This window comes from Pteronotus mesoamericanus, unplaced genomic scaffold (genome assembly GCF_021234165.1).
Source record: "Pteronotus mesoamericanus isolate MK-2021 breed Mesoamerican mustached bat unplaced genomic scaffold, CSHL_Meso_final scaffold_507, whole genome shotgun sequence".
NCBI classification, from domain to species: Eukaryota; Metazoa; Chordata; class Mammalia; order Chiroptera; family Mormoopidae; genus Pteronotus; species Pteronotus mesoamericanus.
In genome coordinates, this window is record NW_026555319.1 from 12,588,677 (window position 1) to 12,651,754 (window position 63,078).

Sequence of the window (63,078 nt, forward strand, 5' to 3'; positions counted from 1 at the left end):
GGGCGTCAGGGGACTGTTAAGTTTAATACCTCCTAGATGTTCATCCTTGTGGTGGGGATATGGGGCCTCGGTTTCCTCTGGTTGAGTGAGGAGTGGATACGCTATATGATGGAGTAGGAAATAAATTTTTATATTAGCTCGCAAAGCCTGAGGAAAAGACACAAAGGACCCCATGGACGCATGATGTCCCATCCAGTCCCTCCACTGACACACATGGACCCACATCATGGCAGTTACCAGGGTGATGCACAGGCGTCTTTGTCTCCCTGATACTAAGAGATGTGGAGCAGCTGCTGCACGCCAGGCACTGTGCTAGTGCCCTCCACGCACCGACTCGTTTAGCCCCCACAGCCAGCTCCTGAGGGAAGCTGCTATTGTCCCTATTCTACAAATGAGGAAACTGGGACTCGGAAAGAATCCCACAGGCTCTAAGTGGCTAAGGCAGGATGTGAACCCAGGCAGGGTGGTCCCAAAGCCCGAGCTCTTAACTGCAGTCCTGCCCCAGCACACGCGCACACACACGCACACGCCTCTGCGCACACAGACAGCCACGCAGACTTGCAGCTGCACACAGCCGCCACGCTCCCAGGCCACCCCACAGCCCCCCCCCACGCCCTGTCCCTCACAGTTCCATGGTCGGCTCCCTCCCTCCCTCCATTCACAGCCACCAGCCTCCCTGATGATCACAGACTTCCCGGTGGGGAGTCTGCAAAGACTTCCTAGAGGAAGAGGCGTCTGATCAGGGCACTGTTGCTGCATTAACACACGTGGGTCTTGGCATCACTCAGGAAAGAGAAAAGGTGATTGGCAGCTCCCAGCAAGCCTCCTTCCCATCCAAGGGTGGGATTCGCGCAGATCCTGGCTTTCCCCCGGGAGAGCAAACCGAGGTCTCCAGGGTGAGTGGGACCCGCAGCCTCCCCGTGAGCCACTCCCCGCCTTTGCAGGCAGAGCTGGCCTGTGAACGTTTATACCGTTTGCCGTTCCTGAGCTTGTCCCCAGGCGCCCCACACCCCGAGCCAGCACCCCCAAATATACAGGCACATCTTGTACCCGCCCAACCACCTGGAAGCCTGTTCCCTGGACCGAAGCGTGTGTGTGCAAACCCACCCACCCGCATGCACACACATGCCGGCAGCAGCCCCGCATTGCGGTATTGGGCTTGGGCTGTCAATATTCCGCCTCCAACCCAGCCCCCGCGTGAACAGGCCACCTCTAGGTGTCAACAGGCACGACACAGCAGGTGCCAGCCTGCACCCTGGCCTTGCCCTTCCTCCAGAGGCAGAGTCACGCGGCCCTACGGTCCCGGCCTTGTGGGTGGGCAGCTTCACACATGCCGGCCTTGGCTCAGTGGGAAGGGCCTGCTGTGGATGGGTGTGCCAGGCACTGTGCGAGGCCCAGCTGGGGACACCGAGGCCCAGGACACATGGCTGAAGTCACCAGCCGGGGCCACAGACCCCTGCTTGTTCACCCCACCGCACCACACCGCCCTTCAGCAGGACTGGCCAGGTAGCGCTGTCACGCAGGCCTGCCCCGGGGACCCGCCTGTGTGTAGTTCCAGGATGGTCCCCTCTCTTCGTTCCTGCCAGTCCAGCAGAGTGGTTCAGCCTTTTGGCCTCTGGCATTTGACAAGATGAATGAGCTTGGATGAGGCAGGTGATCTCTCTAAGCCTCAGTTTCCTCCTTTCTCAAGCAGGAAAAACAACAGCACCTGTCATGACGGGGTAATTGTGAAGAGTCGAGGTGACGACCTCGGTCTAGAGGTTATTTTAGAGCTGGCGACAGGAGTGAGAAGCTTTGTGTTTGGGGTTATTTCCACCGGCGTGGGAGGTCAGGACCGGGGCTTACCCGGACCGTGCGTCCCCTCCCGTCTCCGCCCGTCCCCAGAAGGCACAGCCACATCACATCAGCATTTTTGGATGTGGGTCTGGTGGACCCCTCCCCGTCGTCCTGGACAGCGGGCAGGACATGATTCATGCCTGGGCTGGCGGACACCGCCCTGGGCATTAGTGGCCACGCCCGCAGCTGATCTCCTGGGAGGCTGTCTCTCCGGCTCAGGCGTGTGACTGACGGGGGTGGGGGTGAGGGTAGGGGCGAGGGCTTGGACCCTGCCAGAGCTAAGTTGCCCCTGTAGAGCTGGATTCTTTTCTTTTTAAAAAAAAATCCTCACCTGAGGATAGGTTTATCGATTTGAGAGAGAGAGAGAGAGAAACATCGATCTGTTGTCTCCCATATGCACCCCGACCAGACATTGAACCCACAACCGAGTATGTGTCTTGATCGGGGGTCAAACTCGCAACTTTTTGGTGCGTGGGATGACACTCCAACCCACTGAGCCACCCGGCCAGGGCCAAGAGCTGGAGTCTTAAGGATGTCATACATGGGTCTCTGCCAGGAGACAAAAGTCCTCATCTGCAGGCTTCCTGCTGTAGCTGTAGGCTCTGGGCTTGAGTGCGAGACAGGGCCTCAGAGTGTGTGAGGGAACACACCTACTGTGCGCCCCTAAAATCTTGTGTTTGGGATCGCTGACATGTGGAAGCGTTGTGTGTCTCCCCGCCACACCCCGGGCTGGCCCTGTCTTATTCACAGCTGAAGCCTGGCTCCTGGTCCAGTGCCTGGTGCAGAGCAGGAGCCCATTAAAAATTGAGTCAATTAATAAACAGTGCCAAGCGCATTTACATGGACCATATGTTCTTTGCAAATCTCTCCATCACTTTCAGAAGTAGAAAGGATTATTAACCCACTTGACAGATGGGAAAACAGAGGCTAAGGACGGTAAGTAACATGCCTAAGCTCCTAAAGGCAGGAGGTGAATTTGAGTCGGAGTGTGGTGAACCGCTACCCACGGCTCCCTTCCGACTCAGACGCCCACTTGCCAGGTGCTGATCGCAAAGCACCGCCCTCTGTCTCTCCCTCTACCTGCCTTGAAGCCAGCAATTCTCACCTGGACATGCAGGATGGAGGATGCTGACATGTGAGATGCCTTCCCCTGGGACTTGGGGACTCAGCGAGGCCCCTGGCAGGCGGGTGGTAACTCCACCCTCTCCCACTCAGAAGAGTAGATCAGGATGCAAGGGAGACGGGGAGAGGAAGGTGATTCTGGGAGAGCTCCAGATGCACTCTCACAGGTGGCCTCGGATCCTTGTACAGTCTGTGCCGTGTCCGCTCTCCAGACTCAGCCCTTGACTCTTCCCTCCACTCCACTGCCCTCCAGCCAGACCAGCAGCAATTTCCACTCCATCAGCCCCCTGAGCTCTTTTTCTAACTAGGCCTCATGGTCTTTTCTTGGCTGCCTCCCTCTGATCCTTCAGGTCAGGCAGCCGAAACGTCACCTCCTCCAGGAAGCCTTCCTTGAGCAGGCAATCCATGGGGCCTAACTATGATTTATATCACAGGCCAGTTCTCTTCACCTGCCGTGTCACATGCTGCCATCTTTGCCCTGGCTTGTTGCCTTATCCATTCCCTGTCTTTTCCACTCCCTGACTCTATATATAAGCAGGGATCCCAAATTTTGAGGTTATCAGTATCTCCTTATCACGAAACACGGGGGCAACAATTAGTGAGCCAATAAATCTTTTTAATAAACTGATAAAAGAGCAACTTAAAAAATGTAGCCAGCACAGACACTGGGACCTCACGTCAACTTAGTAGTCAGCGCACCGCAGACCCATTTCACAGCGGGGCGTGTCTCTTCATTGTGCCAGCGCACCCCAGTGGGGAGCGGGCATTCTGAGCAAGTCCATCTCCTCTGAGTCAGTGATTGTAGGAAAGAGGGGTGTCTTAGGTTGGGCTCCCCCAGAAGTGGAGCCTGAGCCAAGGGTGCCAGGGCAAGTGGTTTGTTGGGTGGTGGTACACGGTGAGGTGTGCTGGTGAACAGGCTACCTCTGAGGGCCTGGGGGTGGGGTCTGTGGACCACGCCCCTCAACTGTCCCGCCAGCAGAAGGAAGTCGTCCACCTGAGCCGGGAGGTTTGGGGCGGGGCTCTGCCCGCAGGCTCTTCCCCTGGTGGCTCACAGCCGGTGAGCGCTGCTGCCTCCCGCAGGCAGAGGGCGACTGTGGCTCTGGTGGACCAGAGCTCGGAGGCTGTGGCCAGGGAGAGGTCACCTGTGCCTGCTTTTGCCTGAGATCTGGGCTGTTTGCATGCAGGTGTTGCATTGGACATGAAAGGATCTCTAAGTCCAGAGAGCTCGTTGTCTTGGGGTCACTTTCTGAGAAGGAATTTTATAATAAGCAGGGCTCCTTTATACTGAGTGCTTGCTGTATATACTTTCCAGGCCTCTTTAGTTGCTTGTGTTTTTTGGGATGCCAGACGTAGCCTGTTCCTCCTCCTCTTCCATTCCTTTTTCCTGCACACGGGCAGAAGCTGGCCCGCAGTCTAATTCCACGGGTTCCCACCCCACGCCTGTCTCTCTAAATGATTAATAATAATACTGTTAATGAGGACAGTAGTCGATGCATGTGGCGACCACAGGCATTGTGCTAAGCACTTCCCTTGTGTGATCTTTAGTCTTCACTAAAGCGTGTGACTGTCTACCCTCACAGATGAAGAAGCTAAAGCTCAGAGAGGTGGAGTAACCTGCCTAAGGTCACACAGCTGGTGGAGGTCTAGTTGGGATTGGACGCTGGAAGTCCATACTCTACAAGGTCATACAGAGGGACACAGACAGGGCAAGGGGCTGGGGCTCCCGGCCACCAGTCCTGCGTGTTGTCCCCCAAACACGGTGTCCTCTTAGCTCTTAATACCTGGTGATTATGCTGGTAAAATTAGGGTCTGGGAGAACTGAGGGCAGGTGGTGTTTATACAAAGTTAGGAGATTGAATAGTGTTTTCTGTAACCTGGCCGGGTAAGTTGTCTTCAGGGAAGGCGTAATGACTCACCGGGAACTGACCCATGTCTGCTCAGGTGACATTTCTGAGGGCGGGTGATTGGGCAGGATGTCTCTGTGGGGCCCTCTCTGGACTCATGGGTGGGCACTGACATACTCAAAAAACAAAAGAGAGAGAAGGTGACTGGCAACTTCCTGCAGGTCTTTCACATCCCAGGTGGAATTCCCGCAGCTCTGACCCGCTTCATGTTGAAGCGAACCGAGATCCCGGGGGTAGGTGGGGCCAGGGAGAGGGGGTGGGGCGGGTTTGGCAGGAGGCCCTGGGGGTGGGCGGGAGCAGACTGTGCTGGGCTCTAGTGGGGGGTGGGGCTTTGTTTCATAAGCACCTCAAGGCCATTGGCAATTTTAGGTTTTCTTAGGCAAAGTTCAGAAACCTTAAGTGTAAACATCATCCACGTTTGTTTGCATATGTACAGAGTATGTAACCTCCACCCATATCAAGATACAGAACATTTCTAGGCCCCCAGAAAACTTCCTCGTACCTCTCCTTGTCAGCAGTCCCCAGACTGACAGTCTACCTTCTGTCACCGTAGAGTGGCTTTGCCAATACCCTGAGCTCCGCGTCAGTGAAGTTTTACCATCACACCCTTTCGGGTCCGCCTTGTTTAGCTCGCCTGATGTCTGTGACACTCAGCCATGTCTGTGCGTGTTGCAGGAGTCTGCCTTTTTTCGCTGCTATCTTATATTCCATCCCGAGAACGTGCCACAGCTTGCCCGGGCGACTGCCGATGCGCGGGTCAGTGTTCCCGGGCTTCAGCTATATTCTAAGTGAAGCTGTGATCGGCGCCGGTGTACACATATTTTGCAGACCCAAGCGCCCGTATCTGTCGGCTAAATTGCCCAGGAATGGAATTGCTGGGTCACGGGTTAGGCGTGGATCCACTGTAGAAGTTCCTGCCAAGCAGTTTTCTAAAGCATTTGTGCCCATTGAAAACCAGTTCCGCATCCCCGTCGGCACCAGCTGATGTCCGTGTCTGTCATTTTGGCTACTATGGCAGATGTGGGGTAGTAAGTGGCTCGTTGTGTGTTTTCCTGATGGCCAGCGAAGCTCAGCATCCTTCCCTGTGCTTATTGATCATTTGGAGATTTGTTTCTGTGTGTGTGTGTGTGTGTGTGAAGTGCCCATTCCAATCTTTTGTTCTTAAAAAACAAGCAAGCAAACAAAAACAACCAGATTGTCCTTTTCTTAACGGTTTAGAGTTTTTATGTATTTTGGATAGAGTCCTCGGTGAACTGGTGTGTGTGCACACAGGGGCACACATGTGCACATATAAAACACTATTTTATAGAATGTTATAAATTGTATTTATAAATATAATATCCATATGTACTGTGTATTGTATAATTTGTATATAATGTTTTATGCCAGTCCATGTCTTGCCTTTTCATTCTCTTAATGGTATCTTCTGATACCAGGAGTTTTGCTTCATCTTATTTAAGATCAGCTTATCCCACGTTTTCTTCTAGAAGCGTCACTGTTTTACCTCCCGGAAAGGTTTTTGTGTAGGGAATGAAATGTTCCAGTTGGCCTTTCGGAAAGGTCACGCCCGCTCCAGCATCAGGGAGGCCAGGAAGGAGGCGAGCGCGGTCCTCTCGGCGACAGGGGTGGCCTGGGCGGTAGGGGGTGTAGGGGAGAGAGGTTGGCCCCGGAGCAGTTGGAGAGACGTGTGGGGAGGGGAGAGATAGGAGAGGCAGGCTGGATAGGATTGGATGCCGGTCACGATCTCTTAGCATCCTTTAGGGCACTTTCTGTTTAAAAAGTTGTTAACCCGTGAGTCTTTGGACTGGACTGACTTGCCAGGCTGGTCTGGCCTTTATCCCGGGCTGGGCAGGCGCGAGCAGCTGGTAGTTTCCAGAGGATGCCTGGTGTGTGGTCGCGTTGGCAGCTGCCTCAGGGTCCCTGGAGCTGGGAGAACCTGTGCTTGTGGAACCCTTGGGCGAGAACAGTCTTTATTTCATATAGATAAGTATATACTATATTTATGTCATAGAAATAAGTGTGTATTATAAATATATAATAGTAAGCATTATGGTACATGAATTATATAAAATATACACTATGTATAAATATATCAAATGTTTACTAACACCTATAAATACATATAATGCACAGAGCAATACGTACATATGTTTTATATAAAAAATTGCATTATGAATCGGGGACCCCAAGTTCCAGTCGTAATTCTGACTGGCTCGTGTCCCGCGTCTGCGCGAGGAAACCTCCTCCTCTCTGACACTGATACGCCTGGGCTCTCCCCTTTCACAGTGTCCTGTCCTGAAACCCAGGCAGGGTCCTCTGACTTCTGGGTTTCAGCATTTGTCACGGAGGTGCTGTAATTTAATGACCCAGGAAGAAAACCATGTGAAGTTTTTCCCCCTCGGGAATGCTTGGCCACCTGGCTGTCACTGTGACCCGAGGGGGTGCTGCCTCTGGTCACTATCGGCAACCATGGGGCAGGGGCGGAGAGCCTGAGCTCCCAGGGGACGTTCAGTTGGGCGCCCCCAGCGCTGGGCCCCCAGGCGCAGATGGGAGCATGGCTGGTCCTTGGGGGAGGCGACCCCGGGAAGCGCTGGCGGGTGAGTGTGGGGGTGAGACATGGAAGGTGAGGCGCTAACAGTGCGGTGTCAGGACAGGACCGGTCCCCCACCTCAGAGAGGGAAGGAGCCGGGCGATGCTGCTCCAGTTCCCTCGGTCTGTGTTTGGAGAAGGGCGGCCCCGCAGGCACTGCCCAGCCACGCCGGGCCGGGAGCCCCAGGCCCCCTCAGTAAGCAGCCCTGGGCACGCAGGGCTGAGGGCCGAGGGCGTAGGGCCGCAGAGGGGCCTGCGCACCCTCCCCGGAGAAAGGCCTGGACACACCGACGTTTGACGTCTGTGTTCTACTCAGAAATCCAGTCTGTCCCACTCTGTGCTTCCACTTCGCATTTTAAAAGCTTTTCTTTATTACAAACACATTCATCTGATCAGAAGGCAGCACAGCAGAGGAACTGAGAGGGTGGGCTCTGCGATTTTAGTGCCTCCGAGCTTCAGTTTCCTCACCTGGAGCAGGGAGTGAAATAGTCCCTGCCTCAGAGGTTCGGGGAGAAGTGAGGTTCTCCTGCGAAGTGCTTCACACGAGACAGGCCACACGGTCAATAAATAGAAACTACTTTGTTAGCATTGTTATTGTAAAGAAATTTTAAATTATAACTAAGCAAAAAGATTAAAATCACCTGTATTCTCATCTTTCCCTCTTAAGAGTTAACCTCTGAACATTTCCTATATATTCTTCTGATACTTTCCTTAAGTATCCATATATTCATATTTATATACCCATCCACATGCATCTATGTAAATAAGAAATGGGCTCTTAAGGGTCCCCATTGCACCTAAATGCTTTAAATTTTAACTCTTACTTATTTGGGTGGCTAGGCAATACATTCACAAGATTCAGAACAGAAAGTTACCAGTATAGACAATGAGAAACCTCCCTCCCATCTCTGTCCCTCACCCACCCAAGGGAAGGAATTTAAAACTTATTTTTAACTGTATTCCCCCGCTTCCAGAAACTCTTTAACTGCCTCTAGCTAAAAGTGTAAAAATTTGATTGTACTCATTATGTATCACTCAGTGAATCCCAGGAGAATTCTTGTAAGTGGCGAAGGTTCCCTGGGAAATGGAGCGCTGGCGCCCTGTTGCACGTGTGGCCGAACTCCGGCCCTGTACCTAGATATTGTGTCGGTGCCCTGTGTTTAGCTGGTAATGACCACGGACTTCGGGGGACACTCGGACATGGGGCGCCCCTCAGTGAACCGCAAGTGTTCTGTTCCCTGAACGAGTGGCTTCCTTTCTGGAGCCTCCATTACGCAGAGCCTTTCATTAGCCAGAGCCTCTTCTCTACCCACCTGTGTTTAAGGCGGGGGGGGGGGGGGGGACGGAGAGGTCAAAATAAACTGTTCTCAGGGATGCTGCCGGTCATGACTCCTTCCAGTGGGTGAGCAGTCTGTGGTTCAGTTAAGTCAAGCTGGGCCGGGGTCGGGGCAGCCAGCCCTGTGGCCGAGGGCCCCTGTGTCGGGGAAGCTGAGGATGAAGTTAGGCGATCGGGGGACTGGATGCCGCTCGCCCCTTCCTACCCGAGCGACTGCCTCCAAGCCTCAGTTTACACACCTGCATGTTGGGATTGTACGGCGCTGTCCGGCGGAGCTTTCGGCACCCAAGTTATCCAGCCTCACGTGTCTGCTGATTCCTTAAAATGGGACTGGTAGGACCGAGGCTCTGGATTTAAATTTGTATTTAATTTGAATGACTTGACATTTGAGTTTCAGCGGCTACATGGACAATGCAGGACCAGTGTGTATCTTTCAGGATTTGATGCTGTGAAAGACCTAACACGCGGGAATGGGTGGTGAAGGCCTTTGATGGCCCTGCAGGGACCGACCCAAAGAACTTCATGGTGGCCTGAACTTTGAGGTCAGTCAGGCAGCCATTCAGCTCCATGCTGCCTCCTCCAGGAAGCCTTCCCTTCTTTCCTCCCCAGCCGGGTTGAGCTCTGTATGATTTTCCTCTTGCTGCTGTAACAAATCACCACAATTTAGTGGCTCAGCGATACAGGTTTATCCCCTTCCGGTTCTGGAGGGCGGAAGTCTGATGTGGGCGCCAGGGGAGACCCACTTCCCAGCCTTTTCCAGCCCCTGGAAGCCAGCGCATCCCTGGGCCGTGGCCCACATCCCTTGGCCTCTGCGGCCTTCACCTTGTTTTCTCTCTCTGACCCTCTTGCCTCCCTGTCTCAAGCCCGCTTTCGATGACATGGGGCCCCGAGGATGATCCGGGATAATCTTCCCTTAGAGCCCTCCCTCAGTCACACCTGTAGAGGCCCTTTGCTGGCAGGGTAACAGAGTCATGGGTTTCTGGAGTTAGGACCAGGCCTCTTTGGGGAGCATTATTCTGTCCACAATAAGCTATTTCTCCTGGGGACCTCAGTGCCACGTCACTGCTGTGGTTACGATCTGCGGCCACGTCTGCTTCCCCAGACTGTGCGCTAGGAACAAGCAGGTTCTACCTCAAAACTTGCCTAGAAACCTGCTTGGAGCTGGGCCAGGCTGTCCCTGCACCAGGTGGTCGGGGCGAGTGTCGAGATGGCAGAGCCCCCGTACACTGAGACAGCTTGAGCGGAATCCCGGGTTAGCTGACTTGACTAACAGTTGACCTCAGCAAATCTCTTTGCCTTTTTAAACCTCAGTTTACCTGCCTCTAAAATGGGGATAACAATATTATCAATCCCAGCAGGTCCTTTGCTGTACGGATTAAAAGAAATTTTTTATTTTTTTGAAAAGAAATTAATCTCTTCAGTGAATTCAATTAACTTGATTTAATTTCATTAATTAAATGTAGGGCCCTTGGCGCAGTGCCCAGCCCATGGGTAGCAACTAATAATGCAGCAACTGGTGACGTTGCTGGATTAGTAAGGTGGGATGGAGCTGGGTAGCTCTGAGTTCAAGCCCTGGCTCCACCCCTTCGGCAAATCGCTTAACCTCCCCAGGCCCTAATCTACATCCGAGAAGTGGGTCTAATCCTATGACCCTCCTCAGAGGGTGGACTAAATGGGGAAATCCACTTAATGTGCCATTTGGCACAGAATCAGTGCTCAATTAGTGATTTGATAATGGTAATCATTAATACCAGGCTTTCCCAGGGCCCAGCACTTAATAGGTTGGAGGACAAAGCAATCGAACAAACGTGGAGCAGCTCACTGGGCTGTCTTCCTGGTGGTGGAGCCAGGAACACACCTTCAGCCGAGGCCTGGGTTCTGTGCCAGGAGCAGGGCCTGCCTGTCGCGCCTGAGGCTGGCCATGCCAGGCCCTGACAGGTTTACGAGGTGCTGGAAGCTGGTCCGGGAGGAACTGGCTGCCTGAAGGGCACGGGAGGCACAGTTACTCTCCTGGGGAAACCAGGGGAGGACATGTCAGCGTCACTGCAGGTTCGCTGCCACAGACAGTGTGCGAACGGGCATGGGTGGTGGGGGCGGGATGGGGGTGCCGCGCACGGCCCGGGAGCGACCGGAGGCCGCTTGCGTCTCTGGGGCATGAGTGCAGGCTCGGCCATTCTCTGGGTTTTTCTTGGACCCGGTTGGGGGATGCTGTTTGGTGTTTACCTTCTTTGGCACTTCCAGCTGATTTTCATTGAGGCTTGTGCAGGTGACAGGCTGGTAGTGGGTCTTAGGCGGCCTTGCAAACAGCACCCCCTTAGCCAGTTGTCCTTCCCTTCCCTCTCCCCAGCTGAGCAATGGGTACACTTTGAGCGTAGGTAAGGGTGGGCTCCCCTGAATCACGGTCTCTCCCCAATTCCTTTGTCTGAGAGCTACTCCTTTAGGGCTTAAAGATTTGGATCCTGTCCTTGCCCTCCTCCCGAAAATACTCTACCAGCCCACGAATCCCTTCATTAGGCTTCACGTTCCTTTGTTTCTTCAGTCATTCATTTATCAAGAATTTGCAGAAAGCGACTATGTGCCCAGTCTACTGACAGGTATTTTATATACACCGTCTCCTTTAATCCTGAGTCTTTTGAGGTAGGTATCATTGAACTTAATTTAGCCATGAAAAAACAAGCTTTCAGAGATGAAGTGGTTGTCAAAGGCACTATGTTCACTATGTTTTACTTAGAAGCCGTGTGTCCATTTGTCCAATTTGACTGAACTCTGTGTTCAGTAGGAATGCTTTTGCCTTCATGTAACAGAAAACTATCTAAAAATGGCTTAAATAGTATATTATTGTTATTTCTTTTTACATAACAACAACAAAAATACAGAGGAGAGTCGTTCAAAGTCAGTGCAATGGGTCAGCTATGTCATCAATATCTTTTCCATGCCTCTACCCTTAAAGTAGCCCTTGTTACCTCATGGTCCCAATATGGTTGCCTTGGCTCCAGGCAACACATCTTTGTTCCAGGTAGGAAAAAGGAGAGGGAGCACTACGAGCTGCATCTGCCTGTTTTATCAGCTAGCAACAGCCTCCCTAGAAGTCTTCTAATTATTTCTCTTTATGTCTCTTTGGTTAGAACTGGATCACATTGCCCCACCTAGCTGCAAAGGAGGCTAAGAAAGCTTTTCTCTGGCTTGTTAGCTTTAAGAAGGGAAGCTACTGGAGAACCTGCATCTGCAGTTTTTGACTCCACTTCACTGGTGATTTCCATAACCTGTACCATTAGATAACCTTTATGAAAATCTCTATTGTAAATAGTAAGCCAGTGTCACTTGTCTTAAATAAAAAATAACAGTAACATTAAATGCAATGAGAGTAAATTATGTTTTAAAATCTGCTACAGCTGATGGTCTGAGCTTGGGGTTGTTTGCTCATTTATTAAAGCTGGAGATGCGCCGGAGATGTAGGTGTTACTGGGTACTGAGCGGAGACCCCCTCTGGGACCGCACAGGAAGGCTCCCACAAGAGCCGGAAAGGAAGGAGCTTCCATAGAACGTCTTTCCCAGGAGCTCAGTGCTGTGCCTGGATGTCAGAGCGTCCTCTGTGCTCCTTAAAACCATCCTCTGTCCCACAGCGGCTGCCTCCTGCCTCTGGGGAGCCCAGCACCGTCCTGTCCTGCCTTCCATGTGCCAGGCATTGCGTCGGTTCTCGGAAGGGGAGCCCTGAATGAAGGGGGCTGTGCCCTGTGTTGGCTGGGGAGGGAGCTGTAAACCTTGCAAGGGGGAGAACCTCAGGCTTGTCTCCGACACAAGGCATTAGAATCAGATCAATTGCCAAGGAAGGTTGGAAGTCACTCTGGCCAGGAAATCAGGATAGGCTTCCTGGAAGAGGTATCCCTTAAAAGTCCTCTAAAAGGCTGGGTGGTATTTGGGCAAATGGACATTGTGCTGTGGGTAAAGGGCTCTCCAGGGAGAAGGAATGAGTGAAGAAGTCATTCAAGTCATGGGATCCATTCAGGAACCCGGGAGTGTAGGGAGGGCCTGCAGAATAGACCAAATTACTTACTTTTGTGGGGGGCCTTGACCTTCCCCAAAGCAATGGTCTGTGGGAGCCATTTGTTTTAAAGCCAGGGAGTGTCACAATCAGACCCTTCCAGGGTTTCAGCTTCTTCACATGATGCAGTTCTTAGGCCAAAATAAGCGAATTCCTTCAGAAATGTATTTGTACTTGGAGGGAATGAAATTTTTTCTCTCTGAAACGCAACAGGCGCTCCTTGGCCTCCCTAAAGAGGGAGCGTGTGCTCCGGTTCCCTGACTGCAGCATTGTGTTGTGTGTGGTGCTGCACTGAGCTTTGAGGGTGAGTTTCCTTTGCCGTGAATCTTAGTTCCGGGCCGGGCCTTCCTTCCTGCCCTCCGGTCCAGGCCCTGCCAGACAAGGCCCCTGGGCTGCATCCTCTCTCTGTGAGCTGTTCTAATTGCCCTGGCAAACCTTACAGTCACGTTTGTGATGGTTGTGTCATAAAAGAGAACCAGTGACTTCCCAGAGCAGCATGGCCAGGGGCCCTGTTTATGGCTCCTTAAACATCTTTACTGCTGAGAACCCTGACCCCTGAAGCTCTGAGTTAAGTAAACAAGGGGTGCGTTTCCCTTCGGTGTGAAGGTCCATCCGCATCTGTCCAAAGCTCTAGAAAGGTGTCCTCCCTTCTCACCAGCCAGCCCACTCGTAGACAGAATTTTTCCTGGGAAAGTAATTGCATGTGGACGATCACTGGGTGATTTGAATGGTCCGTGATTAGAGACGACCTAAGGATCCAGTGGTTGGGGGTGGATTATCCAGTGACGAGCTCTCCGTGCGACAGAATTAGCATTACAGAAATAATTACAAAAGCATTAGAAACGGCCTTATAGCTTGCAGAGCCATGGATGTGAAAGGCAGTCTTGACATATTTTGAAATTAAACAACATAAAAAAGCAAGTTGCTGAATAGCACGCATGGTCTGATGCATGCCAAAAAAGTTCCCATTTACATTGGAAATGCACACATTGGTGCACATCTTGATTTTGGGTTATGAAAAACATTCTCGCTCAGCTGTCTTTTTACATTTTCTGTAGTTGCCATGAGGAGCGCCTGACTACGTCTGGGGGCGGCGGGAGAGAGGGAGTCCCAGCCAGAAGAGTGTAAGGGCTTTGGATGTTTTAAAGATCCAAATCACATGTTATGTGATTTGTACCACAATTTTAGATAAAAGATGGCAGAATAATTTATCATCCAAATCTGGATGACCTCCCTGGCTGAGTCCAGTTTCTCAGGGGACTGAGTTTTCCACAATCTAGAGCAGGTGTCCCCAAACTCTTTCAGTAACAGGCCAGATAGCAGATGTTTCAGGCTTTCTGGGCTCCACGGTTTCTGTGCCAACTCCTCAGCTCTGGCTTGATCCCTTGGGAGAAGCCGTAGATCATACACGTGAATAAACGGGCTATGTTGCAGTACAATTTTATTTACAAAAATACGCAGCGAGCCCCATGTGGCCTGCGGACTATAGTTGGCACATCCCTGATCAAGGTAAACACAAACACACACACAAAAAATGCAGCTTGATTAATGGTTTCAGTGAGTGCTGTAGCCAGTTCAGAAATAGCACAAATAGCAGGAAGGAACAGGTCCGGGAAGACTGAAAATGCGGATGTTTGAGTTGAGGCAGAAAGATAAGTTGTAACACTCTTCCTCTAGGCGGCAGTGGCCTGTGGACAAGGAGTCTGGGGGTAAAGCAGTTTGGATGATATTTTGGAGTATCTAAAACGCCCATTAATTAGCACATCAGCGGCTCTGAAGTCTTGCTGTAAGGACACTAGCTTACCACTGTTGGACCCAGAATTCCCCAAACCCTTTTAATGAACCACAAACCCCTTTTGCGGGTGTAAATATGGCCTTACACAGAAGTCAAGACTGCGCTAGTTAGTGCAATACTTAGAGAAATCGGGCACACTCAGCAGGAAACTTAGCTCTCACTCTCCTGTCAGTGGGGGAGTAAGATTTTCATGTCGTCCCCCCATAACCCTTTATTGAGCACCAGTTGCTGAGAAGGAATCATGGGGGCCAGGAGATTTAGAACCCGTGTCTCAGAATCCAGAAATCCGGGCTCCGTGGGGATGGGCCAGATGCCGAGAGAAGAGGCTAACACAGACCCAGCGACGGGCGTTGAGCCAGATCAGAATCGCAGAATCTTCAAAACCACAGGGAATTTAGTGACCTCCTGTTCAACCCCTGTTTCACCAGGAGGGAGACTGAGGCCCAGAGCAAGGGAGGGGCTTGCCCAGGCTCCCACTGCAGGTTAATGGAGAAACTGAGACCAAAACTAGGGTGGGAGACATGCAGTGTGAATCCGTTTTTATTAAATACCCAGCGTGGCAAATCCACAGAGGCAGGAAGCAGATTAGTGGCTGCGGGAGGCTGGGGGAAGGGGGTGGGGGATGAGGGGGCCGCTTCATGGGTGCCGGGTGTCCTCTGGGGCGATGGCAATGTTTTGGGACTGGATGATGGTCGTGCACAATATTGTGACTTTACTAAATGCCCCTGCGTTGGATGCTTTGAAATGGTTGAAGAGACAAATTTTATGTTATGGATTATTGTGGATTTCTACCACAATTTTAGATAAAAGATGGCAGAATAATTTATCATCCAAATCTGGACACTTTCGACAGGGAGATGGGTCTGTCCCGGGTGAACAAGGATATGCGGTCGCCTTGACTCAAACCGTGCAGCTCTGGGTCTCGGACCAGGTTTCTGTGCTGTCCAGAGGGACTCTGACTTGGGTTAGAAGGGCATGATTTGTAGAAGGCTGTACCTCTTGTACTCTTCACCAAGACAGCCTTACATGGCCCCAGGGAGGGTAAGTGAACAGGCTCACCCTGTATTTCTCCTGCATCTTTGGGCCTTTGCATGTGTTTCCTCTCTTGACACCAACCTCCTCCTTCATTCGCATGGCTGACTCCTACAAGGCTTAGTTGATATGTCACCTCCTCCAAGAGGGCCTCCCTGACTATTCCTCCTTCAGGCTTTTAGTCCTGCTTTCTGCCCCCATCACCGCCCCCTCCCTATTTTATGGTGTTTAATTTCCTGCACCCCCACTGGATTGTGTCACCCATTGTGATCAGGAACGGCGTCTCCTTTGCTCCCGCTGCATTCCCAGGGGGGATGGGGGGCCATAGCCCAGTGCGGACTGTGCGGGCTTTTCATGGAGATTTGCCTGTGAGCCGAGTCATGGCGGTGATTAGAATTCAAGCATTAGGCTTCATTTACATTTGATTTTACTTTGTTACTTTTTTTGTGCTAAAACATACAGAACATAACACTGGCAGGGTAGCTCAGGTGGTTAGAGTGCTGTCTTGATATGCCAAGGTCGTGGGTTCGATACCCAGTCAGGGCACACACAAGAGTCAACCAATGAATGCATAAAGGAGTGGAACAGCAGAGCGACCTCTCCGCCCCCTGCCTTTCCCTCTCTCCAAACAAAACAAAACAAAACAAAACAATAAAATAGCATAAAATGTATCGTCTTAAATGTTTTTGGGTGTACAATTCAGTGGCTTTAAGTTCAGTTACATTTCTACTCAGCTGTCAGCACCATCCATATCCAGAACTTTTCGTCATCTCCAACTGAGACTCTGTCCCCAGTGAACACTAACTCTGATCCCCCGGCCCCTGGCCACCACCATTCTGCTCTCTGTCTCTGGATTTGGCTACTCCGGGTACCTCACATAAGCAGAATCAAACAGTATTGTCATTTTGTGTCATTTGTCAGTAACGCCTTTTGCAGTTAGCACAGTGCCTTCAGGATTCATCTGTGAAGCGTGGGTCAGAACTGTCATCCTTTTTAAGGCTGAATAGCATTCCATTGTGTGGACAGATAAGACCACATTTTGTTTGCCTGTTCGTCCATCAGCAGACATTTGGGTTGTTTCTATCTTTTGGCTACTGTGAGTAATGTTGCTTTGAATATGGGGGCACAGGTCTCTGTTTGAGTCCCTGCTTGCAGTTCTTTGGTTCTGTATCTAGGAGTGGGATTGCTGGCTTCTCTGGTAATTCCGTGTTTAATTTTTTGAGGAGCCGCCATACTGTCTCCCACGGTGGCCGCGCCATTTACATTCCCACCCGTGGCACACAAGTCTTCCAACTTCTCCGCATCCTCACCCATACTTGTGCTCTGGGGTTTGTTGGTTCGTTTGTTTTTGTTTTAATAATAGCCACCCTAATGGGTGTGAAGTTTCCTTTGCATGTGAACATCATGGAAAGTAGTTGTTGTAGTTAAGCCCATGGGAAATTTGGAAGAGATCTGACAGGGAGCAAAGGTGGGAACAGAATGACTCCAGCCTCCCAAGGTCAGGGCCAGGGGTCAGGGGTCAGGTCACTGCGTGCCTCCAGCTTCAGTTTCCTCATCTGTAAGATGGGGTCATAGCAGGACCCTCTTCTTTGGCTTGTTAAGCGAGTAATCCTTGTAAAGCACTTGGCACAGTGCTTAGTAAATAAGTTATTTTTATTCTTCGCTTTCAAAAGTTCTGAAAATGGGCCAGAGAGAGCCGTAGCAGCTCTTCATTTTGAACTGATGGGGAGAACACAGTGCAGAGGGAAATCTCTGGTGGGGAGGCTGAAAAAGAAATCTATTTGCACAAACAACATTAATGGAAATAAAATAAAATGGAATTTTAAAATTTACTAACCATTCCACCCCAGGTCCCCGACACTTTTTTTTTTTTTCATTTGTCTCTTTTCTCTTCCAGACCTTGACCATAAAAAATCTTGGCTATTGTCACAGCCTTGACTAGGAAAAGATGCCCTGTCTGTCACCCTCCCCCAAGGGGATTATCACAAGTGCTTTCCACTCGATTGCACAGAGCGCCCTCCCAACCCACACCTTCCAGAGCGGCAGAATGAGCCCCCGACCCCGTGTGTGTTCCGAGACATCGTCACCCCCTGGGCAGGGTGTGGATCATTGCTGAGTTTCTGCTCATATAGCCATGGCAACCATCTTTCCTGATCGCGGAGTCAGGATGTGTGGTGTGACGGGGATTTTGTGTCACTTGCAACATTCTAGGCAGACGGGGAGCGGGAGGTCTGTCTGTCTGCCAGCATCGCAGCTTCTGTGACGTTTCAGGAGTCCTGGTTTTTTGCAGATAAGGGTTATCACCCTAAATGCAGGCTGTGTTATTCTGTGCTTGGCTAGATAACACCTTCTATCCACCGCAGTGGGCGTCTTTGGGTCCGTGGCCTTCCCTGCCTTTAGATGCCTTCTGTAGGATAAGGTTTAGAAGTGGGATTACCAAGTCAAAAATAAATGCGGGTTTTTGGGGCGGGGTCCCAACGGGGAAAAACAGCTGATTTGTACAGTCAGAGCGTTGAACCCGTAGCTCTGCTTTTCACTAGCGTGGGACCTGGCTCGCTTTCTGAACTGCATTTCTCTCATCTATAGAATGCTCTTAATTTGGAAAGCACAAGGTTGTAGAGAGTATTAACAGGGAGAAGGCAGAATGACCGTGGAGTCGCTTGGGAAGATGCTTGTCTCTGATGGTGTTTCAGAAAATATTAGTGGAAAGTGAATATTGCCAAATTGCTCTTATACTTTGGCCCTGGCCCTGGCCCTGGCCCTGGGAGCAGATGAGCATATCAGTTTCTCCACACCCGCGCCTGCATTGGGTTTTATTATTTTCCTCTCTCAGGGATGCTCTCTCAAGTATTTTTTTTGCACACTGACTTTTGCACACTGTCCAGTATGGTGTGGTCAGACCCTGGGAATGCAGCTGTGAACTGGACTCCGGTCCTTCCTGGCCAAGATCCCCCCAGGCTAGTGGAGGAAGGAGAGGCAATCACCAGGTGTGTGATCAGCGCTGGACTAGGAAGGAGCCCTGGGAGTAAGAGACCAGGGCACTCAGGAGGCACCTGAGGCCACCTGGGGCATCAGGGAGGACTTCCTGGAGGAGGTGACGGCTTAGAGCCGAGAACTGAGGGATGGGTAGAGATCAAGCAGGTAGCAGCAAACAGTAGTGTAGAGGCTTGAAGGTAAAGAAAGGCAAGCACAGCGTGTCTTGTGACCTGTCTGGGGTTCATTGTAAGTATGTGAGTGGATGTGAGAGACAGACAGATGGGAGGGGAGGGACCCATCATTAGACTGAAGCTGGTGAAATGAAGAGGAGCCAGATCCGGGCGGGCCTCAGGGAAGGCGTTCGATCTTTATCCAGAAGTCCCTGGAGAGACTGCATGGGCTTTTGCACAGGCGAGTGAGGTGGTGGTGTTTGCATATCAGAGTCACTGGCTGCTGCCAGGAGAATAGATTGGGGGGCTCGGCAGAGACAGGAGTGTCAGCGAGGAGGCAGGTTTTAAATGTCCCTTCTCCGTGAAGGTTTCCCTGGCCACTCTCTCCTTCCTTGTCGCCCATCTAACATTCTATGCATCTTGCTTATTTATGTTCATTGTCTGTTCCCTTCTTCCTGACTGTCAGCTCCACGGGAACAAGTCTTGTCCCCAGCGCCTGGCCCAGAGCCTGGTACGTAGTGGGTGCTCAATAATTGCATATTGGAATGAATGAATGAATGAATGAATGAATGAGCTAAGGATACAGCCAAGGGGATGGAGAAGACAGGATGCCTGCATTCCAGTGACATGAGACATTGGGCTCTTTCCATCTGGGGCCTGTGGGCGGACCAACCACACACACTTCCTGCAGCCTGGCTCTTCTGGGAGGACGCGGGCACACACGTGGCGTTTTGCACAGTGCGCCACACGGATTTGCAGACTTGGGAGCCCAGGTCACATTCCGGAAGATGCTGGAAGGTGTCAGGACTGGCTCGCACCCCTCACCAGATGGTGGCATTCCCGGGAAACGGCACCCAGGGAGGGCTGAACGACTGGTGAGCTCCCAGATCGGATTCAAGGCTGTGAGCACGAAGAATTGGCAACAGCTGTTAGCATGAATCAACACCTCTGAATCTGAGTGGGGGGCTGCCACACTGTCTGGTTTTGAATGGAAGTGCTGCTCTGGCCCTGTGCGGTTCTCTTGGATTTCCCGGGAGACCTTGAGCTCCACGCTGCACCCCCAGCACCCAGCCCACAGCCTGGTTTGTGGAAGGAGGTTCAGAAGGATGGATGAATGAATGTTCTTGAATGGCGCCTAATTTCAGCAGCTATTGGTCTTGGTGACTCAATTCCCAGGAAAAAAGGGAGTTTTCCTCTGCCTGAAATTGCAGGAAATGGATTTTTAAATTTTGCAAATCAGTTCAGGAAAATCAAGCCCGTGGCCCTGGCCGGTTTAACAAAGGCAGAGACGTACCCGTTGCCACCCCCTGCCTGAGGCGCTTGAGGTCGGACTGCCATGCCTGCCTCCTGGTGTCGCAGGCCCGCTTTGCCGCCCTTCTGTCCCCCACAGCACATCCATGATGCGTAGAAAGAGGTGGCTCGCACGGGGTGTCCCGGCTTTCTCCAGGAAGCTCTCATTTACCTCGCTTTGGTTGTAGCACTAATAACTTTAAAATGAGCAAGTGAGGACCTAGCCAGGGAGCTCAGTCGGTTAGGTAGAGCGTCGTCTTCATACACTAAGGTTGTAGGTTTGATCCCTGGTCAGGGCACATACAAGAATCAACCGACGAATACATCAACAAGTAGAACAACAAATTGATGTTTCTCTCTCTCTCTCCCCACCTTCCTTTCTCTCTTTCTCCAATCAGTCAATCAAAAAAATTTAAAAAGAGCAAGTGTGGCCCATTCCAGAAACGCATAGCATCTTGCCACTGTGTGGGCTCCCGAAATGTTTTGGAAGAGACTACCATCTCTTAAATTAAGTAGAACATATGTGATGCATTGAAAGTAGAGTTTAAAGCATCTATTTCAATAAGTTTCTTTGTATTTTATAACAGGTTAAGTGAAAACCTGAGAATCATGGGTTTCTCTAGGTTTGGGAAAGACTTCAAAATATTATTTAGCCATTCATTCTGGTGGTTTAAAAACTTTTCTCCCTGTGTCCATTGACTTATTAATTAATTCCTGGATTTGTTTGTGCAACCATATTTGCATAGCAGGCATTTTAAATGGAAACTTGAGAGGAAGCCCAAAAATGTTAAGCAGATTACAGATAACAGAGATACTGCTCCAGTTGTGCCGGGAGTGGACTAATAGGCTTTTTCCTCTCATCTTTCCTTTTTTCCCTCCCTGCAATGGGCTCCTGGGATGGGCTCAGCGAGCCCTGAGTGGGGTGACATTTGTGTACCACTGACCCTAGGTCAGCGGCGATCGCTTGTGGTGACTCCCTTCCCAGGAAAAGCCGCACAGAGAAGCAGTCATTCCACATTTGGGCAGGTGAGGCGCTATGACAGTGTCGGGTAAATAATGGCCACTGCAGGCGGCTGACGGTGGCCTGTCCCGGACACTAGGTATCCTCCTTGTGGTCCAGCGAGACCAGCGGGACTTCTTGGTGATGTTGGGCGTCCGGCAGGACTCGCCGCTGCCCTTTGGTTCTGTCATCCTCTAGCGCTTGACCTATGGCCACCCTGTGGCTTGTGAGAACCGGAGAAACTCATCTGACGTCCTGGAGTATTGAGTGTCCTGAAACTCATGACATCTATACTTATTCAGCATCTTATTAGAAGGGCGCAGAGCAGGGCCAGGAGAATATTTCTTCATTCATTTACTTATTCACTCAGTCATTACGGAGCTGGTGCTATTAGAGGCCAGGCCACTGTGCTGACTACTGGGACTCGGGGCGCCCTCTGGGGACTTACCTAGAACTGGGAAAGACGGGTGTGAAGTATCGCACGGTTAGATGTAACCGTAGCTATGATGAGGCCTGCCAAGTATCTGTGGGGCTCAGTGGGCAGGAAAGAGGGAGACTGTACTAGGCTGGAGGGGAGCGGGGTGGTCTGAGCTGTGATCTCAGGGGGGGCCTGTGTCTGAGCAAGAGAGGCATCTCAGAGAGCAGGCATGGCGTGTGCAAAGGCCTGGGGAGGCCTTTAAGAACCTCCAAGAGATGCAATGCACAAACACCACTGAGCGGGAAGAGGCAGGAGAGAGCTCCCAAGTCAGCCAGCACCTCGAGTGTTCAGAAATCACCTCCTCCAAGCCGAGGGAGGCTTCCAGGACCAGCACTCCCAGTTCTAGGCAATGAACCCTCCTCGTCCTGTGCTCCCACGTGCCCCTTTATGAACCATAGTGTTTATTGCCCAGTGTTGTGATTGTTTGTATGTTTGTATTCCTCACATATGAGTAAGAGCTCCCCAAATGGACTTGTTCATCTCTGCACACATAGCAGGTGCTCGCTAAACATGGATCAGAGGAACAGGGGAGATTTTTATCGAGCCCCTACGGTGGCCTCCGCATTCTTTATGCACCTGTATATGTAAGGCTGCAATGCTGAAAAGTCAAAAGGAGCGTGAGTTTCACAGGCTGCAGGAGATGACAAAGGACGCCGTTGGAGTGCCAAAGCTCTGGCACCGTCTGTGCACGTATCGCTGCAACTCGGGACTGAGGCTGTCATCCTGTGTCTCCCCAGACCTGCTGAAACTCAGCCTGCAGGGACGAGCCTTCCCTCCCCCGCCGGCTTCTGCCATGGAGCGTGGGGACAGCCCCGTTCGTGATGAGCTGTGACACCGTTGGCTTCCTCTGGCAGTCGCACGTCTCCATCCAGGGCCCCCAGCTCGGGTAAGCGGGGCTGGAGTGTCCCGGGGGTGCAGGGCGCCTGTGGGTTCTGCTGGGGAATTTTCTCTCTGTCCTTTGGGTCCTGTTATTGTCCTGCATGTCACATTTGGGCTCTGTATGTGTCCCCGAGCAGGGTCTCCCCAGGTCACGGGGGCTGGCTCTGAAGGCGAACAATCCCGATTTGGGGGCAGGACCCCCGGGGTCAACGCAGGTAGAATTCTCCCTTCCTCAGATTCCCTGATTCTCCGTATCTGTCCCTCTCTTCTTCTGACATGTCTAGACAGTGTTCTCCGGTTTGAGGAGAAGGAATCTGTTAGCACCATCGAGCGTGTAAGGAAGAGAAAATATCAAAATCTGTCTGCCTTCCTTGCCTGCGGGTTGCTGAATGAGTCAGAGCTGGGGGCAGCCGTGCGGGCCCCGGAAGGGAATCGGGAGGCTCGCGCTGAACTGAACCCTTTCTACTCCTAGTCTGCCCTGGTGGGGGCAGGCCATGGGCAGATTTTGGGGGGAAGGGAAGAGTGTTGTGAAGGTGGAGGCGGGCTGGGGGAGGAATGGGGCAGAATCAAGAATAGTGACTTGTCTGGCACTTCTCTGAGACGAGAAAAGAATAAAACATCATTTCAAAAAAGGCAGAGTTGAATGAGTTGAAGACTTGAAGTCAAGTGTCAGCTGTGTGAGGTAGGCATGTGGGACGACCTCTCTGAGCCCTTTCCCTTTATAATAGAGCTACCGGTCACACCTGCCTTTTGGGGTTGTTGGGGGCTTAATGAGACAGGAGGGCTCCCGACTTGAGAGAGCAGGTCGTGCACAGCTGGATGGACAAGGGGCTACGCCTGGGCCGCAAAATGAAGTCTGATAACCACTGTGCCTACCTCGTGGGGTTGGGAAGATGCTATGATATGGAAGACACAGGACGTCCTTGGCTAACCTGGGGGCTTCATTCACACTATGCCCTCACCATTAGCTGCCATTCTTACTGAGAAGGCGAAGGAGCCAGCATACAATGGGCGCTCCCTGGAAAAGAGCCCAAAGGCAAATAACAACTGCTTCAGTGACTGAAAAATCAGGCTGGCTTTTTAAAAAAGGCATCTGGAAGGGTCTGGTTGGTGGCTGAGGCCTGGGTTCAGTGCCATTCTCCAACTCCGTGAGCTCAGGGACTCCAGCTTCGGGTAACTGTGTGAGCTGGGATGGTCACTTACCCTGTGTGCGCTTGGCGCGCAGCCCAAGATTGTGACGGGGATCAGCTGGGACGCCTGATGCCTGATGGGCAGCCTCTGAGGTGGGGAAGTGGCTAGGGGACAGGAGTGAGGGGACGCGAGGATGCTGTCCCTGGGGCATGCAGTGGGGGTGTAGGGTCGGGCTGGGTTCGAAGCCTGGCTTCGCTGCTGTTCTGAGTGACCTCAGGCCGGCCCCTTGGCCTCTCCGAGCCGACGTCCTTATCTATACAGCAGAGTCACTCTTTACCCCCAGAGCTGGTCTTGAGATTAGCTGAGTTGGACAAGACCCGAGAACGCTGGCGCCTCTCCCCACCCTTTGATCTGGAAGGAACTTCCAGAAACAGCCACTCAGTCCTCTCCCCTTGCCCAGAGTCCAGAGAGGTGGAGAGGCTGGCCCAGGCTTGCCCGGCGAGGTCAGGAGGGAGCTGTTGACCGGAACTCAGCGCTCCGGCCTGCTTCGACCTGGACACTCACTGAATTTTAAATAGACTTCTTTGTTTTGTTTTTGTTTTGTTTTGTTTTGTTTTAGCAGCAGCTTCTCCGTTTCGGATGTTTCCTATCCCCATGGATCCCCAACCGTAACCATGGCGACGCGGGTCGAGGTCAGCTCCCTAACATCCCTGCCAGGAGTGCCAGGCCTCGGTGAGATCGCCAAGGAGGAGACCCTGACACGGACCTACTTTCGCCAGGCCGGCGACTCCTCTGGGGCTCCCTCAGCGCGGCTCCTGGAAGGAAAAAGCCCCCTGAGGAGCCCTGCACGCCTGTTCCCTCTGCCGAGACTCGCCCCCAAGCCCTTCTTCAGGGAGAAGGCCCCGGACGTGAAGTCCGCCGGCACATCCTTGCAACCCAGCCCGACCAGGCCTTCTCCTTCCTGTGGGCCGCCCCAGGGCTTGGCGGCCAAGGACCTGGGCGAGAGGATGCCCAGCTTGGCGGGGCAGGAGGCGGGGAGCGGGGAGGGCCTGAGGAGGAGCTCGTCTCTGTTCAACAAGGCCGCCTCTCTGCGGCCCAGCCCCAGCACTGTGATTCTCTTTGAAACCACCAAAGCCGGGCCCGCCCTGGGGAAGCGGGCCAGGGAGGGGGCCCAGGAGGCCAGCGCGGGCGTGTCTCAGGAGACCCCTTCGGGCTCGCGGCCTGAGGTGGCCGCCAAGCCCGCCAAGCCCACCCCGCCCGCCCGCAAACCTGGGGGGGCCCTTCCCCGACCAGCCTCCCTGTCACAGGACGCAATGCCGGCTGCCACCCGAGAGGAGACAGGCCCAGGGGAGCCTCTTGCAAAGGCCAGCAGTGTGGAGGACACGGGCGGCCCCACCGTGGAGCCCAGGCCTCGCCTGAAGAGAAGGCCCGTGTCAGCCATTTTCACGGAAACTGTTCAGCCTCAGAAGCCGGGCCCAGGTGGAGTGGCTACGGCGGGGAAAGCGCCCCCCACCCCTCCTGAGAAGACGTGGGTGAGGAGGCCCAGGCCTCTGTCCATGGACCTCACGGCCCGGTTTGAGAGCAGAGAGGCCTTGCTGAAGAAGGTGGCTGAGGAGGCCACAGCAAGTCCCACCGCCCTGCAGCGGGGGCCCGAGAGGTCCAACCCAGAGCCCAAAGAGGAAGGGCAATGTGTGGGCAAAGCAGAGGCTCCCCTTCACGACCCAGATGCAGACTTCCTGGAGGTGGCCAAGAAGCTCCGAGAACGGAAGGAGAAGGTGCTTTCTAAGCAAACAGAGCTGGGCAGCCTCCGAACGGCTGGGGGCTCCGCCAGGGTCACCTCCACAGAGGACCAGAAGCTTGGGGAAGAGAGAGCCAAGCCGGACGGGGAGCCGGAGAAGGCTCCCGAGCCCCCTTCGCCCAGGCCAGGAAAAGGCCAAGAAATCGCTGAGGTCAAGAGCAGAGCGTCTGATGGGGCCATCCGGACGAGGGGAGAGTGGGCCGCCAGGGGCAGCGTCAAGAAGCGCCTCAGCCTCTTCGGGGAGGAGAGCGCGTTGGCCTCGGCGGTGGGGCCCGAGCCCCCGCAGGCTGCCCCTGAGTCCCCGTCCGCTGCTCCAGAGCTGGAGAAAGCGGGGGTGAGCGTGCAGGAGCGGATCAAAGGCTGGGCCACCGAGAGCTCCGAGGCCAAGCCGGGGGTCAGGAGAAAGGCCTTCCAGGCACGGCCGCTGTCGGCGGATTTGACCAAACTGTAAGTGGGAATGTCCCTCTGTGCCCAAGCTGCCTCAGACCGCCCACAGGTTTACCCGCAGCCTCAAGAGGAAGCGGCGTTAGCTGCCACCTCGCAGATGAGGCGTGTGCCGGCGGTGGGGCCAGGAGTTCGTTTTTCTTGTCCCTTCTCCTCTGCACTTGGGAGACATTGTGCCCATTTCACAGACTGGGATAGGAAAGGCGAGGTACCATGAGGAAGTCAGGAGCCCGATGTATCCCAGCTGACCCTGTCTCTATAGTTAAGCTGTCCTTTCCTACTGTCTGCAGACACTTACTACTGTATTTTGCCATGTGTGATGAACACAATTTTTTGCCCAGATTTTTGAGGGAAAAATAAGGATGTGCATTATACATGGGGAGTTCTAAAACGGGGGTGCACATTAGGCATGGGAGAGCATTATACACAGCAAAATACGGTGTATGCCCCAAACCTCCATGAGGGGCCTTCAGACTAAAACTAGATGAGTCCAGATAACTTGGGCAAGTCAGCTCCCCTCTTGAGCCTCGGTTTCTTCGTCCCGTGATACTAAGCCCTTTCTTAAGGACAAAGACTCGGACACACAATGCGGGGGCTCGCTCTGCCCACAGGAAGCCCTCAGTGCATTGCGGCCCTGAGTGATATCATTAATCCTGTTCACGAATAGTGATTCTCTAAGCTTGCCCAGCCTCTGACATCTCTTGTTCCTTTGTTTTCCCACAAGTAGCTTCTTGGTTACAACAGGGAGATGCCCCTGGGCGTGTCCACCGGCTCAGTAATGACATGCATACCACTGACATACTTCATCAGGGACGGAGTTTCCAGGGGGCAGGACCTCTGGGCAGGCTGCCCTCCCAGGCCTGGGAACTAGGGCAGCCAGCTGGGCCAGAATTAGACCATTGGCTCTCAGCATTTAGAATCACCTGGAAAAAAATCCCGGTGTCTGGGTCCCACCTCTAGAGATCCTGGTTCGGTTGGCCTGGAGAGAGGGGCTCCGGCCTTGGCTGTTTTTCAAAACTTCCCAGGTGGTTCTCACGTGCTGACCTGAGAGCCCCTGAGTTCAGATGGCAGAGAGAGGGGCACCCGGGCCAGGGACCCCACACTTCTTCCCTCCCTGCAGTGCCCTGGGTTATTCCCATCGGACAGATGGGTAAACTTGAGGCTCCGTGTGTGGGTCGAGTTTAAGAAGCTTGATGTCTCGCTCCTTTCTCTCCTCTGCAGCCCCCAGCCCTGAACGAATCTTTAGGTATCCAGTCCAGGGAACTTTCCAGGGATGGAAAAATTCTAGCTCAGAACCCTGCCTTCTTCCTCTTCGCCTTCGCAAGTGGAAAAACAGGCCGAGAGAGGGACAATGACTTGGCCAAAGCCACCCGGAGAGGCAGAGACGGGCCCGTGCCCCCACACATTCCATGACAGCCCACTGGCCCCGAGTGCCGTGGCAGGTCTGCAGCGGGCGCTGCTGTGGCTGTGGGTCGCCAACAACAACCATTCATTATCCCTCCTGTGGCATCCCTAGTCTTCCCTAAACGCCCTCATGTGGCTATTAGGGCTCTGAGTAGCCTCTCATTCGCCCTACAAAAGGCGATAGGGAGGCGTTAATTATCCCCGTTTTATAGATGAAGAGACAGAGGCTCAGGCGAGGTCACAAGCCCGACCCAAGCGCCCGCAGTGGGAAGGCGGTAGAGCCGGCACTAGCACCGGCACTAGCACCTAGGCCTCTTCCCCAAGCCAGGGCTGCTGCCGCCCCAGTGATGCTGTGTTTAAGGTAGGCCGTCCCCGCCGGGCCCTTCTCTGCTGGTTTGGCACCCAGAACGGAGAGGCCTTTTCTCAAAGTTAGTCAGGCACTCTGGCTTTGACGATCTCCACACTGACTTCACCCCCAGGTCCTGGAGCTGGTTATGGGGTGTGGGTGGAGGGAGCCACGGCTGCCAGTCCATCCAGGTAACTTGGATCTCTGTACCAGGTTTTCAAGTTCAGCTTCAAGCAACGAAGTCAAGTATGAGAGGTGTGTGGAGCTGAGTGGCGAGCTTGCTAAGGAACCGAGAGAAAAGGTAAGCAGCCATTGTGTTTGGTAGTGGGTACTTACACTTTCTGGAAAAGAATTAGAAGCCCCTCCCGAACAGTAAAACAGTTCCTGCTTTAATGCTGGGACTTTTCAAGTCCCTTCCTCCATGATGGGTCTGATTCCCTGTTCTGTGCTGTTAAATGCATTTTACAAATGCAACTGCTGAGTACTTTTTTCCCTTCACAATGAGGAAAAGGGACATGACTTTCCTGTGTGAGAATGCCTTCTTCATTAAGCATTAAATAAAGGTTAAAACATGCTAATATGCCCTGGCCGGGTAGCTCAGTTGGTTAGAGCGTTGTCCCGATACGCCAAGTTTGGGGGTTCAATCCCCGGTCAGGGCACACACAAGAATCAACCAATGAATGCAGGAATAAGTGAAACAACAAATCAGTGTCTCCCTCCTTCTCTCTCTCTCTCTCTCTCTCTCTCTTCCTCTTCCTTTCCCCCCTTCTCCCTTTCTCTCCCCTCTTGCTCTCTAAAATCAATCAATACATTTTTTTTAAATGTTGGTAGAAACCCCCTCAATTTCCCTAATTATGATCTCTGCTTCATTCCCAACCCAGACTTTAACCTATCAGCAGGAAGAAAATTATGAGCAATTAAATTACTCAAAAAGTATCTTTATTTCATTCCTTTCATAAGTAAAACTCGTAAAATCAATCCTAGGTGTAACTGGTTTGCGGTTAATGCTTTCTGCCAAGTTGTAACTTTTTTAAAAACGGCTTTATTGGGGTATAATTGACGTACAGTACACGGGGCATATTTCAAGGGTGCACGTTGATGAGTTTGACGTGCGTATGGGCACACCTGTAAAACTGCCATCACAGTCAAGGTAATGAAATCTCCAGCACCTGGGCGTTTCGTCTTCATACTCCTTCCCTCCTCCTCCTCCTCCTCCTCCTCCTCCTCCTCCTCCTCCTCCTCCTCCTCCTCCTCCTCCTCCTCCTCCTCCTCCAGGCTACCCCTGATCTGCTTTCTGTTACAATACCTTAGTTTGCACTTTCTATATTTTCCCGTAAATGGAACCAGTGCCCTTTTTCGGTCTGCCTTCTCTCACTCAGAATGATTATCTTGGGATTCACTACATTGTAGCATGGATTAATAATTCATTCTTCTTCACTGCTGAGCAGTGCTCCATCGCGTGGGTTGGCCACAGTTTATCCATTTGCCCTCCGATGGACATTTGGGTTGTTTCTAGTTTGGGGTCCATTGCAGTTCAGTGGCATTCAGCATATTCTCCGTGTGCAATCAACCATCACTGCTGTCTAGGTCCAGAATTTTCCATCATCCTAGATGGAAACCTCTTACCCAGTGACTTCCCATCCTACGACTCTGGCCGCTGGTAACCAGGAATCTACCGTCTCTATATGCTTGTCTGTCCCGGATATTCCAAATAAATGGGATCATGCAACATGCAGCTGTTTGTGTCTGGCTTCTTTCACTTTGCGTAATGTTTTCAAGGCTCATTCCTGTTGTGGTGTATGTCAGGACTGTGCTCCTTTTCCTGGCTGAATAATATTCCATTGCCCACACAGACTACATTTTGTTTATTCATTCCTCTGTTGATGGACATTTGGGCTGTTTCCACCTTTTGGCTATAGCGACTTATGCTGCTGTGTACATTGGTGCACAAGTTTTTGTCTGAACACCTGTTATTAATTCTTTGGGATGTATATCCAGGAATGGAATTGGTGGGTCCTATAGTTAATTCTTCGTTTAACTTGTTGAGGTAGACTTATTTCTAACAGAAAAAAAAGATTAAAAATTACTAAGTAATACAGGCATATTATAAAAATCAAACAGAACCAAAGTGTGTCAGATTAAAAGGTATTTTCTTCATTCCTATTCCTTACTGCTGCTCAGTTTGATGTATATCTTTTCTCCGCTGTTTATCTGAGTATGTCATAAACACACTGTCCTGCAGCCTGCTCGTCTCCCATCAGCACAATGTTTGGGTGTTCTTAGGTGTCCCAGCATTGGGACCCACCCGCTCTGTGGACCCAGGTGCCTGGATTGTGAGGCTGTGTGGAAATTCCCTGAACCTCTGCCCTGCAGGGGGCACTGGCGTTGCCTGTGTTCATTCGCTTTCACCAACAATGCTGTCGAGCCTTCTTGCTCACGTAGACTTGTGCTCACGAGCACAGAAGGAATCCTGAGTGGAAATTGGCCGGATTAAAGGAAAAGAGAATTTAAAAATCATGGTAGAGATACTGAATTGTTCAAAAGTCACCCATTTATGTTCTTTCCGACAATATCTGAGTGTCTATTTCCTCACAGCCTTGCCCACTCTAGACAGGTTCTATCTTTAATAATTTTTTTAAATCACCCTAGGATATGTTTTCACTGAATTTGGAGAGAGAAGAAATGGGGGGGGGGTAGAGATTGATTTGTTTTTCTCCCCACTTACACATTCATCGGTTGAGTCTTGTATGTGCCCTGACCGGGGATGGAACCTACAACCCTGACATATCTCAGGACGATGCTCTAGCTAACTGAGCTGCCCGGCCGGAGTCACTGTTGGGATTTGAGTTTAAAAGCAGCCATCTCAACTGCCTCATCTCTTCCTTCTCATTTCACATTATTTAACCTAAGTTGGATCGTTTCTTCTTTTTTATTTTTTTCAGCAAAAGGAAGGGCCTGGTGTGGATGGAGCCCCCGCTCCCAGAAGCCCCTGGCAGCCTGGGACGCCCCGGGAGAAGGCCAGGCAGACTCAGCGGAAGGACAGTTCTCGCCACGTCCCCAGCAGCTGCTGCGGGGCGAGCTCAGTGGGGGCCTTGAGCTCCTCTGACAGCACTCCAGAAGACGACGGAAGCTTCCAGACCGTGAGGGCCACGGTGTTTGAGCATCACGTGGAGAGACACACTGTGGCTGACCAGTCGGGACGCAGTCCCTCCGCTACATCCCCTGGTGCTGTGGCCCGTGGCCCTGAACCCAGACCCAGGCCCGAGAGAGGCTCGTGGCTAGGGAAGGGCCCTCCAGAAAAGACGATCCTCCAGAAGGAGAACTCCAGGTGGCTTGAAAACCCCGACACAGAAAAACTGGGACGGACTCCCCTCTTGAATGGTGACTCCAAACAGTATCAAACGCCTCTCGCGGAGAAGTACCCCCCGGGCGAAAAACGTAGTAACAACCCCTTCCTTCCATGCTCGGAAAACCCTCCCAGGTCACAGAGGGTTGAACCCAAGTACGACATTGTGCACGCTGTGGGGGAGCGCGCGCACAGTGAGGCTGTCCCCACAGCACCTGAGGAAAAGGCTGTGACGCTCCGGAGTGGCAGGGCCCGGCTCTCGCTGAAGGGGAGGCAGCTGTCCCCTGAGGTCACCCCTGCTAACCCAGAGTGCAGGCTGGACAGTCAGGTGGGATCCGTCCAAAGGGCCAGTTTGATTTGGGAAGCTCGAGGGACGCAGGAGGTCAGCGGGCTCCACGCTGACTCCCGGGAGCCAAAGGACACATTCGGGGCCCCATCACCCAAGTGGAAAGGCGGGGCGGCCGGGAACTGGCATAAAGCCACGGTAGGGGTCAGTGATGAGAAAGGCTTGGAAGTGAGTCCTGATGCCACCAGCGAGCACTCAGCCAGGCCCTGCCAGGCCGTCACCAGGGAGACCCAGCACCAAGGGCCCGAGGGCGCCGGAAGCAAGCCGGGGGGCTGCGTTTCAGCAGGAGAAAGGGGTCCGCTCTGGGGCTGTCCTCTGGACCCTCCTTTCAGGGCTAAGGGGGAGCCCTCCGACTTCCGAGCACGGGCACACCCTGACGGGCTGGTGCAGAAAGGGCCCCTCGTTGTGGCCGCTGGTGAGGGTGAACCGAGGCTGGCCCAGGCCCGGGAGCCTGAAGCCAGGATGCGGAGGGTGAGCCCCACCGACCAGAGATTTGAGAGGTGGAGGCGGCGGACTTTACCCCACGACGTGAAGTTTGATGAATTCCTGGCCCCAGAATACTCTTCAAAGGCGGAGCAGAGAGGCACAGATTATCTGAGCTCCACCGCAGGTGCCTTGAGGAAACCTCAACCATCCCATAATACGGCGGAGGCCCAGGAGGGGGACTCAGGTGTCTCACGGGACCCGGCTCCTCCAGCAGTGAAGCAAGGGTCGTCTGTGGAACCGAAGATGACATTTTTTGCAGTGACATATAAGATTCCTGATACTCAAAAAACAAAGAGTATTGTTAAGCCAGGGCCTGAACACTTGACGGAACATTCTAGAAAAATAGCTCCGCCTCCATCCCCTCATCCTTCAGCTTCTACCTTGGTTTCTCTCAACCCTGAAGAGACCCTGCAGGCCGTGGGCAATAAAAGCTGGGCTCAGAGCAGAGAGCATGACAAGGCGAGCATTTCAAAAACTCGAAAGCCAACAGACATTTCATCAGCTCTTGGGGACAGAATTCTGGATCTTTCTACTGAAAGAATCATTGATACCGATAGTGTGCGTGTTCACCGGCGACCGGAGGACGGCGCTGGTTTTCAGAATGATTGGAAGGACGGTGGGAACAAGACGTCCCCCAGTAGTGCTCCCCAGACGTCCCCCGCTTTCAAAAGCCGCCTGAAAGCCAGCGACCTCCTGGTCAGAAGGAAGACTGAGGTGGTCAGCGAGACGTTCCCAGGTAAAATCAAAGATGGCTACAGATCCAGCGTTCTTGACATCGATGCCCTGATGGCCGAGTACAAGAAGCAGGAGCCGCAGGAGCCGGTGGAGGGCCCACCCGCAGAGCCCAGCAGCTCGCCCCGGGAGAGGCCGAGCCAGCCCGGTGGGGTGGAGCGGCGGCGGAGGAGCCTGAAGGAAGGGCCTGAAGCTGAGGGTCTCTGGAAGCGAGCCAGTTTTGCTGAAACAAACCACAGTTCTAGTCCTGGCTCTGGCAAGCAGCTGGCAGAGACGCTGGGGGCAGCCACGAACCCCAAACTCGGCTCTCCTCTGTGGGCTCTGCCGAACTCAGCTCCTTCCGAAAAACACCCAGGGGCCTCTCCTGGCCCTGAGACTCCCAGGAAGAAGATCTCAGAACTCTCTGAGGATGAAACAAAGACCTCTGCTAGCAAACACCCCGGTGCAAAGTGTCAGAGTTACGCCGCCACCCAGGAGGATCCAGGCGCTGGAGCCAGTGTGTTGCCCACATCCTCCCCAGCTGACCAAAAGAAAGGGACCCCGAGGAAGTCCAGTTGGAGGGGAGAGGAAGGCCATGGGGCCCAGTGGGGTGACCACCCACACCACCGTGGAAGGTCACCGCTGGATGTCAAAAGGGCCTATTCGGAGAAGGGCCCTCCTGCCAAAATCCGAGAGGGCCTGTCCGTCATGCAGGAGGCCAGAGAGAGGAGGCGAGAGCAGCTCAAAGCGAGGCACAGCCTCCCCGGGGACATTTTGGAAGCCAAAGAGGCCCAAGCGGGGCCCTATTGGCGGGACTCAGGGACCCGAGACAGTCAAAAGGTGAGTATGAAGGCTGTTTCCATGTTGTCCAACGTTGGGTGCACATGTAGGCCACAGGTATCAAACTCATAACCCACGTGGGCCAGGCGGGTACGTGCAGGAGTCGGCCGGGTGTGAGACTCTAGGCAGTGGCGGGGATTGTGGCAAAGGGGGAGCTTGTGCCTTATCTGAAGGGGCAGTTGCTGCTCAGTTCCTGCTGGTTCTTGACAGGTGAGAGTGGGGGTCCTGAGATGGCAGATCCGATTTATTAAGAGAATTTGAAAAAAGAAAATACGGATTTTTATAGGTAATTTTCCCATTGGGAGATGAGAACAGCTTTATCGCAAGTGCTGTTCAGTCTTTTAAAAAAAATGTGTCTGCTGGCTCCATGTAGCCACGCGTTTTATACCTCTGGCCTAAAAGGATGGCCATAGGTGTCGTTTATGGAACACTGGCTGCGTCCGAGCGTGTTGGCATCCGGTTCATTGCTGTATCTCGGTACTCAGCATCCTGCTTGACATTTCGTGGACATTCAAGACATAGTGGTTGAATGTGTGAACGAACCATCTCAGAGGAGCCTTGTGACAGTCCCTCTGTGTGGTTTGGGTTTCCACAGAAGCAGACCCTTGCCAGTGCTCGTTTTAGGAGGTGACGCCCAGAGGACCTGGTGGAGGAGTGGCGGAGTGAGGCAGGGAAGGGGAGGCAGGCAAGGAAGGTGCCACTCTGGACATCTGACCCTCATCCTCGCTGGAGACCCCTGGGGAGCAGCACTGATCACTTCTGAGTTGTTCTGTCCAAGGGGCAAGGCACCTGGAGTATTCATTTCCTTGTCCACTCTTGTCCTTGCCTGAGGCTGTCTCTGGGGCCATTAACATTCAGGCTCTTCCGTCCTGCCTGGCGCCGAGCTCAGTGGTGGAAGGAAAACCCTCACACAACAGGACACCATTGATGCTGGTGCGTACGTGAGTGTTGAGCAGGGCGCCCACAACATCTGCTGTGGCTACAGTGGGGGGGGAAAACCATGGCTCAGAGAGGTTAAGTAACTTGTCCCAGGTCACACAGCACCAAGTGGCAAATTCAGTATTTGAACCCAAGTCTGGCCTGATACACAAGCTTTGAAGTAGGCCATTTGGTGGAGAATGAGGAAGGGATCCATGAAGGTGGGAAGAAATCTGAGGCATGAAGCCATCTTCAGGAAGCTTTTGATCTTGGTGGAGAGAAGGGACCCAGTGATCCACGGCCAGGAGATGATGTGGTGTCAAGTGAGGTGCTGGAGAAGAGGTCCCAGAAGGCCTCCTGGAGGAGGTGCTGGCGTGAGCCCACCCCTGAGGGCTGGCTCTGAATTTGGACGGGCTGATTAGGGGAGCTGAGGGTATTCCTGGCAGGAGCCCAGTGTGTGCGAAGGTGTGGAGGTGGGATGACACATGGCACACCCTGGGGCAGTGTGGAAACTGATTTAGGGCCCCACGGCGCACCCACCCATGGAGCATGGCATCAGCCGCCCAGGGTCCAAGTCCCTCCTCTGCTGCTTACAGACCAAGTGAGTGAAGGCAAACCCTTTCCCTGAGGGCCTGTGCCTCCGTCTCCTCATCTGTATAAAGAGAGGGTCCCACCTGGAAAGCGGTGTTGTGGAAGTGAAACAATAGTATATCAATAGGGATGATGAGATGGAGGTTTGCCCAAGGTTAGGGGCGGGCGAGTGGTGGAGTCTGGCCTTGAACCCACATCTCCTCTATATACCACATTCAGGCGCATGTTTGAGCCTCTACTCTGCCACTTGCCAGCTCTGTGTAAAGCAGTGGCTTGGCCTCCCTGCGCCTCAGTTTCCCCACCGGAGTTAACAGGGATGCCTGCTTCGAAGCACTGTTCCTATGCCAAGCGGAGATAAAACGCCCAGCATGCACCAGGCACCCAGTGGGCATGAGCTCGGGGCCTGCCCCTGGCTCCTGTGCTGTGCTTCTTGAGACGGGGTTTACCTGTCCGCACCTCCAGGCTGTTGTTGTGGGAACGCCAGGAGTGGGGAGAGACCGTGGAAATGTGACACTGAAGCTGTGTGCCAGCCGCCCAGGGGCCCTGCCGGCCGCGGGGGAGCGCGGCGCTGTGGGGGGGCCAGCCTGGCCCTGGACGCCCGCCCGGGGTGCGCGAGCCCCAGCAGCGCTGCCGTCAGGAGATCCGCTTCCTCACGAAGAACTGGGAGGCCTTGGACCGGCCCCTTGTTTCTCTTCTCTCCTGCCCAGAGACGTTTTGTTCTTCATCTTTAAGAACTGACAGTCAATAATAGCATCGCGTACATGCGAAATATTGGTGGTTGAAATTGAAACCTTACAGGAGTGTGTAACAAAGTGTCCCCCCCCAGCCCCTTCCCTCGCCCATCCCCCAGGGGCAGCCGCTGTGACGGTTTTGATAGCCTTTGGGACTCGCCTCCACGGCAGAGTTGCTTTTCAATCACATGTATTTTTATTTATGATTGTTGCATTTTCCTTATTGCAAGAGGCAGTGAATACTGGTGTACAATTTAAAGCGTTATAGAAACATGTGGTTTAGAAAGAAAATCTCCCCCGAAAGGACAAGTCTGGCCAGGACCTGGGGCACACCCCGCCCCAGGGCCATTGATGGCTCTCAGTCTAGGGCACTTGGCCCCCAGGGCCCGTTTCTCTGTTGTCACAGCTGGGGAAGAGTTTGCTCCCGGCTGTCAGTGGCTGGGGACCGGGCTGCTGCTCAGCTCCCTCCCACAGCCCGGGCAGCCCTCGCCACAGACCGCCACCCTGCCTCGCGTGCACGTAGCTCCAAGGTGAAGGGACCCCGGTCTGTCACGGACAGGGCTTTCTGGGGGTGATAAAGATATCCTGAATTGAGCACGATGGTGGTGGCAGAACTCCAAGAATGTGCCCTGACCCCCCAAAAAACCCTGTGCCCATTGAGCAGTCATTCCCAATTCCCCTGATGCCCTCCAGTCCCGGGCAACCGTCAGTCTCCTCTCTGTGTAGAGTTGCCTCTTGTGGACCTCGCAGATACATGGAGTCACACGGTAGTGGTGCTCTGTGATTGGCTTACAGGCGTGTCGCAGCTGCGGGCCGCATGCGGCCCAGGATGGCTGTGAATGTGGCCCTACACAAAATCGTAAATTTACTTAAAACCTTATATGAGATTTTTTTGTGATTACGTGTTGCAATGTATGTAATGTGTGGCCCAAGACAACTCTTCTTCCATTGTGGCACAGAGACGCCAAAAAGTTGGACACCCTTGGTAGGATAACGTTTCCAAAGTTCATCCGTGTTGGGGCATGTGTCAGCGCTTCATTCCCTTTTATGGCCGAGTAATATCCCATTGTATGGATAAACCACATTTTATTTATTTATCCGTTCATCGGTTGATGGATGTTTAGGTCGTTTCTCTTATTTTGTTATTGATTTGAGGGAAAGGAGCATTGATTTGTTGTTCCATTTATTTATGCATCCATGGGTTGTTTCTTGTCTGTGCCCTGGCCGGGGATCGAACCCACAACCTTGGTGTTTTGGGATGACACTCTAACCAGCTGGGCTACCAGGCCAGGGCCAGGTTGTTGCTGCTCTTTGGCTGTTGTGAATAATGCTGCCGTGAACATTTGTGTACAAGTTTTTGAGTGGTCACACGTTTTCGTTTCTTTGGGTATAGACACCCAGGGGTGACATCGCAGGTCATGTGGTGACTGTGGGTTCCACCTTGCCAAAGCCGCTGCACCACTTCACATTCCCACCGGCGGTGCGTGAGCGCCCTTGCTTCTCTCCATCCCAGCCAACGCTGCCTCTGTCTCTGTCTCTGATTCTAGCCGCCTCAGTGGGTGTCAGTGAGGCGGTCTCTCATTATGGTTTTGATTTTTATTTCCCATTGAGCATCTTTTCATGTATTTTTTGGTCCTTCACATGTCTTCTTTGAAGTAATGACTATTCAGATCTTTTTCCCATTTTTAAATTGGGGTATTTGTCTTTTTGTTATTGAGTTGTAATTATTCCTTATATATTCAGGACACAAGTTTCTTACCAGACATAGGGTTTTATGATTTGTAGAAATTCTCTCCAATTTGGGTTGTGTTTTCACTTTCTTAACAACATCCTTTAAGGCATAAAAGTTTTTCATTTCAGTGAAGTTCAATTTATTTGTATTTTGTTGCTTGTGTTTTAGGGTCATATCTAAGAAATCCTCACCTGATCAAAGGTCAGGAAGGTTTATGCCTACATTTTCTTCTAAGCATTTTCTAGTTTGAGCTCTGGTATTTAGTCTTTGATCTACTTTGAGTTGATTTTGCCTACGATGTGAGATTGGCAGCGTGTTTTAAAGGCAAAGTCTTACTTGACCTGGTGGACAGAGAGAGGCGAATAGAGTGGCCTGAGGGTCTGGGCCTGCCCAGATGCCATGCGGGATGGGCGGGGTGGGGGAGGGTCAACTGTGGAGGAGAGGAATGGAGAGGCCTGCTTTGGACGTGTGAAGCCCGCGATGAGCATGGGCAGCGAGTGGTGACCTGGAGCGGGCAGTGGGGTCTACAGACCTGGAGTCCCAGCATGGGGAGACGGAATCAGGAGTTGTCTGTGTAGTTGGATTTATTTAAAGCCCTGGGACATTATGGGCAATCCCCGAGGGAGGGACGTAGCAGGAAAAGGGAAGGCTCGGTGGCCGGCTCAGGACACTCCTGCCTGTAGACCTTCCCCTGAGACTGGGGGGCTGAGAAGGACTGGCCAGGGAGGTAGGAGGGGACCCTGAGAGTCTCACAAGGCATCAAAGAAGAGACCTGAGGCAAGGGACTGGGAACTCGTCCTTGCTCTTCACTGATGCTGTGTGTCCTTATTCAGGTGCCTGTCCTCTCTGGTCCTTCCACTCCTTGTCTGTGTGGGGAGAGGATGAGACGTGTAAAATCCAAATTCTGGGGTCTTGTATTACTGGCCTGTGAATGTAACCCCTATATATAACTGACCGAGTAGGAAAAAACAGCGGGATTCAGTGTTCCGCCTATAGTCCTGTCCTATTTATGTACCGTTTCTGTATCTGTGCGTCTGTGTGTGTGTGCTTGGATGCATGGAGAGAGATCTAAGACGAGGTCACCAGAAGTCATCAGGGGCAGCAATAAGGCTGGATGACGTTTATGGAGGGCTCCCCACTTGACAGGCTTGTGGGGGAGACATGCCAGATGCCTGTGCACGTCCGCCCCCTGGTGGCAGCACTGTGTCATACACTCTGTGTGCTGTTCCCTGCTGGGTTCTCCCCTGAACCTAGAAGCTGAGCCCTGGCCTCATTGGTCTTTTCCCACATGGTCAAAGGATCAGAAAGGTTAAGACACTCACCTGAGCTCACACAGTTATTAAATGGCCAAGGCGGGGCTGAACCCAGACTTGCTGATCCGACATATCACCTCTCATCCGTGAGGCTGTGGGGTTGCTGTGGGGTGGCTGTGGGGGCGGGGTGTTCTGGAGCTTTCTTTTTCTTCTCTGCCCTTTTAGGTACAGAATGGGCCCTCATGGTGTGACCCACTCCTCCCGTAGGTGGCAAAGCCTCAGGAAAGCCCTCTTCTTGTGTTCTGTGTCTCAGGTGCCATCGCCAGACCTGGGGAGGGAGGATGTGTTCCAGGACAGTGAGCCGCCGCTCCGGCAGGTGTCCCCTGTGGCCTTGGGCCCCCGGAGAAGCCGCAGCTTCTGCAAGGACAAGAGGAGCGGGGCCTTCGTGGTGAGTGATACTGGCGGGTCGGAGCGGAATCTGCGGCGGCGCTGGTCGTCGGCCGCCAGTGGGAATGGGCTGTGCGGTGAGTGCCGGCTGCCTAGGCGCCTGCGCGGGGAAGCCCGACGCTGCAGAGGGGCTTTGGTGGCTGTGCTGAGAAAGCCTTCCTTCCTCGCCGGTGCCGGTTCCGGTTCCGGCCGATGCAGAGGGGTAACCCCAGCTGCCTGGCATGGAGCCATTAAGAGAATATGTGCTAGGATCTGAAAGCCCAGCGTTCGAGTCCCACCCCATCTCCTCTTTGCCTGGTGGAGCAATTTACTTAATTTCTCTGCACTTGAGTCTTTCCGTCGCCTGGAAAATGGAATCGCGATTCTGAATTCTTTTGCGCCATTGAGAGGATGGCGTAAGATTGTGAGTCAGGCCTAGCACACAGTACAGTCACCAATAGTTATAATCACCATGGCGAGTAGTGGTCAGCTGGTTCTGGAGCCAGATCACCTGGGTTCAAATCCTAGCTCTGTATGCGGATGGGCGTCTTCTGAGCAGCCCAGAAAGTTTCCCCGAGCCGTCGGATCTCAGCCACGGACCTGCACGCATTTGAAACCGGCCTGGTTTTTTTTTTTCATTAAATGCTCCCTTCCACTGATTTCTTTCTTACCCTTTCCTCCATTCACTCTCCGGTGGCACCGACTCAGCTTATCTGATTGTACTTGAACTTCTGTGTCCGTGTGTGTGAAGAGAAGGGTTATAGAGAGAAAAGCATTTAAAACCGGCCTTTTTGTAGCCTCTGCTCGCTGGCATCCTCCCCGGTCGCTCGTCTCCTCCTCTTCCACTCGCTGTCATTGAGGAGCCTTTGTCCTCGGAGTCCTTGTGTGGCTTGCCTTGGCGCCCTCCTCAGGCCCCAGGCCCCTGCCCGGTTGCTGCCTCCTCGATTTCCTCTCCTCCAGAGGCGGGCGGGGTTGGGGCGGAAGGCCTCAGTCCCGGGCTTTCACGGCTCGCGTGCGCAGTTCTGGGGAGTGGCCACCAGGAGGCGGTGGCGTTCCGCCCACTCCCTGATGTCTTCAAAATCTGCCTTGGGGACCTGAGCATTGGACCCTGAAGGCTGAAAGAAGTGGGTTCAGGTTCCGGTTCTGCCACTGTGTGACCTTGGGCAAGTGACTCGATGGACCTCCTTGACCTTGTTTTTTCTTCTCTAAAATGAGGATGGTCCTGTCTGGCCTTAAGAGTTTTTGTGAGCTGTAAATGAGATCACTCAGCACTCAGCATGGTCAGTGGTCACTTTTCTTCTTCCCAGTCTCCTTCCTTTTTACCTTATCCTCGCCTTCCCTTCCACCTTCCTTTCCCTTCCTCCTCTTCCTCACTTCCCTTCTTCCTCCCCTTTCCCCTTTTTGTCACCTTTCAACTCTCATTATAAATGGGGAAACTGAGGCCCAGAGAGCGGGCCTGATGTAGCCAGGGTGATCCGCCAGGCCGGGACTGGGGTCCTAAGCCCTTCACTGGTAAACATCTGCCATTAGTCCCGCACTGTGCTGACAAATGATTTTGTGTTGTTGGTTTCTAGCTCAGGTTCAGGCTCAGCCCCATTTTTTTGAGCCCGTGTCTCAGACCTTGTCAATCCCTGGCCCGCCCCCATGTGAGGGAGTGTAAATCCCATTTTGCAGAGGAGGGAACTGAGGCTCAGAGAGGTTAAGCTACTTGCCCAAGGCCTCACAGCTAGCAAGCGGGGGGCTGGAATGGAAACTGAGCCTGTTTCGCTTCCAGCCTTGGACCTGGGCCCTTCCTGCCATGGGACTGTGCTTGGGGCCTGTCACCAACCCCCAGCAGCCCCTCTCCTCCTCTGAGCCTGCCATGCTCGATGTGTGTGAGCCCACAAGGAAACTAGACACCCTGGGCCCTGTGGCCGAGAATGCGATACAGCCCAGCCAAGGGCTGGCCGCCAGCTGTTCTGCCATGGCCGCCCGCTGACGGTGCCTGGGACCCACCAGGGCTGGTTTGCGTAGCCACGCCCACCCTGGCTGAACCACAGGCTGGCCAGGCCCTGAGCCTGAGGTCCTGTGGCCTGGCCTGGTCACTTTGCAGAGGTGAACAAGTAAGTGTACCACTCAGCACCTCTGTTTTCCTCTGTCAAGTGGGGAATCATAACAATAATAATGCCTAATACTTCCAGTGTACACTGTGTGGTGTAGATGCTAGGCCATCCCCACTTTCCAGATGGGAAAGCTGAGGCTCGGCACCACTAAGTAGCTCTGCCACGGTCTGAGTGTGGAGCCCATACTCCTAACCTTCTGCTGAACCTCCTCCCACTGCTCTACTTTGTAGGTGGAGGATGGAGCCAAAATGGTAAAGGGTAGCTGCCCAATAATTACTACCTGCTGTTATTGCATTGTTAATTATTGTTTGTTGTCTGTGCTTGGTTTTTTTTCCCCCTACGTTCTCTTGAAGAGCTATTGATGGGACAGGAAGTCGCCCCCAGTTTCACGAGTTTTGCGCGGCTGAGGGAGCTGAGGCCTGGTGAGGAGGTCTCTGGCCCAGGGTTCTGCAGTAGCTGGAGGCAGGGCTGGGGCCGGAATTCCGCCTTTCTGACTCCCTGGTCTCCCCCTCCCCTGTTCCTTTAAGGGGTTCCCATAGGTCCTTGCTTTCATGTGGCAAGTTTGAGCCCCGCGCTGGTCCTCCTCCCTACCCCCATCCACAGGTGGGCACACCCTCCTTCCCCATAAAGAGAACCTTTGGTCCGCATTCACGCAGAGATCATAAAGCACGCTGGCTCCGCTGTGGTTATGACCCTGGGCCACGGTTCCCCCGAGGCCCCTCTTGGGGCTCTGAAGGCACCAGCTGCGGGGGTTCCCTGGCATGGGGCTGGCAGTTGGGCCTCTGGTGGCCTTGAGAATATTCTCCCAAATCCCTTAGCTGGCTCATTTAGTGATGAGCTTATTCCCTGGGGCCTGCTGTGTGCCAGGCCCTGAAGGAGGGGGCCTGGAGATTCTTCTACTCTGTCCCCCGGGGCCTGAGGAAGGCCTGGGAGGGTCTGGTTAGGTCAAAGGTGGAGGGGGCGCTCGGAAAGGGAGAACAGCACTTGCAAAGGCATGGAAGTGGGTGACGCAGGAGGTGTGTTCAGGGGCCAGCGAACAGACCACTTTGGCTGAGGTGGAATGTTTGGGGATTTCAGTCTCACTTTGGACACATGTTTATCTGCCTGTCCCAGGTGCTAGGTCGGGCACTGGGCTCCAGTTATGAACAAGATGGAGATAAATAAGAAGGTAGATAAATAATGACAATGGGTTCTAACAGCTCCTGTTCATTGAGCACTTACTGTGAGCCATGTGCTTTACCTGCCTTCCTTTTATTTATTCGAAGTTCAAAGCCTCTCTGGAAGGGGGCATGTCTTTGTGTGGGGGAGCCTCACAGAGGGGGGACAAGTCTTGGAGGACAACCAGGTGTTTACCAGGGTGTGGCCCAGGAAGAAGGGGTTTGCCCGGCGGAGGAACAGCCTGGGCAAAGGTTTAGGGGTGTGAAGCTGCACTCCATGGAAGGAGGGGATTCCAGAGTCCAGAAGGGGCCTGGAGTGTCTTTTAAACGTTACTCTGATGCTTCCTTCCTGGACACCCTCGGCGTGTGTTTCAATGGTGAGTTCAGACCACCCGCATCTCTTGCTGATGGAACTGTGGTCCTTGCTTCTGGGAGTGGCACTGTCTCCCTGCAGCTCTGTCCTCACGGGGCCGTCCTTGTACACAGACCTGCCAGCACAGCCGTTTCAAGTCTGAGAGCATTTGGACCTGATGGCTTTATTATAATGATCAGAGAATGGCCGTGTCGGGGTGCGGGGGGTGCGGATTGGATTCTAATGATCAGACTAGTAGTTCTTGTGAATGCCATCAACCTGAGATAATAGGGGACTCTTGAGGACACCCCCAATGGACACGTCACTAGTCCTGGTTAGAGATTCTCCTTGAATTCCAGTTGGTGGACGAGGCGTTCAAATGGGAAGGGGAAAAATCAAAATGAAAGACCAATATGGACCTCTCGTGAGGATACAGGACAAGAGAGACAATCTGCCCAGTGTCTGAATGCCGTGACCTGAGAGGTGTGCCGGGCACTGGCCTTCTAGGACGGGAGGACTCAAATTTTGCCCTCCAAGGCCCCCGGTCTGCTGGGGAGCAAGGCTCAGAGAAGGGAGGGAAGCCTGAGGTGAGAGAGACAGGCCGGGAAGCCGGCCCCGAGGCCAGGGGGCGACGGCCGGGTTAAGGAGCGTGAGTGTGCAGCCGAGTGCCAAGAAACCAGACAGAGTGCGGGGCTCGCAGAAAGCCCGGGAATCCTCTGACCCGTGGCCATGCCCGTTTGTTCGTTGTTTCTGGTCCCTCACTGCGGGGTCGAAAGGGCTAGAGAAGACTGAGTACCATATCTCAGCTGAGTCAAGTTCCTTTTCTGGATGAAAACCAGCCAGACTAGAAGGCTTTTGTTTCCTAGATCTTAAAATGCAAATGACAGGTGTGCCTCTGATTTTGTATCAGAAGGACTTTTTATTCGTCCATTTACCTAGCTTTCGCTCTAACCACCCATCACCCATCCATCCATCCATCCATCCATCCATCTTCTACCAAGTTATTAATATCCACAAAATTCTGAAGCTGTAAAGATAATAAGTTCATTTCTGTCCTCAAATTGCTCACGTTCATAAACTATAAGCAAGTCATTATGTAATCGGGGGTGATAGTAGTCATTCATTTATTCACCCGTTCATTTCTTCAGCAGATACTTATTGAGCACCTACCGTGTGTCCTACGCTGTCCCCGGCCCCACAGGGCAGCAGCGTCTGTGCGGCTCCTCCCCTCCTGGAACTCGGGCTCGGGGGTGGGGAGAGGTAGGGAGATGGACATTACACAAGCAGCCAGAAGCAAAAGCAAGAGGCTGTCAGAGGCTACCGAGGGCCATGAAGACGCCAAAATAGCGTGTTGGGAACTGAGGGACAGAGGCGGAGGGTGGTTGGGGGGGCTATTTCATACTAGGGGTCAGGAGGGCTACTCCAAGGAGGTGATGTTTGAGCTGGGACCTGAAGGAGGAGGGTGTGGCCATGTAGAAGAATCAGAGGGAGAGCATCAGGCAGAGGGAACAGCAAGTGCCAAGGTCCGGGGGTTGATGTGTTTAGTAGCACAATGAGTGATGGTAATGACAACGATGATGCTGTCACCGGGGCTGGAGCAGAGAGAAGGAGGACTGAGGACGTGGGTGGCAGGGGTCAGATCACGCCAGGCCTTGCTGGTCAGCGTAAAGAGGCAGGTTCTGGGCAAGGGCAAAGGAAGAGAGAGCGCTCACAGCATCTGGAGGAATGCAGACAATGGCAGAGCTAGACTCAGGGGAGGGAGGGATTTGCTCAGGTTGCGGGGAATGGCATGCACACACTTACAGAAGGATGGGAGGACAGGGGTGTTCCAGGATCCGCAAGGAGGTTACCAGGGGGATTGTGGGGGCGCCGCAGAAGACAGACATGGATGAGAGGGACCCTCAGGGTCAGAATAAGGCTTGGTGTTAGCCTGTCAGAGGCGCCCAAGGAGCCAGGAAGCTTTGATCAGGGCACCATCAGCGATGCAGTTCGGAGCGCCCTCTAGTGGACTTTGTAGAGAAAGGTCCGAGAGGATAAACCGGAAGCAGGAGACCGGTAAGGGGCAGTTGCAGTAATCTGGGCAAATTCATTTAAAAAAGTTATTGTAGTTGAATATACCTAACATAACACTTGCCATTTAACCATTTTATGCGTACTCTTCAGTGTGCTTAAAAAATAGTCACTAACTACATTCGCATTGTGCAGCCATAATCGCTACCCATGTCCAGAGCTTTCGCGTCATCCCCAACTCCGTACTGTTAGACACCAGCTCCCTGTTCCTGCCTCCCACCCGCCCCTGGCAACCTCTGTTCTTCTTCCCGTCTTTATGAATTTGCCTATTCTAGATACTTCATATACGTGGAATCATGCACCACTTGTCCTTTTATGTCTCGTTTGCTTCACTTAACGTCTTCAAGGCTCATCCACGTTGTACCCTGCGTCAGAAGGTAATTCCTCTTTAAGGCTGAATAAGGTTACATTGTATGCATACGCCACATTTTGATTATCCATCCGTCTCTTGATGGCACTTGGGTTGCTTCCACCTTTTGGTTATTGTGAGTAATACTCCTGGGAACATCGGTATCAGCACCTTTTCGAGTCCCTGCAGTCAGTTATTTTGCATATATACCAGGGAGTAGAACTGCTCAAAACACATGTGGTAATTCTGTGCGTAACTTTTTGCGGGATGACCAAACTGTTTTCCACAGTGGATTCACCAGCAATGCACAAGCATTCTAATTTCTCCATATTCTGGCCAATACTTGCCATTTTCTACTTTAAAAAAAAAAACACCACCGCATAATAGCCAGCCTCCTGAGGATGAAGTGATATCTCCTTATGGATTTGCTTTGCATTTCCTTAATGACTAGTGATGTTGAGGTCTTTTCAAGGGCTTCTTGGCCAGTTGTATATCTTCTTTGCCTATTTTTGAATCAGTTCATTTGTTTTTCTGTTGTTGAGTTATAGGAGTATTATATATATTCTGGATACTCATTCCTTATCAGATACATGATTTGAAATTATTTTCTCCCATTCTGCGGGTTTTCTTTTCACTGTCTTGATAGTGTTCTTTGATGCATAAAGATTTTTTATTTCACTGAAGGCCAATTATCTATCTACTTCCCCTTTTGTTCCCTGGGAAATAATTTTTTAAATTAAAGTATAATACACACACAGAGAAGAGCACCCATCTTAAGCCAGATGGCCTGGGTTTGAATCCCAGCTCTGCTACTTACCAGCTATGTGACTTTGAGTGGGTTAATTATCTCCGTGCCTCTGTTTCCCTACGTGTAAAACAAGGGTGATAATAGAGCCTATATGTTGGACATGCAGTGAGGTTGGATGAATTAATGCACATAAGACACTATGAACAGTGCCTGTCACCTTGTAGGTGTCACTCTCGAAGAGACACTTTATACATGTTTGCTGCTATTACTATGACTCTATGATATATGGCGTTTCTGCGTGGCAGACACTGCTGAGCACCGTGCAAACATTATTCAGTTATCCCATTTCATCCTCACAAATCCCCAGGGATGGGTATTCATGCCCCCATCTGTGGATGAGAAAAGGGAGGCCTGGGCCTTTATGAGTCTTGTCCAGTGCCATTTCCTGGCACCTTTCTCCTAAGTGACCTCACTGCCTGAGCCTCAGAGAGGGGAGGTGACTGACCTAAGGACACACAGCGAAGAACAAGAACACCTGGATTGTATCCTGGCCCATGGACTCACCCCTTGCAGCTAGAAGGATTTGGAAGACGGATGGCAATCTGCCTAGATGGGTTTTGTTTCATTTGTGTCACTGGAGCCCCCGGGCACTGTGGGCTCCCCAGGGACCGAGGCTTCGGATGGCCCCCCAGCTGGGTGAAGACCGTGAGGGCAGGAGGCCAGGAATGGCTGAGACACCTGCCTCCTTCAGGGGAGGGGAATTTGAGGGGGTGGGAGAAGCGCACAATCTGGCACGCGCGTGCCCCCTAGTGGACCTGGGCGGGATTGCGGGCGTGGTGGTTTCCCGGGATCTCGGAGGAGATTGTGGAGCATAGTAACTTTTCCATGTCACCCCATCCGATCCCACAGTGCGTTGCCACCATTTCACAGGTGAGGAAGCGGAGGCCCAGAAGGTTGGCAGTGATCCAGTCCTCTTGTTTTTCCTCCTTGGGAAGGTGTGTGTGAGAAGGATGCTTATACTGGGATAACCGTGACTCTTGTTTTCTGGTGCAAAATAAATCATTAACACATAGACGCACTTTTAACTGCTCCTACTCACAATTACTTGCTTCACCTGTCGCAACCGGCTGACACACACTAGAGGGCCCGCTCTCCCTGGCAAGGCTGCTGCGGTCCATGCCCGTCTCCACCTGCCAGGCCACACACAAGCGCATTTTGTCCACGCACACAGCCCCCCGCAGGAGCAGGGATAAGCCCCACTAGACCCAGGCTCCAGTCTCTTCTGGCTGCTGTTCTGCAGCTGGGATACCTCCCTGGGCCTCACCATCCTTGTCTGTGAAATGGGTTAGAGAGTCCGCCTGTGCCCCTCCTGAGTAGATGAGAAAGACATCAGGGAGCTGTAAATTGCCGGGCAGGAGTTAGTAGCCGAGGTTCTAGGTGGACTTTATAATTCATTCCAGAAGCATTCGCTGAGCACCTACTGTGCCCTAGAGAGAGGTTAGGTTCACATCTGTTCCTGAGGATAAAAATTCCATTTGTATTCAGGATCTAATCCGGTGTCTGCCGATGATGTACGAGATGTCTGGCCTGACCCCTGGCCACCCGGGTGACCTGCTGTCCTAGCACACGTCCTGTGCTCCCTCCGCTGACATCACACTGGCCTTCAGAATGTTCCCTGAACATGCCAGGTGTGTTCCTACCCCAGGGCCTTGGCATGTGCTGTTTGCTCTCCTCCAGATGCCCTGCCCACCCCCCTGCCTCTCCACTTCCCTCGCTGCAGGTCCTCTGTCAGCTTAAGTGACATCCCTCAGAGGGGTCCTCGCTGGCCACCACTTCTCTCCCCCAGCACACCCGTTGCCACAAGCAGGACCACCCTACCACCCAGTGTAGGCTCTGAGCAGCAGGAACACCGAGCACAGTGCCTGGTGCATAGGAGTCACGCAGCACGTGTGTGTGAAATGAATGAATGATGTAGCACCTGCCTCCTCCATCATCAGCGTGTCCCAGCAGCGTGGGACATGTGTTACATACAATCGATGAACGTACGTCGACACATCATAGTCACTCCAAGTCATAGTTTACATGAGGGCCCACTCTTGGTGTTGTACATCCTATGGGTTTAGACAAATGTATTGTGACATTGATCTCTTGTAGGGTGTCATACAGAGTAGTTTCACTGCCCCAAAGACCTGTGCTTGGTCTCTTCATTCCTGTCTGCCCCCTGAGCCCAGCTCCCAACCGCCAGCCATCACTGATCTTTTTCCTCTTCTTATAGTTGGACTCATTCAGTGCGTATTCTTTCAGTTTCCTCCTCGTCTTTTCATGGCTTGATAGCTCATTTCTATTTAGCGCTGAGTAATAGTCCACTGTCTGTGTGTGCCTTGGTTAATCTATCCATTCACCTACTGAAGAACATGTTGGCTTTTCCCAAGTTTGGCTAATTATGAATGGCGCCGCTGTAAACACCTGTGTGGGTTTCTGTGTAGAGCTATGTTTTCAGCTCTTCTGGGGTGGATACCGAGGAACATGACTGCTGGATCGTATGATGAAAGTAGGCTTACTGTTGTTCCCTGTCACTTTTTCCGATGTGCGATCCAATGGCTTGTAGTCTGGTACTCAGAAAATTGTGGACCCATCAAACAATCAATTTTAAAAGAGTTTCGCTAACTCCAGAAGAAACTAAGCTCCCCTTAACAAGCAGTCCCTCAACAGGCTTCCCATTTATCGCCCCCCAGGATGTTCCAGGCACCAGGCTTGGTTCATTCTCGTGAGGTAGGGACTATTCTCGTTGCCGTTTTCCAGATGGCAAAGCTGAGGCTCTGGGAGAGGAAGTCACTTGCCCACATCACGCAGCTGGGAGGCCATGGGCCTGGGATGTGAACCCAGGTGGAGCCTGCTGACGGGGTCTGCTACGTGAATTTAATGTTTCCCCAACTCCAGTCATTCTCGTATCACCTTGAAGCTGTTCATATTCATGAACCATGTGGGCTTATATTTAGTTAATGTTTTTCTTGGAACTTGACTCACTCTTTTCGATGTAACAGCTTTATGGAGATATGAGTCACATACCGTACAGTTCGCTCGTTTGAAAGGTACAATTCAGTTTGTTCATCCCCACAATCGCCTTCTGAACATTTTCCTCGCCCCCGAAAAGAAAGCCGTTCCCATTAGCTGTCACCCCTTAGTCCCGCCTCTTCCCAGCCCTAGGCCACTTCTCTTCTACTTCCTATCTCTCTGGGTTTGTCTATTCCCGGTCCCCTGTAAATGGAATCATACACAAATTTTGTGCCTGGCTTCTTTCACTTAGTACAGTGGCTGAAGGTTCACCTTCGCTGTAGCATGTGTCAGTACTTCATCTCTTTTTATGGCTGAATAATATCTTCTCATGTGAACATGCCACATTTTGGTTATCTATTCGTCGGTTGGTGGACAGTTGTTTTTTCTCTCACTTTTAGGCTCTCATGAACACTCCTGTCTTTTTTATAGTCCCATCGTACTGGTTTAATCTCTTCACAACTCTGACGTCCATCTGCACTTAGCATTAATTTGCTTTTTGATTATTGTCTCCCTGCACCAAACGAGAATTGCAGGATTGTGCGGTTCTGGACTCCCTTGTTTGCCTCTGTGTGGTCAATGCAGAGTTGACGCTCAGTCAGTGTTTGTTGAATGAGTGAGTGAGTAACTGATTGAACGGCTGAGCCAGCAGCTAGGAGGGGGGAGTGATTCGTCTCCCCTGCGTTGGTTGTTGGGGAGCCATAGAGGTGGGAGGTACAGTCAGAGCTGGGCCCCGGAGGGGGAGGAAGGGGAGGGGTGCTGGGGGCCCCCTAGGCTGAGGGCTCAGCCGGAGCAAGGCCAGGGAGCTTGATAGCTGTTCTGCAACAGCGATTTGCTGTCCTTGACACAGTTCCTGGAAGGGGACCCTCGTGTTCTCAGGGCGACCCCGCTGTATGGAACAGAGGAAGTTTGGGAGGAAAATGGAGAAGTGAGTCAGGCAGGCCAGGGTTCCGAGGACCAAGCCCTCCTCCACACGCCTGAGAAACCCCCTGATCTGGTGCTTCCTGAATGCCTGGCCTCAGACAGCCACCCTGGGCTGCCTCTGGGCTTCCGAATCCAGGTGTGCAGGTGCCTTCCCCAGAGGCCCTGTGTCAGGAGCTCCGCGCAGAAGCCAGGCCAGGCAGGGTGGGGACTTTGTGACAGACGGGGAGGAAGGAGGGAAGGCCTTGCCTTCCAACTCACCCCTGCCCCGAGAGGTTGGGCCATCCTGTGTTTCCAGCAAAACCGATGATCTTGGCCTTAATGTGAATCTCCCCACTCTTATAAGCTGGGGCAAGTCTGTGTGTGTTTGCATGTAGCCCCACCCAGCACCCTCAGCCAGCACTCGAGGTGCTGGCTGCCTCGCGTCACACATGCTGTGTGAGCCCTTGCCACAACGTGCAGGGAAACTGAGGCTCGGGGAAGTGAGGTGACAGGCCGTGGGCAGTTGCCACAGGCAGAACGCATGGAAGCCTCCATGTTCTGGTGACATCAGAGCGCCCCCCAGGGGGTGTTCTGCCTGCAGTTTCTCTCTTCCCCCACCCATCCTCCTTCCGAAGAAGGTACCAGTTTCCTTGTGCAGTGTTCCAGGTGACCGCCAGGGGGCAGGATGGAGGGGATCTGTTTTCAACATTGCGTTTTATTATTGGTTTTTAACCCCTTCTGCCTTAGGGCCTTCACTCTAAACCCGAAAAACCAAAGTTTTCACAACCGTTTAGGTTCTTTTTTTAACGCATGCCACTGATGCAGGCACATGTGCCCCTCAGCTCTGCTGCCCATCAGGTTCCTTGTCAGTTTCCATTTCACACGCCAGAGCCGCTGGGCTGAGGGGGGGCATTCTTCTGCGGCTGGAAAGGGCCTTCCCAGCGGAGGGCCCTGCCCCAGTACAGGCTGGGAGGCTGAGGGCGCAGTACGGCTGGGGAGTGGGCATGGCTGGGACCGTACGTGGAGGCCGTATGGCAGAGGGCATCGAAGGCCTTGTTGACCCTGACGGACAACAGGCACGTGGGGTGGAGCAGGCCCCTCCAGCCTTCTCGGGTGGGGGCCAGCCGCCCCCCCCCGCCCCGTACCCCTGGGTGCCCCTCTGTCCGGCTGCGGGTGCAGCGTCTGGACCCAGCAAGTACTCAGGGAGGGTGTGGCCCGTGAGCGGCTGCCTGGGCTCCCGGAGGGCCGCGGAGTCCGTCGCCTGCGAGGGCCAGGGCTGTGGGAGGAATGGGGTGGGCCCTTTCCGCCCCTGTCCCCACACAAGAATGCAGACCTGCGGCAGGGCCGTCGCGCCCGCCTTTCCCCACCAGCCGGGGGTCTGCATTGCTGCGTGCAGTTCTTCTGATGCCTAAATGCCAGCAACTAATTAAAAAACAAAACAGTGCCCCTGCCTTCCCTCTCCTCCCCACCAAAACTAACACACAAACAAAATCACTCTGGGGACAGGTGCCAGTTTTCTATTTGTTTTTTGGGGGGATGGGGTGGGGAGGTGAATGCTGATGCCAGTTTTAATAACCTTCCATCTTTTTTATGGATGGCATCTTCTGCTTAAAGCTGAGCGCTCTGAGTAGATTTCCACAATGTTTGGACGTTCAGTCTTTTTTGGAATGAAAGGATGACGTTGACAAGGGTTGTCTGAAGACCTGCTGTGGCCGAGGGCTGTGTTAGGACGTGGGGAGCCAGGCTGACCGGCTGGGCCCTTGGGGAGCGGACCTGGGAGGAGAGGTGGAAGGGGGGCTTACAGAGAGGCAGGGTGTCCCCTGGAAGCCGTGTGTGGGGGTCCTGCGGCTGCGAGCCACCTGCAGCCTGGACTGGAGGCCGCGGAGGAGGCGGGACGTTAGTTCCTAAGCTGGAGACCTCAACATGAATAGGGGCGGACGGGGTGAAGAGAAAGGGGGAGCGCCTGCTTTTGGGGGGCTGCCATAATGAGTTAGCACACCCGGGGCAGCTTAACACAGTAGATGTTTACTCTGTCACAGCTCTGGAGGCCGGAAGTCTGAAATCGAGGTGTCAGTAAGGGCCGTGCAGCCTCTGAAGGCTCTGGAGGGGGCCCTTTGGCCCCTTCCAGCTGCTCGGGCTCCGAGTGTCCCTGGCTTGTCCAGCTGCGCTCCGGCCCTGCCTCTGCCCTCAGGTGGCATTCTCTGTGTTTGAGTCTTCCCTGCCCTCCCGCAAAAGGCCACCTGTTGGATATGGGAACCATGGATGATCTCATTCCAAGGTCCTTACCTTAGTTACATCTCCAAAGACCTTTTTCCAAGTAAGGTGATGTTTACAGGTTCTGGGTGGACAAGCCTTCCTGAGAGCCAGCATCCCCCAGAGCATAGCAAAAGCCCCAGGACAGGCGCGTGGCTCCCAGGGTGGGGGCGGGGCTGCCGTGGGGTCAGGCAGTGAAGGCGGGGCAGGGTTTTGGAGGGGAGGACAGCGTGCTGGGGGTCAGGGAAGGCTTCCAGTGTGTGGGGGTCACGCCTGTGCACGCAGGCGGTTGCCCTGGCCGCTGGAGAAGGGCACCGCGGTGGGACAGGGGTGGGGGTCTGGGCTGGCCAGAGTGAGGCGCCCCAGACGAGGGAGCGGTCACTTCCGGCCTGGGGTGAGGGTGCAGGGGGCCTCTGCTCCAGGCGGCATGGGAGAGTGGGGCGCGATGCCTGCCCACCCCCTCCGCCTGTCTTAGGTTGGCTCTGTCTCTGCCCTGGACTTGCGTGCCTCTGTCTGCACCCCACCCGCTTCCCTGCTGTCCAGCTCTCTCCCCGCTGTGCTTGGCTCTGTTCGTCCCCGGCTGCTCCTCGGGCCATCTGCCTCCTCGCTTCCTCCCACTTCCTTCGAGTTCACCCGTGTTCCTGCCTGTGTGTTCTTTCCACCGCGGCTTTTTTACCAGATGGGTTTCCCTCAGGGGCCCTGCTGCCCTCCTTACCTGTCCCCGTCTCTGCCCCCTCTCAGCCCATTTCTCTCTCAGTCCTTCTCCGTGTCAGACCCCTGGGCCACCTTTGTCACTGTTGTGTTAGCTCCTCACTTAGCAGGGCCCGGCCCCCAGCCTTTGCTGTTATTTAGTCAGCAGAGCACCCCCCCGCCCCCAACACACACCCACCAGCTGCACAGCCCGCCCGCGGGACCAGCCTCCGACTGTACCACTGCCAAGGCCGCCCGCTGACTGCGCTGCCAGCCAGCCCGTTGCCAGGGCCCGGCCCTCCGACCGCACATCAGTCGGCAAGTGGGGCCTGCCCGGTCCCCCAGCGGTGCTGCCCGTGGGGCAGTGAGCGGCTGGGCCCCATGGCCGGCCACCGGCTGGATGTGAGCACCGAGCACCGGAGAAGCCACAGGTCTGCTTTGGAGACGCCCTGAAGTCACCGTGGTTTCCTGAGCTGCTGAGCTCAGCGTTCTCCCCGGGGCTCCAGTGGGTTTCCTGTCAGCTGCTCTGGCAGAGGCTGGCGCGGGGGGGTGGGGCTGCAGTGCGCCTTCCAGATGGCCCCCGGCCTGCGGGGATGGTGTGGGGGCAGGGGGGCGGGCAGGCAGCTCTGCCAAGGGCCCCCATCCTCCTCAGACGCGGGGCGCCCAGGCTGCCCGCTGCCGAGTGGCCTTGCACCCCTCTTTCTGAGCTTCGGCTTCCTTGTCTGGCCGGTGGGCAGGATGCCGCCTCCCGCTGGATGCACTGTGGGGACTAAACTCGGCGTGTTGTTCTGCCTCATCCAATCTGCAAATCCGTGAGCCACAGGCAGACGCCGTCCCACCGAACAGAGGGGTCGGCTGAGGCTTGGAGGGGCTGAGTGACTGGGCAAGTCCCTGCTCTTAGGAAGGAAGCGTCCTAGAAAGGTCGCCTTGGGGCGGCCTTCGGTGTGCTATCATTTGCGTTCTTTTTATTTTTATGTTTTACTGTACTGATTTCAGATATCTGGTGTTCCACTTGTCTGTGTGTTCATCGGCGGATTCTTGTGTGTGCCTGATGGGGGTGGGGTGGGGGATGAAAGGGGTATTGAACCCTCAACCATAATTTGCATTCTTAATCCCTGAAAGTGGCTGCTGCCCCCACCCACTCAGGGCAGCAGCAGGCGTGACTCGTGACTCTGAGAGCGGCTTGCTCCCTCCCTCAGCACCCCCACCCCTACCGGAGGGGGGGGCCCATCCTTGGGGGAGGCCTGCCTTCCAGCCTCAGCTTGGTTTCTCATTCGCTGTGTGACCTTGACCCCCTTGCCCTCTCTGGGCCTCAGTTTTCTCCCTCTGTGTAGTGGGGACAACCAGGCCCTCCTTCCAGTGCTGCTCAGCAGCTTGGAGGGAACCTGACTGAAGCCAGAAGGGATGGGGTGAACCAACAGAGTCCCAAGTTGGTTTATTTCCTGTCCATGTAAGGAGCTGCCTGCTCCCCATGTGTGGTTTGGGGGAGGAGCCACACATCCCGGTACTCATACAACTGCTCACTCATACTGTGGTTGCACAAGCACGTGAGCGCGCACACAGATACACACACAGACACACAGACACACACACAGACAGACAGACACACACACACACGCACGCACGCACGCTCCTCCTGCCACGCTGTCGAAAGCCGGGCTAGACCCCCAGCACCCCCAGGAGGCGGAAGGTCCAGACCCGCTGCCCGCTTCAGGAGGAGCCGCCCCTGGACCCGCCCCGTCAGACTAGCCACCAGAGATGCTCCAGGCAGGGCTCAGGGGACTTGAGCTTCAGCAGCCCCGCCCCGGAGGCGGCCCCGGCCACTAGCAGGGCGCAGGGTGTCTGGCTGGTCCCCTGGCTGCCAGCCTGCCTCTGAATGATTCATGCGGCCTTGAACTTGATTCCTGCACCACCAGCCCAGTGGGAAGAGCCGCCCCCTCCTGAGGAAAACTGGAAGCGTGGGGGATGCATGGTGCATAACCCCAGGGCCCCGAGATGGAGTATTATTACTGCCCCGGCTTACTGAAGCTCTTGCGCTGCCTCTGGGTGAGTGGGGCCTGCCGGGCTGGTGTTGTCTTCCTCTCCTCCTCCTCTCTCCTCGCGCCAAGTGCGCCTGTTGGCGCTGCCTGCTAGCATGTCTCTGTTTTCTCTAACAAACGGTGGTTGTTTCAAGGAGGAGGGGTGTCGGGGGGAGAGACGGGGACTTGTAGAAGAGCGTGGGAGTCCCGACTCTCCTGGGGATCAGTGGTCCGAGAGCAAGTGGCCACAGGAAAAAAAAAAACAAAACCAGAGAAACAAGGACAGCGTTAGTGAGTTTTCCGGAGAGCGACATTTCTTTGATTTAAAGGGCTATTCTTTATTCTGAAATTATATCCCTCTTGCTTTTGTGGGTGTTTGAAAATGCCCGGTCTTTCACGAGATGAAAAGAATAGATTCCGTTTTTCCTTTAATGAACTGAACTAAGCAAAAGTAAAAAGTTGGAACCCTCGCATTGCATTTTTCTCCTCTGTAACAACAACAAAAGGGAAACCCGAAACTTTTTCTGGCAAAATGCCAAAAGCAGGGGACCCGTGTGGGGGTGCTTTTGGGGATATGAAGTGCTTTTCAAATTCTGTTTTGACTCTGAGACAACCCGCTGTGTGTTTCTGGGCAGGTCGCTTCCCGTCTCTGGGGCCTGCTTCCTCATCTGTGAAGCCGCAGGGGGGGGCAGCAGGTGATGGTGGCCCAGACGACATTCACTGGGGCTCCGAGATCAGAGGGGCTTAACGGGGGATCCTCACGAGTGGGTCTCGGGGTTTTCGTGAACATTTGCCACTGGGTTGAGAACGCCCGAAAGGGAAGGACTTGGAAAATATTCTTTTTCCTCCTGCTGAATGTTTGCAAATACTTCAGATGCCTTCTCACCCAGGGAATTTTCCGGAGGTCCTAAAAATACAATTTTAGGAGCCTTGGTTTTTCAGCCTCCCGCCCCACCGCCCGGAGCTGGCCCTCCCTCTGGAACCCTCTGGAGCTGCTAAAAATCAGGAGCCCCTCAGGGTCCTTTTCCTTTCATTATTCACATTTGGACGTTGTCATGTTATGTGACCTATATTGACTCAGTTCTGTTTTTCATTAAAAAAACAATCTACGGACACATTAGAAAAGTTGGAAAGTCCTGAAGAGCATGAGGAAGACCCTAATTTTCCCGTAGCCGCCTGTGTTTTTGAACTCTGCCGCCCACAGCGTCCTCATGACCGGTGTGTGCCCAGCCGCAGGTCAGGCTCTGCGTGTTTGGGAGACCCTTATATTGTGATTTATAATAAATACATGTTTGGCCTTTGTCCGCTTACAGGCACAGACCTCTTTGTGCCTGAAAACCCTGGGAGCCACTAAAACACCCTTGGCATTTCCTGAATGATCAGAGCAATAAAGAGGTCTTGATATTCATAACAAACCCTTTTCCACCGTACCTGAGTTCTGGATGGGAGCTGGTTGCCAGGGAAACCAACGGTGTGATTCCAGGGTGGGAACTTTCAGTCCCACCCCTGAGCTCCAGGGAGGGAGAGGGGCTGGAGGCTGAATCAGTCGCTAATGGCCAATGATTTGACCCCGCCGTGCCTGTGTAACGGAGCCTCCTTAAAAACCCAAAAGGACAGGGTTCAGGGAGCTCCTGGGTCCGTGAACACAGACGCAGGGAGAGGGTCGCACTCAGAGCGCGTGGAAGCGCCTCATCCCTTCCCACGTCCCTTGCCCTGGGCAGCTCTTCCATCTGGCTTTTCCTGAGTCATACCCATTCCTGACACTGGTGCTCCACGCAGTGAAATGTTTCTCTGAGTTGCATGAGCCACTGGGGCAAATTCATTGAACCCAAGGAGGGAGGGAGAGGTCATGGGAGCCTCTGATTTGTAGCCAGTCACTCAGAAAGACAGGTTACACCTGGAGTTGCCACTGGTGTCTGCAGTGTGTGTTGGCAGCGGGGACTGAGTGAGGGGGACAGTCTTGTCAGACTGAACCCTTAGCCTGTGGGAGCTGACGCTGAGCTCACTTCGCTAATGCTAGAATTGAGCAAAACCGTAGGACACCTGCTGGTGCTGGAGAACTGCTTGGCGGTGCTGGAAACAACACGTGTATGTTGGAATCGGTGTCAGATTTGGGATGCCGAGCCGACTGAGAGGCAGCCTGCTGTCCCCAGGAACTGGGGGCCCTGGGTGGGGCTGGGCACATCAGCAGACGGCCACCGTCCTATATTCACTGAACACCACGGGGAGCACGCCAGACATGGTCCGCGACCGTGCGGAACTTGCCGTCTGGTGGCCACATGGACCCTGCACCTTGGAGCAGAGACCATGTGTGTGTTAGGACGGGGTCCTGCGCAGAGCTGTGGGGTCGTGGTCTCATCTGGGGTGGGGTTCCAGGAGAGCCTCCCGAGGAAACTGCGCACTGGAGGGTATGTAGGAGCTGGCAGGTGATGCAATGGCAGGGTTGGGGAAGGGCGTGTTAGGCAGAGGGACCAGCATGTGCAAAGCGCTGGGGCGGGCGTGAGAAAGAACAAGACCAATTGGCGTGCTTGTGGGGGTGCTGGGAGCCAGCACATGCTCAGCCTGGTCGGTGGAGGTGGACGGCAGGGAGAGCCCTCAGCCTCACAGGGACAGCGCTGGGGGTGGACAGAGACACAGCTCCTCTCCCCTGGCTTTGCCCCAACTCTCTATGTGACCTTGGGCTCACCTTTGCCTCCATGGGCCTCAGTTTCCCCATCTGAACTATGAAGAGGTGGGGTGAGGCAGTTCCCAAGGTCTTTCCTGTGTGTGAAGCCAGGAGAGATTTCCGCTCAGCCACCTGCTCAGCCACCTGCCTCGCACTGGTGACGAGGCTCTGGCGCATGGAGCAGCACGTGCACTCGGCTCGCCGCTGGTTTTGCAACGTGCCTGCAGCTTCCCTGCCGCTGCGCACCGCTGCACGGAGCCCGGCACCAACGTAGCAGGACTGGCCCAGCGTCTGGAATGCTAGTCTGGAAATTCTCGCTTTCCTGGGAAAGTGGACAATCCACAGGCTTCGCGCTGCAGCGCAGCCAGGTGGCCTGGGGCGGAACCCTCCCTCCCCGGCCTTGGCCACGTCATCTGCAACGTGGGGACATGCCGCCTTCCTCATTTCCTGGTTGGGACCCTTCCTGTGAAACCTGGACGTGGCTCCCCGGCAAGTGTTAGCTCATCCTCTTCCCAGGAAGCTGCTGGCGGGTGGAGGTGGCTCCCACGCTGGCAGCGTCATGGGTGGGGAGCGTGCATCGCCTGCCCCGTCCCTCCTCACTCCTGCGGCCTTCAGCTCGATGTCACCTCTGCCCCGAGGCCTTCCCTGGCCCCGCTGTCTGAGACGGTGCCCCCCATCACCCTGTGTAAGTAAGACTTGACTTTGGGATGCTTTCAATTCAGAGAGAAGTTGCAAAGATAGAGGAAGTTCCAGGGTACCCTTCACCCAGGGTCCCCTCCTGGTAGTGCCTCGCTGTGGCCCAGGTGTTGCCACGGGTACGATAATACGAACTGAACTCCAGGCTTCATTCCAGGGGTTCCCATCCAGTGGCGACCTTCGGGGGACATTGCGATGCCCGGGGACATGATTGGATTGTCACACCTGGGGTGGGGAGGATGCCGCTGGCGTCCAGTGGAAAGAGGCTGGGGACGACGCTGAACACCCCACGCTGCCCAGGACAGCCCCCCGCCCCTGAGACCACCACAGGGTATCTCGGCCCCCAGAGGCCGGCAGCACCGTGGCTGAGAAACGCCATCTGATTCCGATCTTTCCAGATTGCTACGAGGGCCTTTTCCCGTTCCAGGATCCGGCCCGGATCCCGCGCCGCGTGTTGCCTGTCTGAGTTCCACCCACAGCAGGGCCTCGGTGGCCGCCCCGAGTGCCTGAGTGACTCCGGGTGTGCACCTCTCCGCGCCTGCCCACCGACGACCAGCACGTTGGCCCACGGTGTTCACAAAGGCTCTGTGAACACGGTGCGCGATGGCCGCTCCCTGTCCCCACTCGTCGTCCGCCCCGATCTATTAGCCGCCCCCGGTGGTCGGGCACTGGCCCGGCTCCCAGGCGATCCCTCGACGCACACCTTAGCGACAGTTCTGCTCAGCCTGAAGTCTTTTTTTCACCTTTCACATCACTTCCCAAAACGACTTCTTAGAAGCGGGCCAGGTGTGGGCTGCAGCGGGTTTCGGCCAAGCTGCCGTTCGCCGGTGGGATGCCAGCGGCTTCCTGTGGGCGGCTGCGTTCACCATGAAGCTGCAGTTCTGTTTGGGGGAGGAGCCGCCGCCCCCGCTGTCGGGCCCTGGCCCAGCATCAGCTGGGAAGTGGGGGAGGAAGATTAAGTTTCTTTTTCAAATCATTAGTAATAGTAGCTGGTGGTGACCGCTGCTATGGCTGTTTTGAGTTACTTAATCTACTTTGTTGCTTAGATAAAACAGCCAGACGGTCCCCAGGCCAGTGGCCTTGTTGGGACCCTGGCATCAAGCTGGTTGCTTGTGGTTGTCAATGACAACAATAGCAGTGATAATAACAAAGGCCACTATCCCACCACCATTCCTGCTGGGCACTTACAACACCCTGGGCCCACGCCGGGTGCCTTTTATTGGGGGGGGAGCGTGGGGGTCACACCTATCCTCGCGAGAATCCTCTGGGTAAACCTTGTGATTATCCCCGTTTTGCATCTAGGGAGCCAGAGAGGTCAAGCAGCTCACCGAAGGTCCCCAACCAGGAGGTGTCTGGGCCTGTGTTGGAACAGGGGTCTCCCTCTGTGTCATTTCAGCTGCTTCATGGAGCCTGATCTTCTGGCTTCTCGGATGGGGAAACCGAGGCCCCCGGGGCGGAGGCGACCTGACAGCCCACAGGAAAGCTGTCCATTCGCGCCAGACTTTGCAGGGTGCGGGGCGACAGAGGGAGGCTGCCCAGGACCAGTCCGGGCTCTGGAGGGGGAGAGCCCTGGCCTTGCACCCCAGCTTCACCAAAAGCAAGTCACCTCACCCCTCAGCCTCAGTTTCCCCCCTGAAAGCGGGGGTGGTCAGCCCCCCGGCGGGGCTGTGCCAAGGGTCAGCTTTGATGAGGGACGTTAGCGTCCCGACACAGGGTTGGACTTGGAGTGGCTGCTCAATACCGGGGGCGGGGGGTGTGTGTGGGGGTGTGTGTGTGTGTGTGTGTGTGTGTGTGTGTGTAAGTAATGACAGAGACACCCCCTCCAGACTTCCCAAGCCCGGTGAGCTTGTGGCTGCCACCTTTCTTCACTCCGTGCAGCCGCAGCTAAGGAGGTTGCCAGAAGGTCACCTCCGACCGCGTCTTCAGGAAGAGGCCGTGTGTGGTGGGGACCGAGACTGGGGTGGCCCCTGTGCTGTTGGTTGCGGGGCCCTTGCCTGCTGCTTTCCGACACCCGCTCGCCAGGGTCTGGTTCAACGGCTTGTTCCCCATGGGGTGATGGGAAATCCACTGTTCTCCACAGTGGTTGGTAAGTTCCACCTCCCCATGCTCAAGTCTACCACCAGATTTTTTTTTTTTTTTTTTGATGGAAAGTGGTCCAAATGTCTAACTATGGTGAGGTTGGCTCTCGTGCCACTTGTTTATGTAGTGTTACCCCCTCCCAGGCTGTCATCACCCCCAGGAATAGTATTAATAGTCGTGACGCAACAGACATGGGGTTCTCTTTCCCCCCAAGCCCTTCCACACGTGGTATCGCAATTAATTTTCACAACAGCCCTGAGAGGTGGGTAGTATTATTATCTTACAGGTGAGAAATCCGAAACTCCAAGAGGACAAGTACCCACCTGACACTAAACGGCCTGCAAAGGGCGGAGCTGAGGTTTGAACTTGGGAAGTCTGGCCCCGACGCTGTTGGGCTCGGTTCCAGAACACAGCTTTCCCCAGGCAGGAAGGTCGTCTGTCCTGTTCACCGCCGAGTCCCCAACCAACCCCTGCCACAGTGCCTGGCTCATAGTAGGTGCTCAACAGACGTGGGCTGAGGGACCACCCAAATGCACCAGTCTGTCAAAGGTGTTGCGAGGTCTAAAATGGCTGTGAGCGTGACTATTGTTGTTATTTTTATTACTGGCTTCTGAAGCTCAGATCTTGGTGCCTCCTGTTTGTGCTGAGGATCTGGTTTGGCTTTAGAACTGGCTATTTTTCTAAAAACTGGCTGTTCCGTCAGGCCTGAGGTTTGGGCCACAGGACTGCCGGCGTCATGAGACCGGTGCATGTGACTCCAGTTGTGGGGGCCTTAGCGTATGTCAGGCTCTCTGGCTTCTAACCCCCACCGAACCACTCCCCCGGGGCCGTGGGTCTCGGGCCAGTCTCTTAGCCTCTTGGAAAGTCAGTCTGCCGTCTGAGGAGTGGGAGCAAAGACAGCGTCTCCATCGCGGGACGCCCCGAGGACTCGGTGAGGCAGTGCGAGCAAAGTTGGCACGTAGTGGGCCCTGAGTGTTAGCAGCTGATGCCAGTGGAGGCCTGTAATGGCCTCTCAGCTTGGTTCAGTTAAACGCACATTCCAGGCCCTGTTCTAGGGGCTTAGGGCACATCAGTGACCAAGAGGCCAGAGATCTCTGCCCCAGGAATGGACGTGACACGTAAGAACATTGCCTGGGGTGTCAGGAGGCTGTGGGAGGGAGGGAGAGAGGGAGGGAGCAATAATAATGCGAAGCGCCGGGGTGGAGGTTGCCCTAAGAAGGTGACACTGGAACAGAGACTTGAGAAGAGGGGAGGGAGCAGGCCAGCGCAAAGGCCCTGGGGTCTGAGTGCGCCTGGGTACTTCTGTTGAACCGGAAGGAGGGCAGGGTGTCTGCAGCCGAGTGCAGGAGGGGTGGGGAGCCTTGAAGCCGCTCAAAGGGCTTTGCCTTGTGCTCTGAAGGTGCAGGGAGACCAGTGAGGAGCCCCTGAAGGTGTCCGGAGCGGGGAGGGGAGGTGGCTTCTACCACGAGCCACAGAGGAGGGTGGCGAGCAGTGAGCAGATTCTGGATCTACTTGGAAGATTGACCCTCAGGATTTCCTGAGGGATTGGATGTGGTCTGGGGGAGAAGGAGACACATGAAGCCACGGGGCCTGCGGGGTCTGGCAGTGGGAAGGATGGAGCTGCCACTGACCTCTGTGCGAAGGCTGCAGCGGGCAGGGTCCGGGGGGCACATCAGGGTTCGGCCTTGGGCTTGCCGAGTTTGAAATGTCTGCCAGACACACTGTGTCAGCTCAGTCCCTGTCCTTTCCCAGCCTCGCTTTTCCCGTCTGTATAATGACGTCATTCCTACCCTGCCCGTATCTAATGGTTGTTGAGATGCTTGGGAAGGGATTTTAAAGAGCTTCCCATAAGGATTAAAACAGCAAACCTGCATCATGAGATGCTTCACCCTTCAGAGATTTCCCAGCGTTTCTGATGCGCTGAGGAAGAGGGGCTCCGAGTCCCCTAAGGACAAGGCAACCCCATGAACTTCCACTGTGGGGCATGTGAGAATTCAGCCGGACCCTCACTGTGACAATTTCCCCCTCTATTTCCACCTGTTATGGCCCCTACCAGCAGGACCAGTGTCCCTGTTAGTCCGCAGGGCCCTTGATGTAAAATGAAAAGAGAACCCTGAGATGCCTATGGTTCCCCAGGCTTGAAAGGCCACTCCCCGGTCTGCAGTGGCCGCTGGGAACTTCACAGCGACGGGCTGGAACGAGCCCTGATTGCAGACAGAGGTCCCTCAGGCTGGCACTGCTGTCCCAGAGGAGCCGTGCTGAGTTTCAGACATTCCAGGGCTTAGGGCAGTTAGAAGGGACATGCCAATCCTGTGACGGCCGAAGGAATGATAGACCCAGGGTGGAAGCTCTGGAGGGGCGGGCGTGTGGGCACAGCACTCTGGGAGCCGGGAGTCTGGGGTGTGAGTGCTGTGTGACTCTTCGCTTAGTTGCTTGTCCTCTCTGTGCCTTGGTTTCTCTATTGGTACACTGAAAAGTGGGCTGGATCCTCCTTACATGCCATCTCCCAAGTCTAGGGCTCCAGCAGAGAATGGAGCTTTGGAGTCAGGCAGACTTGGGTTCAGATCTAGCCTTCCCTGCTGGTGACCGCGAGCAAGTCGCTCCGTGTCTCTGAGCCTCAGGTTTCTCGTCGGAGGATGAGAAATCCCTCTTTCTTTTCAAATGCGGATTATGTCAGCCTCTCATTGTGGAGAACAGTGAGAGAGTACAGGGCACATAGTAGGCGCTAAGTAAATGGGAGCTGTTATCTTTTCACATTCCTTCCCAAGCATATTCATTGTCTTGGTACAAGGTGTTGGCTGGCAGAGTGATGGCCAGATCCAGACGCTAGAGGGCGTTCCTGCTCCACAAATCGCCATGATCAGAGGCCACCTTTTTAAAGCAGGTGCAAGGCTACAGCCCTTACACACCTGTGTGTAACCTTCTGCATTGAGGCACGCGCTCCGATTATCCCTATTTTACAGATGGGGACACTGAGGGAACCCTGACTT

At 53.9% G+C, this 63,078-nt stretch overlaps 1 protein-coding gene across 1 annotated transcript; it reads left to right on the plus strand.

Moving 5' to 3' along the window:
* The first annotated feature begins 24,254 nt into the window (after window positions 1-24,254).
* Window positions 24,255-40,064, plus strand: LOC129087206 (uncharacterized protein KIAA1671-like). The gene is made up of 5 exons (XM_054594029.1): window positions 24,255-25,825; window positions 27,786-27,873; window positions 30,515-33,301; window positions 38,840-39,050; window positions 39,973-40,064. Exons 1-5 carry the CDS (start codon window positions 24,255-24,257, stop codon window positions 40,062-40,064), a joined length of 4,749 nt encoding a protein of 1,582 aa, XP_054450004.1.
* The last annotated feature ends 23,014 nt before the right edge of the window (window positions 40,065-63,078 follow it).

What these genes read in the sequence shown, in the direction of transcription:
- LOC129087206 (XM_054594029.1), top strand. Translation starts at nt 24,255, where the DNA reads ATGGCGACGCGGGTCGAGGTCAGCTCCCTAACATCCCTGCCAGGAGTG. An exon ending in CTAAGGAACCGAGAGAAAAG is followed by an intron (nt 27,874 to 30,514) that starts GTAAGCAGCCAT and finishes TATTTTTTTCAG; the next exon opens with CAAAAGGAAGGGCCTGGTGT. An exon ending in CAGTGGGAATGGGCTGTGCG is followed by an intron (nt 39,051 to 39,972) that starts GTGAGTGCCGGC and finishes TCGCGTGCGCAG; the next exon opens with TTCTGGGGAGTGGCCACCAG.